Source organism: Falco peregrinus, chromosome 9 (assembly GCF_023634155.1).
Source record: "Falco peregrinus isolate bFalPer1 chromosome 9, bFalPer1.pri, whole genome shotgun sequence".
In the NCBI taxonomy this organism is placed as follows: Eukaryota; Metazoa; Chordata; class Aves; order Falconiformes; family Falconidae; genus Falco; species Falco peregrinus.
In genome coordinates, this window is record NC_073729.1 from 903858 (window position 1) to 975946 (window position 72089).

Below are 72089 nucleotides of genomic sequence, written 5' to 3' on the forward strand. Positions count from 1 at the left end.
CCAGAGGGAGGAGGAAAGAGGGTATGATATCGGACATTTCCCTCACTTCCCAGAGATTCCCGGCTGACGCTATCAAGAGCTACCTCACCGTGCCACCGCTCAGTTCAGCTGCCGATAGTGTGCAGCATCATCAGGAATGAAAACAACACGAGCCATCAGCCTAGGAGCCAGGTGGGTGTTGAGGGAAGGCAAAGAGATGGTGGCTGAGAGTCCCTCAGTGCAGAGAGTATAATGCGTGCTTGCCCAGCACCTACAGGGAGACCGCTGCCATGGCCTTTGCAGGACACCTCCCATACCACTTCCCACCTCCCACCAAGCTCTCCTGTGTTCACAGTGCACTTTTCAAGGCCAGCTGCACACATTCTGGGAAGCCACAAGGAGCTTGGGATGTCCTGAAGCACAGTGAGAAACCCTCTTACTTCGATATCCAAAGGCACATCCAGGAAGGCCTCGCAGGAATTGGAAACTGCTTTGCAGCTGCAGCACGTGACTGGAAGGCAAACGGAAATGCTCAGCAACAGGTGAAGTCAATAGGATGTGCCCATTTATGCTTTTCATCTTTTCTAGAGCCAGCCACACGCTCATCTGTTTCTCACAGGCACACAGCAGGGCACAGGCAAGTGTAAGGAGAGCAACAGTTGTGGAAACATACCTCTGGACCTCAGGAAGCCCCCAAATATTTGATGGACGATGGTAGTATATTGAGAAGAGGTGTCCCAGCTGGAAGGAAACAGTAAAGCAGAGAGTTATCTCCTCCAAGAGTTTTCCTTTGCCTGCAAGCCCTGGGCGTAGTGTTTCCTTGATGGGGGTACATCAAGGCAGCCAAAAGGCCGGGCAACATTGAAAGGTCATTTGTTTGTGCTTACGCGCTGCTTCCAGCCAGACAAGCTCTCTGCATGGCAGTGACAGTACAGCGTAAGAAGTCGTGGGCGTCTTCCTGCATGCCAAGCATGAAATGTCCTCCTATTCCTAATCAAGAGGAAGGTAGTACTTCAGTCCTCTACCAACAGAGGAAAGCACATCAAAGTAGCTGAGGTGACCTACGTGGGAGGGCACTGATGACGTCCCTGGGCTGGATGGCACTGGCTGAGGTGTTCCAGGCATTGTTAACGTGCGCTTCCATGATGCACGTCATGCAGAAGCCTTGCTGGCGACCTGAAGAGGGAGGGAGGAAGGGAAGCAAGCCAGTCAGGTTAGTCAAAGAGCCATTGAATGGGAAACCTCATGGAGATCTTGGAGTTGTCCTAGACAGTCTCCTAGTCCTCCCCAGGTGCCAATGGCCCAGTATGCCCAGGACATCTCAGTACACAGAAAACATTCTTGAGAGGGATGCTTCACTGACAGAAGTTTTCTGTGCAACCAGCAGAGAGAGTTTAACCTGCAGGAATCGGGAACAACACCCGGGACTAGAAAGAGGCATCTTTGTGAGAGCAAACACACCTTGATAGGACAAGCGGCTTCTAGGCTTGAGTGTTCCCAGAACACCAGCTTGGGGGCAGCTGACAAAGAAGGGCTGTTTTTCTCCTACATCCCGTTGCAGGTTCTGGGGATGCTTGGGAAGTGCCCAGCAGACTGACAAGGAGATCTTCCTAAAAGTACTCACAGGAGCTGCTGTGCTCATGAGAGAGCAGGTAGTTGGCAAGAGGGGGTGTGTACGTCAGGCACTGCAGCACGGAGTTGAGGAAGCACGTATTGCCCAGGTTGTAGAGGCCTGCTCCAGCTCTCTGCCTTTGCTGCCAGCCCATGCAAATCTTCTCCGGGGAAAAGAGGATCCTTTGTGGTGGAGCCATTCCCTCGGCAACGACTGCAGGGAAATGATGGTTTTGTTGCACAGAAGCGTATCTGAAAAGCCAAGTTCTCTGCAGGAGCACCCAGGACAACCAGCTCCAACCTCCAAGCCAGAACAGGGGAAACCCAACGCTGTCTGTGACATTTACTGCTTGGAAAAGGTTTGGGAAAAGCCTGTTCACCTCCTTCTTTTGCTGGAAATCCAACAAACCCACACTCTGATTTCTGGGCTCGGGATACCCGCCTTTCCATCTAGAGTGTTGAATGATCAGGTCAAGCCTTCCCTTTTTCTGACTGTCACTTGACAAAAACAAGCAGGCACCAAGCCCAGAAGGGAACCCTACTGATGTCAGTTTGTTCTACGAGCAATGTCATCTTCCAAATGCTTGTGTAGAATGGCAGAGGAGGGACAAAATGACCAATTGCTGCGTCCAATCAAAAAACCCTGGGTAGGCCTGGCTGCTCTCAGGAAACACCCCAGAATTCCCTCAAGGTTGTCCCCACAATCAACATTCCAGGATGGAGCAGGAGCCGTGCCCATTGCATTTGGGGGCTCACAAAGCCCAAGGCTGCTGGTGAAGCTGTTACAGGAGTCGTTTCCCATTGTGGCCGTGGCTCCTCTCAGGAGCAGAGCAGGAAGCTTTGGCTGGCAAAGAATGTCCGGATGCGGCCCAGAAAGAGAAGATCAGCACCAATACCGTCACCTGGTTGCAATGAAGAAAGTGGAGCTCAAGAAAATCATTCAACCACCATAAAAAACAGAGGCCAACACTTGCCATCAAAAGTGTTCAAGTGGTCGCTTTAACTGCCTGTAGCGACTGTTAGCAGCAGAGCCCTCTGGCTCTCCAGCCCACACTTGCCCACCCTGTTTGCAGGAGTGACCGGTGCCTGGCCGCTACTATAACGGTTGCCTTTGCTGGGCTGTGTTTCTGGTCTCCCTTCCTGACCCATCAGTCAAGGTGGGCTTTGGGTCAGGCTACGCTGAGCTCAATGCCTCGGCCTGCCACCTCACTACTTCCCTAGCCTTGGCAACGGCAAAAAAATAGGAATTACCAAACAGGAACTCTACCCATAGTGCCTGTCTGGCCAGGCTAGAAGGGTGGAAAAGCTCAGCATACAGCTTGGGAGGTAGAGAGAAGCCTCCACTTTTATCCCCAACCTACCTCTTCTAGGACCTGTCCCACAAGCAAAGTCCTAGTTACCTTTGGAAGAGGGTGGAAGCTGAGGAGCAGTCAGCAGGAAAGGAGAAATGTTTAGAAAGAGGTAGCCACGCAAGTAGCTCAAGAAGGAGCCGAGTTATCCTGACGGGCAGCTCAGCCCAACTGGCTTTGGCCAGGATGTCCAGCCCTGGCCAGGTGAGGTCACAAGTTCCGGGTGGGTGCTGCATCACTGCCCCTTTGTGACACGGGGCTGCACGGCAACACACTGTGGCCAGGCAGCTGCCCCAGCCTGGGCACCTCCCCTGCAGCCAGCAGCCGGTGCCGCTGGGCTTCCCCACGTGCTGCTGGCGAAGGGCTGCTCGGCCGCCGGCACAGTTCCCACCTCTTCCCCGCTGCGCACAGCCAGAGGAGTCAACGCCTGCCCCGGGCTGGAAGCTGCCCGTGCACAGCTGTGGCTGGCACCGTCGCGTTGCGCAGGGTTTCTTTGCCATTCATCCCAGCTATAGGACTGTGTGCGTGAGACTCGTGGAGCAAAGCACCTGCCCATGACTTGCATCTGCCCCCAGGACTCAGCCTGTGCTTGGGACATCCACTTTGGCCACAGCCTCGCTTGGGTGGCTTTTTGTCATCATGTGCCCCTGGGGATGGCTGGTGTTTCCCCTCCTGGCCTGGGGAGGCTGCTTTTGCCCCTTGTCCACACCAGGTACCTGGGCTGACTCCTGCCCTGCTCAGGGGGCTCTTTATGCCCCTGCCCTCATTGGGGTGGCGAGCTTTGCTCCTGCCCCTCAGGGGGCATTGACTTCTGTCCCTGTCCTGCTCAGGGCATCTTGCCCTGCCCCTCCCCTGCTGGGGGCAGCCGTTTTTGCCCTGCCATAGCAGGACACCAGGACTCCAGTGCTGTTTTCCTGGCACCAACTACCAGCGCAGGCTGGATCTCAGTGTCACACCACAACCTCGCTGCTCAGGACAAAGTCAGCTCTGCTCCAAGTCTCCTTCAGCGCTGTTCCTCCAGCTGGCATCTGACAGGCGTAGGTGCAAATTTCCCTCCCTGCTGAGCTGGCTGCAGGGCCAGGCCGCAGGAGCTGGCAGCACCCAATGCCACCCAGGGAAGTGAAGGATCCCGGCAGCTGGATGTCAAGTAGGCTGTGCCTCTTCCTCCCGTTCCTCACTCACACACTTCAGCTACAGCTCTTGTGCTTGGGTACATGGCGAACCGTTATGCTTCACAAGATGCCGCAGTCAGTGGGATGGGTTGTGTGAACGTGGCTGAAAAGTTCCTGTGCCCCGACAGGCTCCCTTCACAAAGGCATCTTGTCCATGAGATGACCTGTTCAGAGTGGTTTTCTGTATTTAGCTTTTTAGTAGCATTGCACTAAACAAAACACCGTAACCAGTAGTTACCTGGAGGAGAAAAATAAAAAAGGGGGAGGGAGGGGCAGCGGAGAAAGGGAAACATAATAAAAAAGGGCAGACTGAAATAAAACAGACAACAAAAACTTGACTGCAGTTCTTAGTAAAGCCAACATGGAACATGACCAGAACCAGCTGCCAGGCGTTCCAGGTCCTAGGAAGCTCTGTCAGACCTGTGCAGAACACCTCTGCCCTCATTAGACATTGCTGGTATTGCAAAGACCAACTTGCAAAGCTCTCTTCAGACTTGAAGGTATCTGCTGCCCTGAGGGCCTTTGGTGGAGGAGAAGGAGATCTCCAGGCACACCATGGAGCTGCTGACAGGCCCACTGTGAAACTGCTTGGCGTGTTCCCCAACTGTATTATCCAGGGGCTAGTAAGGCTTGTTGGAGGTAAACCCCAGCAGCCTGAGAACGCAGGCACACGAGTGGAGACCCCGGTGTGATGTGCCTTGTGTGCCTGGGCTGCTCTGCATCTGCTGGGTAGAGGGAGGACAGAGCTCACTGCACTGCAGCAGTGGTATCGGTGGCTGGCACAAAGGCACCCAATGTGTCTGCAGGGCTGCCTGGGGTGCCCTCCGCGCTGCCCTGCTGAGGCTCCACCTGGAGTGCTGTGTCCAGTGCTGGGCTCCCCAGTGCAGGAGAGACAGGGAGCTGTTGGAGAGGGTCCAGAGAAGTGCGACGGGGATGAGGGGTCTGGAGCATCCCCCTTCTTATGAGGACAGGTGGAAAGAGCTAGGTGTGTTCAGCCTGGAGAAGACAAGGCTGAGGGTGTCTTACCAATGCCTACAAATCCCTTAAGGGTGAATGTCAGGAGGATGGGGCCAGGCTCTTTGCAAGCTCTCCTGCTCGCACACCTACTACAGGGAAGTGGTTAGTGCCTTAGGAAGATTTGGTTGTTTTATTTTCATTGTGCTGTCCTATATGCAGATCTTCAAGGCTGTGCTGAGGGTCCCGTCTGAGCAGGGATGGCACAAAGCCTTTTCCACGTGACTCCCTCACCTGGCCGTGGTCTCCATCTTTCTCAGCACCGTCATGTTTGCCTAACTGAAGCCCCCCGGTATGTCGTCCCCATCCCTGGATCTGGTGGTGTTAGTGCAGTACTCGGTGGTGCCTCCAGCAGTGAACCCCGCCATCTACAGCATGAGGAACCAGGAGCTCACAGGTGCAGTGAAGAAGCTGCTGCAGTCAGGTGTCTCTCAGGAGAAATGAGCTGCTTTGTGTCTCTTCACAAGGGACTTCCTGTTCATCTTTGGATCATCCTGTACATTTATGACTGTATCTGTTACAATCCTGTTTTCCCTGCAATATCTGCACCCATTGCACTTCTTCAAAAGCAGGAACCCAGCCTGTGTGACCCAGAGGACTTTTTGTGCATGGGAGGGTGGTACAGCTGGCCTCCAGTGTTGCATCTCTGTAATAAAGGTGGTTTTTCTCAGTGCCCATGTCTGGAGGTTGGGCTCTTCTTCCAAAGCTGAGCTCAGGAACAGGCTGAAGGAATTGCCCCCAGGAGCGTGCTGCTGGGCTTGGGTTCCCCATGGCTCAGGGGAGGAGGGCATGGGTCAATGCGTTAAGGAATGGGCCTGTGTTGAGCCTTCCCGTGTGGGTGCCCAGTGCCCATGGGAATGGTGGGTGACCAACAGGGATGTGCCTGGGACCATCTCCCTGGGCTTTCAGGCACCGCTGCCCTCCACAGCAGCACCGCCTGCTCAGGGCCATGCCTGAGACCACATCCCTGGGCAAGAGCAGGTGTCTCTCTGCACGCCCCAGCTGGGGCAGGCTGCTGTGTCCCTGGTGCACCAGGAGGTGCCTGGGGAGCCCCCAGGCCAGCAGTCTGGTGCTGGGGACAGGGACTGGCCCAGAGGGGCTGCCGGGAGTGGGCAATCAGGGTCTGTGTGAGAGAAGAGCAGCAGGCAGAGGGGGACACTGGCCTCTGTCCCCTCATGCCATGGCTGGTGTCAGCCCTGGGGCTGTCTGGCAAGATGAGACCCCTCTCTGATCACCAGCATCTGCTGTGCCTTTCAGAGAGGCTGGGTCTTTGGGATGAGTGCCCAGAGCTCTGCAGCCCCCTTTGGGTGGGCAATTGCATGGGGCCAGCCCAGCGTGGGCTGCTGTGTCTGCCTGGGCTGGGGAGAGGGCAGGGGAGGGGGGCAAAGCATGGAGGGAGGGGGCAGGGCTGGGCTGGGAAGGGCCTGGGAGAGGCAAACACCAGTGTAGAGCTCAGCTGTGTGAGTGTGCATGGTGGGGTACAGAGCAGGGTGGTCCTGGTGCAGACCCAGGGGTCATGGTGAAGGAAGCAAGGCACCAAAGGAGAGGGCCTGCACTGTTTCATGCTCCTTGGAGACCCCAGGGAGGATGCAGCAGGGAAAATTTCCCCAAGAAGTCCCAATCACCGCTCATTTCCCTGTGTGGTCATAGACCCCAGCCCCAGCAAGGGACCTTTGCTGCATTGTCACGTCTATCCTTCTTGGTGGCTCAGTGAGACCAAACTCCATTGCCATTTTCAATATAAAGTGATTCATTTTCCTACAGACACTTCTTACACACAAGTGTCCCATAGCTCTTGCCACAGTTGGTCACTCAGCCAAGGCCGTGGTCAGAGACTTCCAGCCAGATCATGTGCTCATGGCCTTGTTTTGACAAATATTGAAACAGGCCAAGGATTGCCATCCAGCAGCAGCCCTGGGCCCAGCGCTCTGGCCTTTCACTCTAAACGATTCCTCAAATAAAACCCCAACTCTCTCAGCCCCTCCTTGTCCGTAATGTGCTCCAGGTCCCACCCATCCCTCTGGCCTCTTCAGGACCTGCTCCAATCTGTCGGGGTCTTTCTGGTGCTGGGGAGCCACATTCTGGGCACAGCAGTCCTGATGTGGTCCTGTGGTGGGTTAACCTTGGCCCGAAACCTACCAGTGCCCCAGCTGCTCATTCACTTCCCTGACTCAACAGGACAAGGGAGGAAATGAACCAGCAATGTTCATGGGTCAAGATAAAGACAGAGAGATTACTTACCTATCCCTGTAATGACCAATTAGATGTTGTCTTGCCAAAGGTCAATTTCATTTATTGCCAATTCAAACGGATTTTGATTATGAGAAACAATGTCCAAAGTATTATATGACCATTCCCCTCACAGGTCCTTCCAGGGCCAAATTACTCCATTGCTCCCAACCACCTAATCACCCACACCCTGAGAGGTGCCGGAGGGATGTTGAAGAGTGGGCTGATAGCACAGAACGCCTCTGCTGCTCCTTTCTGCTCACAATTCTGCCCTGCTAATCTTCATCAGCAGGTTCAGGGAATGTGAGCAGAAGACCTTTGTACATGGAGGAGTTAGTGATGATTGTCACAGGAAACCTGAGCAGGCCTGTGCTGTGCTCCACGTACCTCTTGGCCTTCAGGCTGGGCTGTGCTGAGTGTGTCCCTGGGTTGCAGAACAAGCCATATTGGAAGAAGAAATCTGCAGGAAGCTGCTGGTGAATGGCCAACCACTCGTCCTTACCTTTACCTGGGACTGCAGTTACCAACTCCCAAGTGAACATCTCCTCTTAGAACACGAAAAGTGATGACTAGAATGGGTTTCCCTGGCAGAAAGCACTTCAAGGTCTCACAGGAGACAATGTGGGATAAGCTTTCTGCAGGCAGGATCTGCACAACTTGCTGCACCACTCTCCCAACACTGTAAACTCTGTGTTCCCGGCGTCGGAAGGGATGGAATACAGCTGACACGATTGTCTCCGTGTGAGGAGAGTTTGCTCTAACCAAGGCCATTTGAAATGACACTTTGTCTCAGAGTCCAAGTGCCTTTCTTACTGCAGCCATAACCAGCTGGGCTGCTGATGGCCAGTCCCCCAAGGGAACTGGACACTCCAGGGACCTCAAATTTGCCTTCATGGCCACGTGCCTCCTAGTGGCCTATGAGCTTCTCAGATGTAATGGGTGTCATAATGATAGCCCAGATCATCAGCCTTCTTGTGGCCTTGGTTACTCCTTGGTTAGCGGCTCCTGAATTGGAGAAGGCAGTGATAAAGAGATGCACAGGAATGGAAGAGATGGCCAAGGACCCTGCAGGTGCCATGAAGGCTTTGCAGGAAGGAGTTTGAGGAATAGCCACTATAGCTGTTCAAAATGGAATGGCATTAGATATGAAGCTGGCGTCTCAAGGCAGACGCTGTACTGTTGTTAATACCGTTCATTGCGTATATGTAGATCAAAGTGGGGGAAAACCTACAGATATAAAAAAGATCTGAAACATCCTAATATTTGTCATGAGTTCCCGAAAGTTCACACCTTCTATGGAACTCAGAAATTTGGAATATGCAGATGTCCTGGTTTCCTGATTTACAGCTCTGGGTTAAGAAGTTCATCTCCAGATGCCTTTCTCCTCTTCCTCTATGATCACGCCAATCCATTTTACCCATGCAGCTTCTCCTTTAAGGTTCAGAGAGGAAAAGCTGGACTGTCTTTCAGTAGTGTCTCTAATATTCCCTATGGGCAACTCTTCAGTTGTGGCAACAGACTTCATGGGGATCTGCTTGAACTAACAATAATACAGCTGAGCAATATATTTTTTATTTATTAATTTCTAACCCATTCCCCTACACACACACCCTCCATAAGCAATCCCTCTTTTATTTGTCTTTAACACCCTGTTCTCTAAGGAAAGCAGGCAATAATTACTGCCAAGCACTTGCTACACTCAGCTGCAGAGTTGGTTGAAGAGGTCTCATGTAAAGTGATGTAAGTCCCTTGGAGACAAGGAGAGAAATAGTGGGGCTGTAGAGTTGAGGAGCAAGGCTGTCCACACAGTGTTTTATCTCCAGGGACTGCTTTTCCCACCTGTCCACACTTTCTCGCGAGATACTCTGCATCAATTGCAATTGGAAAAGCATCACCTGCCTTTCTCTTTCACTGTACTTCTGAAACTTATCCCATTAACTGTGCAAGCAAGACTTGAAGACCAGATGTCCCTGATGGGAGAGACATGGTTTGTCAGGGCTTTCTGATTCGTAATGAGCCCAGGGTGTCTTTGGTGCTGTGAACTTGAGATCATGAGAGGAGACTGAAGAAACCTCTCAAGAACACCTAGTCAGAATCAAACCCCAATGTCCCTGGAAGCATTAACAAGCCCCGCTGAGGACCATGACTGAGAAAACCTCCCCATGGCCTTGTTAGAGCCCATCCTTGGAGGCTGTGAGTGCAGGTAGGCAAAGGCTCTGTGCAGGCAGCTGTGCTGCTGAGCAAAGCCTTGGCTTGCTTGATGAAGCAGAAAGGCCAAGCCATGGCCTGCAGCCTGTGGGAAGGTCGGTGCTATCCCTCACACAGGGCTCAGGGCTCTTCCTGGGGACCATGGAAGGTGGGGGATCCAATGCAATGTTAAGGACAACAATGGCACAACGACTTCCAGCTTCCCCATGGGGCTGCAAGGAGGCAACGATGACCCAGTGCCATGAGGACAACATGTCTTCTCACAGGCCTCAGTGTCAGAAACAGCTGCCATAGCCAAGAGGACAAAGAGCTGGGTTCTCTTCAAGCTTTCCAGCCTTGCTAAAACCCTTTTCCATCTCCACCACAGGCTGTTCTACATGGTTGGACACCTGCCCCTGTTTCCGTGCAGGCCGTAGGCACCATCTCGCTGCCCTACCTTGCTCTCACCCCAACAGTTCCATCTGTTCACTGATGTACCTCCACTCTCACTTGCTGTTCCTTGAAACACAAAGCCACGGGCTGATCCAGACTCCCTCTGGGATGAGCTCTTGCACTACAGCAGGACCCTTGGAGTGATAGTTCTTCCTGCTGATAGCCACTCTCCACCTTCTGAGTTGTACTTTGTGACATATTTTTCCCTCTCCTTTTTTTCCCCGCTACCCAGGAAAGTTTGTCTGCGGCGAATGAAGAGACGGGACACAGCTTGATGCAAGCAAATGTCCCTTTATTAGTGATTTTCTTACAATTATATACTTTTCTACCTTCTACATATAACACACTGATTGGTTAAATCTTAAACGTAAAAAACACTGATTGGTTAATATTTAAGGCACACCGTTAGAACAATAGGAACCTACTAGTTTATCTTGACATAGCAATAATTTCTATTCCAAAGTTGGGGAGTTTCTTTCTACGTGGCTTTCTTGATTACATATTGGCGCCATCCGTTCCCTTATCTGGCTACTTGTTTCTCTGTCCGTCTGCTTGCCTCCTCAACTGTGACGGCTCAGGGGTCTGCAGTTAGCTTGTTCCTTTGTTCCCAGGGCTTGTGCCCTACAAGTTCTAACAAGTCTCTGTTCGTCAGGCTCTCAGTACTTGGACTCTTGTCCTTGAGGCCTTGTCCGACATCTCCCCCTTCCTGTTGCACAAAAGAACCCCTGAAATCGAGCAAAACCAAGGCACAAGTAATAGAACAAATAAAAAACCAACTAAGACCTATTATCAATGTCAAAATAACCCACTGTCTTTGTTCCGTACAATTTTACAATTTCCCCTTTTGGTTTTTGAACAGCTAGTACCAGGTTTGCCATGTTCTGCAGGGCCCTTGCAAACATGACAGCAACCAAGGTAATAGCAAACAAACAATACTGCCAATTGAGTGAATGGATGCCAAAAAGGCTGAAATTTTCTCAGATTTTGTTAACATGTTGCTGCAATGGGGCGCCTAAAATGCACGCAGCACATACCATCCAAATCCTCACAGCCATGTCCCTGAACCAACAACAAAGGCAGTGGCAATTTTGACTCACATTCTTAACTGCCTACCAAACAAGGTGATTTAACTCTTCAATGCTTTCCCTGCTGTTACTCTGGATAAGAGAAGAACCGCTGCGACACGTTCCCATCATAGCCTCCTACTACATTAGCATCTACAGAAAGACAATTATCGACATTCAAAGTGTAAACAATATCAGCTTCTTTTGGATTAACATTATACATAGGTGGAAGGGCACACCAAACAAGAACTGGTTCAGTCAAAAAGTTGGAAACATCACATGCCTTCTCTGAACATACCTCTGGGGTCATTCCCTTCATTCCCTCTCTTTTTTATGCAAAGAGAGACACTTTACCATAACAGAGAAGCCCCTATTTACATCCCTGAGCCCGGACACAAACCGCAGCTGTATGCTCCACCAGGCTCCGGGCAGGAATCGTTCATGTAGTTACATAGCTATGTATCTCTACAACCGTGCAGACACCTATTAAACACTAGATAACCATGTTTATCTTTCCTAGTCTCCTTCACAATACCTAGCTGTTCTCTCATCTCTTGTTAGGTCAAATATTCTCCAGCTTCCTCTCCTATCTCTCTCTTCAGACATTCTCTATCCTCCTCTTTTTTGCTTGTTAATTGCGACGAGGCAAAGGGTGTGTGTAGCTGGGTGACCATGACCTGATTTATGTTACAATCAACTAAACACTGAATACAGGAAAAAAAAAAAGAAAAAGGCACGGGAGACATAAGGCAAACATCACTAAGGTGGTTAAAGATAATGATAATAAATCCTGTAATACTTTTGAGTCATGGCCCAAAGTTTCCCAGCCGTGAGAAGAGACCAAAGGCATCCCGCCCCTGGCTCTGTTGCAGATCTTTGTTTTAAGGCTTTTGAGTTTTGTATACTTTTGTGAATTAATTCACAGTGGTCACTCAGATTCACGTAACACATCCTATCAAAGTCTTCACACTTGTGTCCCTGTGCTAATAATAAAAATCAATAGCAACTCGGTTCTGTAGCAACATATGATGGACAGAATCAACATCTGTTAATAAGCCAGGAAAAAATAATAGTATTTGTAGTATTACTTTGTTTAGCAAGCTAGCAGCCTAATTTACTAAGCAAGTTAAGAGCGTGTACTATTCTTACAGAAGAGATTAGAGAAGCAAAAATCTGTTATGCTGCATTCCAGAACTCAGCCTGAGAATTACAGTCTGCTGTGAGTTCTGCGTTACAATCATTTGACACATGTTGGGGTTGCGATTGTGAAAGTTGCCCGTTTACAATTTTCATTGGCATTATCACAGCTAGTTGTTTTAAAAGCAACCCTTGAGCTTCCTTATGTTTGACTTGTTAGAAAATATTCTGAAGCCAATCAATCAAGTTAGTATTAAAGTTAGTGACTCTCTAGGACCCTGCAAGACTGTGGCAAGACTCCCGCATCCTGACTGCCTTAATAGCCATCTCATTCATTTGCAAACAGTTGTCCCTGGGATACCTTGCCTGAGTCACAGAATCGGCACAGTTAATTGCTCCAGCCAACTGCTCATAGTTAACAGCAATTCCCCGATTAAGGTTTTCAGTCAAGGCCACTACACATAGCTCACAAAAATCAGATAACCACATCATATACTGTATCAGTTAGTACCATACAAAGCAATGACTTCCAATCATGCAGTGTGAGTGTATAAGGCTCTGCCATCACTTCAAGAAGGGACATAGCAAATGTATTATGAATCCTCCCTTCCCGCACTGCTTTGCTTAACCCTTTAACAGCCTCGTATTGCACAGGCTGCCACTCTGCAGGTTGATTTGTCTGACAAAATACTGAACATGCCCTAGCGACTCCCAAAACCCATCACTTAAGTGTTTCCCACTTGCATTCCTGCCACCAATCCCTCAGACTCCCTTTCACCCTCCCTCAAAATACAATCAATGCATCAGGAGAGACAAGGGGGTGGGGGAAAGGTCTAGCTCCTTTTCCAGATCTATAGGACCTGGATCAAAAGGTTTATCAGTGTCAATAAAATCATTGTCCGAGTTGTCCTGTTCCCGTGCTTGGTCCTGTGTTGTGAGGGTCGCTGCAATCAGTGACAGAAGCTTTGGGGGCAGAGGAGGTGTGGACAGAATCGCCATCGCTGACGGTGTCTTGAGAAGAGTCGCGCTGTCAGTGGAATTTACAGCTTCCTCTGGTTTAGCACCGTTAGTAGAATTAGTCCACACTTGGCAAAGCGTAGTCAGAATTTGCCACCAAGATGTTAAATGCATTCCTGACACGGAGTTCCCCTCCGCGGCAGCATCATACAATTGGCTGCTGTCTGTACACACTTTCATTCTTTCAAAGTCTCTAAAGTTTCTTGGCTGCTCACCTGTCTCGATGCATACAGGCGTTATCCTCGGGGTTTAGGTTGTCCGCCTGGTCCAGACAGCAAGACGATCGTTCGGCCAAGCCGTCTCCTCCGGAACGCAGCCCTCTTCCACGAGCTGTCTTTTTTTACCGACCAGTTCCGTCCTTATTCTTCCAAGGCTTCGGAACACCACCATAGGGGTCACCATTTGGGGAGACTGAGGCACGGACTCCCTGATCTGACTAGAAGACCCTTCATGAGTCCATATACGTCTCATTCTGGGGACGAAGCCTGATTCCCCGTTACGGATTTCCCACAGCTCACCTCTCAACTCCGGAGGGATTTATGGCCGGCTCCTGCTTCCTTTCAGCAGATCATTCAAAGTTCTGTGGGATTCGCTGCATGTCGCTCAGATAGGCGATTTGAGAGCCCTTCACGTTAGATCCTTAAACGCATCGCATCGGGGTCACCAATTTGCGGCGAATGAAGAGACGGGACGCAGCTTGATGCAAGCAAATGTCCCTTTATTAGTGATTTTCTTACAATTATATACTTTTCTACCTTCTACATATTACACACTGATTGGTTAAATCTTAAGCGTAAAAAACACTGATTGGTTGATATTTAAGGCACACCGTTAGAACAATAGGTACTTACTAGTTTATCTTGACATAGCAATAATTTCTATTCCAAAGTTGGGGAGTTTCTTTCTACGCGGCTTTCTTGATTACATATCGGCGCCATCCGTTCCCTTATCTGGCTACTTGTTTCTCTGTCCGTCTGGTTGCCTCCTCAACTGTGACGGCTCAGGGGTCTGCAGTTAGCTTGTTCCTTTGCTCCCAGGGCTTCTGCCCTACAAGTTCTAACAAGTCTCTGTTCGTCAGGCTCTCAGTACTTGGACTCTTGTCCTTGAGGCCTTGTCCTACATTTGTCCATCGCAGAAACCCTCCTTTAAGCATGGAACCCAACCCATTAGCCTTTTCTCGTGCTCTTTCCCCTCACCACTGAGAAGGAACCTGCACATGGTCTTCTATACCACATGACTGCTTCTGGCCTTTCAGCTTCTCCCAGAGACATGACCAAGCCACATGCCTGCTGCTGTCGTGTCATGTCCCCAAGAAAATGGACATGGCATCCCTATCTTCCTGGAGAAGGCCTAGGGGGTACAGTGGCCGAGGGACTGTCCCAGCCATGTTCCTGTGGCTGGCCTGGCACCTCCCAAGAATGAAATGACCTCACATCCCCCTTCACAGCCATGCAATTCCTTCTGCATTAGCAGTTTCTGTAAGCATAACTGAGTTCCTAACAGCGTACTCCTCCGTCACGATCCTTCTGGCCTGGGACCTGACCAGAGAAAAGCGTGTTTGTTTTATCAAATTTATCAAATATAATCCCTAGAAACCATTTGAGTGGAGAAATATTCTCAAATAAAATCCTATATTTGTATTGACATATTTTCTATATCCTCTCATTCCTTTTTTTCTATTTTTTATTATTTCCCTCAGCATAGTCTTTCTTCAAAAACCTTTCAAGGGGATGATTCATTGCATCATAGAGTAACTCATGCTTGAAGGGAGTCCTGAACAACAGTTTGTCTGGCTCACCTGCCCAGGACATAGTGAACTAGAGGAGGTTGCTCAAGACCTCCACCCAGTTTTGTACCATCCACAAAGGTGCCGAATGCGCACACAGTCATAGCATACAGGGGGATCAGAAAGATGTTCAACAGTGTTGGTCCAAGTGCTGGTCACTGAGGGATGCAGCTAGTAACTGCCTGCATGGAGGATTCTGTACCACTGATAACAGTGACTGAGAGGGGACATGACATCATTACAGGTAACACAACACCAACATCAACAATAATTACAGACCACAACCCAGGTCTGTAATGATTTCCATGATGACAGCTCTGCAGAAGAGCAATGGGTTCATGTTTGGAATAATATCCAGTCATCAGTTTGCACACTGCACCCTTGAGCTCCTGGTTCCTCATACTGAGGGGGTTCACTGCTGGAGGCACCACTGAGTACAAGACTGACAACACCGGATCCAGGGACTGGGACGAGATGGAGGGGGGTTTCAGGTAGGCAAACGTGCCTGTGCTGACAAAGAGGGAGACCACAGCCAGGTGAGGGAGGCACGTGGAAAAGGCTTTGTGACATTCCTGCTCAGATGGGATCCTCAGCATGGCCCTGATGATCTGCATGTAGGACAGCATGATGAAAACAAAACAGGCAAAGGCTAAACAGGCACTAACCACAAGAACATTTTACTTTGAGCCTTTCAATTCTTTTCCCCATCCCATCATGGGGGGAGCTGTGTGGGGCTTAGCAGCAGGACAGTCATTATGGAAGGAATGTTGTGGGTTGATTTTTGAGACAGGTATCCAACATGATAGAATGAGCTGAAGGAATACTAAAACTAATCAAGAATGCCACCCTCCTCATCAGGAAAAAGGAGCTAAGTGACCTGCTGGGCCTTTCCATTACCATTTGAGTCTCTTTGTGGAGAGGTTTCTGTTAACTGGGAATCAGAAAATTCACCTTTCTTTCTCAGTGCTAAATGCCCAGGAAGCTTAGCATGCTCCCCTTCAGACGTAGATTTGCTCACATCAGAGAAAAAAATCTCATGGCCCATCGCAAATTCAGTTCATTTCCCTTTGTGCATCGCTCTTGAAGAACATCTTCATTTCTCCTGTAGAACAGAGTTCAGCATCTCATGGCCAACTCAGTCTCGAGGATAACATGGGGCACAGTCACAGGTTTGGAGCCAGGGAGGTGGAGGTACAGGGAAGCCTTTTCTGTTCCTGCACAGATTGAATGGATTTATTTTCTGCTTCCCTTCTCTTTGGTTTGGTTTAACTTCCTTCCACAGGTTTGGCACTTTTAGCACCTAAACTACATGTCTCTTTTTTTTTTCTACTTTTTAAAGTCCTGAAATTATGTAATTATACTGGAAGTTGCCAGTCAGGCTAATGAACATGATTCTGACAGCCTTTTAGAAATCATTCATGGTGCTGTGAGCATCCAGGGGGGAGCAGCGGCAGCACCAGCGTCCCCACCTTCTCTCCTGAGGCTGCTTACTAACTTTCTTATAACAGGTGAGAGTGACAGAGAGGTGTCCAGAGAACCTTCTCCAGATGGTTTCCAGGGGAATGCTAGAGAGAAAAAGGTCACTCACTGCCTCCTGCAGCATCATGTACTGAGAGTTGTGCTCCTACCCCTTGGCTCCTGACCATGCTAAATCCCTTTGGGCATGCCCTGAAGTGCTGAGAGTGGGGCAGCACAGACAGCACCAAAAGCAGCCACAGGCATCTGTCCAGCATGGCTGGGCTCACTGGAATGGGCTTCCTTCACCTTTGACAAATGCTGCCCGTGAGACAATCACCATGGAGGAAGTACTCTGCCAGTTTCCTATGAGCAAAGCTCTCCTGAACTGTGATCTTGCGAAGCATTGAGACATCTGAGAATTGAAAAGAATAGTCTGTATGTTTGAGGACTTTGGAAACAAGCAGGACATGCTGGTATGTGGATAATCTGCCTGTGAAGGGTTGCTTTGAATTAAAGCATTTGTTTAAAATAGATGTTGGTATCTCACAGGTCTTGTTTGGTTTGTTTGTTGGTTTGTCAGTTGTTGGGGGGGGTGGTTTGTTTGTTTTTTAAGAAAAGCATTGCATTTTTCTGTGCATTTATAGAAGGAGTTAGATTAGAAAACAATTATGGTGACATTTCTCTCATGTGAACTCTAATTTTATCTGGGAAATTTTGAATGGCACCTCTGTGAGATAGATACAACCCAGAGGGAAAAGGCAGGAATACCTTGGAAAGAGAATCAAACTCTTAGGATGACATGCTTTTGTGAAATGAAAATTTTCTCTGGAGAAAACCACCCCGTGTTTTTCACTTGGCTGTTTTGAATGCTTTTATTACGTGTGTTCTAACCTGCTGTTCTCATCATTAATACGTCAGAGTTTAAGACGACTTCTCAAAGGGCGTTAGTGACAGCTGGAGAGACACAGCCAGCATCCTCAGTCTTCTGCCTGGAAGAGGATATTCGTTCCCCATGTCCAACTGAGATACTTCAACATCTTTCAGCTGAGTCTCTGCTTCGTAAGAGGCAATCTGCGGTTGCGGTGCTGCTCACTTGTAGATCACACCCTTCAAGTGTGCCCAGTGAGAAGTCTACGCTCTGGGAAAGGTGGGACACGCAAAGGGAAGGCTCTGTTCCTCAGACAACAAGAGCATCGCTCTGCTTCCACGAGAGCTTGCAGGGGACTGGGAAGCATTGCAGGGCTGGGATTGGAGCAAATGGGTCCTCGGTTGGTTTTGTAAGCTGTCGTAAATCCAGGAGACAGAGCAGAAATTTAAAATGATTCAGGACTCCAGAGTTCTAAAAGCATGACCTACTCAGGAAAAACTGGGTGTTGTGGGGAGGTCACCCACTTTTAATCTCTTCTGTATGACTGAAAACTGCATGAGGCATTTTGACTGATTGCAAAAAATGTCTTTAAGCACCCTGAAAACTTGTGATGTATGCATCAGCTGCTGCTTATCTACCTACCTAAGATGTTCTGCGGATGCATCAATGTCACTGGATTCATTGGCAGATAGAACTGTGTTTTACTTCTGAGGAGATTCACATGTCACCATGCAAAAAGGAATGATTCAGATTGAAAAGAGTCTCCCAGATATTTGAGTGTGTGGACACAGCATCAGGGGATGAGCCCTTACATGTGAGGAGAGCTGGGATTCATGTCTTTCACTCAGGTCTAAGAATCAAGTCATACTCTGCCTTGCTTTGTTTTGATGGCTTCTCCTTACCCAGCCTTGCCTTGCTTTATCTTCCCCCTTTTCCTCCCCATCCTCATTTTCACCCTATCTCTTCTGCATGTTCTGATGTTAAATGCAGCTCTTACAAGACCTGGACAAGGAGTGTAAGAAAGACTGTTCTTGAAGGGGCTAGTATATATCTATTTAATTCCTTTCTTCTCATCAGTCACCAGGTCTTCTATTTAATAAAATCACCTTTAAAAAGAAGTCAAGTTTCTTTTTTCCTGATGACAAAACCCAGTCACTGAGGCTCAAGGATTCCATTCTCCCCTCTCTTTACAAAGCTCCCTGCATCAAGCAACCCCTGTTAGATTCCCTAACATTCATGCAGGCCTTGGTCAACCTCACCTAATCCCGCAATCACGTGTATGCTGGTGTTTGGAGTCTTTCTCTAGGCTTGAAGCCTATGTGATGGTGGACAGGCCATCATCATCCTCTAAGAGCCTGTTGTTTGGATTGCTCTGTATAGGGAAAATGCCCCGAAGAAAAGGCTTGGAGAATCACACTGTTGGATCTGGATTCATTCTTGTGGGGTTTTCTGACCTGCCCGGCCTGCAGGGCCTGTGCTTCACAGTCCTCCTGGTAATCTACCTTGTGGTCCTCATAGGGAACAGCCTGACTGCTCTCATCACAGTGGTGGACTCAAGCCTTCACAGCCCCATGTATTTCTTTCTGAGGAACTCGTCCTTCCTGGAGATCTGCTACACATCGGTCACTCTGCCAAAAATGCTGGTGGGTTTCCTGAGGGAAGATGGCAGGATCTCCTTCCTTGGCTGTGCTGCCCAGCTGTATTTCCTGGTTTTGCTGGGCAGCATCGAATGCCTACTCCTGGCTGCCATGGCCTACGACCGCTACGTAGCCATATGTGACTCCCTGCACTATACCCTGACCATGAGCAGGGTGCTCTGCATCAGACTGGTGGTGGGGTCATGGGTGGCTGTCGTACCACTGCAAGTAGGACAGACCTACCAGGTGTTCACTTTACCCTTCTGTGCATCCCATGACCTTAACCACTTTTTCTGTGATGTCCCCCCTGCTAGAACTGGCTTGTGCAGACACTTTCTGGAACCATGTGATGCTGTACACCATCATCATGGTATTTGCAGTCCTTCCTGCCTCCTTCATATTTATTTCTTACATTGCAATTATCAGGGCAATTCTGAAAATGCCTTCAGTTCTGGGCAGACACAAAGCTTTCTCCACCTGCTCTTCACACCTCAGGGTCCCTGCAGCCCAGGGGGCTGTGTGCTGGGGCAGGGGCTCTGCCGCCTGCCAGGGGCAGCTCTCAGCCTGCCCAGGAGCTCCCGTGGGGCTGTGGGGAGAAGCTGTGGGTGGAAGGAGCAACCCTACTGAGGGCAAGGTCCTTGTGCTGGTGATCGGGTGCTGCATGGGTCAGAGGTACTCACAACCCCAGCTCAGGCCCAGGTCATTTCCAAGGGGACGTGTCATGAGCATGTTCATTGCAGGGGTTCCCTGCTTCACTCTGTGCTTTCCTGAATCTGTGTGTCCACTTCTCTGTGTCTTGGCTTGTTAGGAATGGAAACTCAGCTGTGGAGGTCAGACCAGGGGCACAGACTATTAAAGCATTACACAGGTTTACCAGGAATTTCAGCAAGTGCCTTCACTCCCCACTAGCTTCCACATCAAAATATCCTTTCCTTTTCCATCAGGGTTTGGGTGACCTGTTGTTCTTTCAGGCATGCAGACAGGGAGCGGCTGCAGGGCAGAGCTGGGCACACAGGGGCTGAGCTGGGCTCTCTGAGCGCTGGCAGGGAAGAACCATGGGGCCAGAGAAAGAGCTGCTGGCAGGGAAAGCTGCAGGATGGAGACATAGGGATAGAGGGGGCTTGGGGCAGTGGAGGAATGCTGAGGAGAACACTAACACAGGGTAGATAGGGGCACCACCCACTGTGCCCTACCATGCAGATGCCTTCCCTGAAAATACACAAGTTTTCTCTCTTCTATAAGCTATCACAGCCTTTAGCTCATAAGTTCCAGGCTCCTTGGTACCTCCTCATCCAGCAGAGCTGGGCAGCTGAGAAGGAGCTGGAGGGACACACCAGATTCCCTCACACTGCCCTAAGGCACAGACAGTCCCCTTGCCTCTCAGCACTCACTCTGCTCTCCCTGAGCACAGCACAAAAACCTGACCTGACTCTGGCCATGGCCGTTGCTCAGCACGGGCAGAGCAGATGCTGACAGGCCCTTCTGCGCTGGGAGCAGTTTGGGCTGAGCCAGTGCAAGGCCAGGACTGGCCCCTGCCCCCAGGGTTCCCATGAAGTCCCTGCTGCAGAGCAGGGCTCACTGCTGGGCAGCCAGCGGGCACAGCCCCTGCTCCTCACAGCACACTCGGCCAGCACTCAGCACAGCTCCAGCCACGGCTCTGAAGGGAGCTCTCCTAGGAACGGCAGAGGGGGGGACATGGGGCAGCGGGGTCGGATCTAAGAGAAAGGGCTTTACCTTGGCTCACGGTAGTCTTTCCTGACTTGTCACTATGTTTGCTTCATGAACAGGACCCTATGGTTGGAGGCAGCAGATGTCCAATACGAGTTGCACCACCCAGTTCCTCCTCCTGGCTTTTGGAGACACATGGGAGCTGCAGCTCTTGACCTTCTGGCTCTTTCTGGGCATCTACATGGCTGCCCTCCTGGCCAACAGCCTCATCATCACCACTGTAAGCTGTGACCACCACCTCTACACCCCCATGTATTTTTTTCTTTTCAGTCTCTCACTGCTCGACCTGGGCTCCATCTCCACCACTCTACCCAAAGCCATGGCCAACTCCCTCTGGGACACCAGGGACATCACCTATGCAGGATGTGCTGCACAGCTCTTTCTATTTCTCTTTTCCCTTTCAGCAGAGTGCATGCATGTGCCTCTTATCCCTATTTCCATAAGCATTCCGTTAGTTAATAGATACTGTAATGCTTGTTACTCCTCTCCCTCCTCCCTGCTGTTTGTGGACTATTTCTAATGCATGGTTTGTCTCTGTTGCTATTATTTTGCTTAATTTAGCGTAGCACAGAGACTCTGCAAGTGGAAAATGATTTCTTCTTTCTTGGGCCTTAACATATAGGATCCTGAATCATGTTAATAAACTGGAAGTATTGTGATTAGATTCTGCTGATGGATACAAGCTCCCCTCTTGCATATGTTTCAAAAAAGTAGTATATGGATGTATCTTTGGCAGGTGTTTAGAAGTTGAATTCACCTGGGGACAGAGCTGGAGATAATTTTCACAGAAAGCTCGTCGTTTGCACGGAGTACAGGGTTAGATTCTAGATTCTCCTCTAAATGTATAAGACTATTATTTCAGGACCAAATTGTACTTGTTAGGATGTATTTATGTTATAATAAAAGAAATATATACTGTAATTGCAGGTGTTTGCCCTAGCTTCTAGATTTAAAGGACCAATTAAGCAACACACAAAATAATAACTTACCGAAGATTTCTTTAAGGAATAGTCAGTTCCAGCTATTTGCATTTTTAAGCTTCTTAGAAATGGTAAATGGTTGGGTGTATTTTGCAGATACCTTTCCACATTTTCACCTTTTATATGGAAAGATAAATTGTCTTAGAAACTCCTTCTAAGCCAGCTTTTTGGGCTGGAAAGTAGGTTTCTGGAGACATTCTGAGATGGGTTGTTTGTGGGGGGGTTTTGTTTGTTTTTTTCTTTTTTTTTTTTCTTTAAGTGAGAGAAAGAAACAACAAAGCATTTTAAGCTAGACAGTAACAAAAAATTGCACCGCAGTGTTCGCATAACACCTGTAATAGTTTGTACATATAGTACAGCAATGACTTGTGTGTTCGTAGGGAAGAGGCCAATACATTTTCTTTCTAAGCTATGTATTCTGGGTTTCAGTCTATAGCTTCTAAGCTAAGGAACTAATTTTTCATACCTTTCTGTTTCGGGGGGGTTTTTTTTGTTTGGTTTTTTTCCCCCCACCCCGGAGGATTGCCTTATTTGCTAAATATGACACCTTATTCATCTCACAGCACCGCTCCAAGTGCTCATATGGCTTCTTCCACCACAGAGCTTTCTATATAAATTTTTCCATTATGGTGCCCACACAAGCAAATGAAAAAAAAAATCTACATTTTTGTATTCCTCAGGAAACGGAATCCTGGTTGTATTGAAGCCAGTGGTAAAACCTCTATAGATTTCCTGGGGTCAGGATAACATTTGTGGCCTTGACCACAAAAAATGTGCTTTTCTAGGTTGAACCATTTCTGTTACAACTTTCAGATGTTCAATCAACCACTTAGAACAGACTAGCCCTTTTGTATAAAATTGCATCAGAGAGAACAGAACATTCAGAAAATAGTGCAGCAACTCAACTGTTTGCACCTTTTTGTCTCTTGGGGATCATGGCATTTTGCAAAATCACTCCTGCTCAGGGATAAATTGCTCAATTAACATATTCAAACAAATCAGAATCAAAGCTGTTTATTGATCTATTCATAGCAAGTAATTAAGTAGCCATCTGAACTATAGCTTTTGCTGCTTTTAGTTATGCATTTCCTGATAAGGTAAAGTCATATACAATTGTACTAATATATGTTCTGCTGCTAATAATAACTTAAATAACTTTTTCGTATACAGTGTATGCTGCATCAAAATGCAGTGCTTGAGGGAAGTCTGCACATTAATAAACCTGTTTTGTTGTGGGGTTTTTTTGGCTTCATGCACAGTGGTTAAAGAATTCTCATTGCCATGTACTTTGAGAGCCACACATGAAGAGCAGTTTGTACAGGCTAAGAATTCTCATTCTTCTATTATGAGTTTTAGACTTTGAGTCTTTATTCCTCCAGGTCCATGTCTTTTTTTTTTTTTTTTTTCTAATCATGGGCTTTCATCCGAGAAAAATAAGATGTACATCCCAGAGAACTGATTAAAATCATTTCCAACAATACATTGAGAGTGATTTTGCAGGTCACAAAGCCATTGACTTTCCACTCAGTCTGAAGGAAGCCAGTAATAAGATATTCCATGTAAATTAAATCATAAGGGACTTCTGAAAACATACCCAAAACCAAGAATCTTGTAAGACTATAGGGTAATCCAGGTTTGAAGGAACTGCAGTAGGCCATCTACTCCACTATTCTGCTCAAAGCTGGATGAACAGTCCTTGTCTAGTAGTAAGTAAAGACTATCTGAAATTCAATTTTCCTGCCTTACAGTTTTGGGTTTTTTGGGGGGTTTTGGTGGGGGTTTTTTAATATTATTATTATTATTTTGAACTTGCAGCCCAATATATTTAAATTATGTTTGGAGCTAGGGATCTGTTTACAGGCCGTAACAAAGGGTGATTAGAAAAACAAAATTAGTCAAAATAGTTTGGAGACTTTCTTAAGAAAGTGCAAAACCAGACACCTCTGTGAAAATACACTATGTTATCACAATAAACAATAAAGCTATAGGTACACTGTAAATTTCTGGGGAAGCCGTTTTCAAGCAGGGACCCTGCAGTTCGTGCGGTTGTCTCACAGTCTTTATGCCAGTTAACTACAGTCTAAGGAGATCGGTGTCCTGTTCCTGACTGATACAGATTTTGTCTATGATTTTAACAATTTATTTGATTTTATTATCATTATCTTTTTCAGTTAGGTCAACATGGGGCTGATGCTTCTTATTGTCTATATTGTCTATTTAGAATCATGGAATCATGTAGGTTGGAAAAGACCTTTGAGATCATCAAGCCCAGCCATTAACCCAGCACGCCAAGCCCACCACTAACCATGTCGCTTAAGCGCAGCATCTATGTGTTTTCAAAACGCCTCCAGGGATGGTGATTCTACCACCTCCCTGGGCAGCCCGTTCCAATGCTTGGGCACCCTTTCAGTGAAGAAATGTCTCCTAATATCCAATCTAAACCTCCCCTAGTGCAGCTTGAGGCCATTTGCTCTTGTCCTGTTGCTTGTTACCTGGGAGAAAAGAGCAACCCCCCCTGCCTACAGCCTCTGTCAGGCAGCTGTAGGGAGTGAGAAGGTCCCCCCTGAGCACCCCCCCAGACTCAACACCCCCAGTGCCCTCAGATGCTCCCCATCAGCCTTGTGCCCCAGCCCCTTCCCCAGCCCCCTACTCGTCTCTGGACACGCTCCAGCCCCTCGGTGTCTTTCTTGCAGTGAGGGGCCGCAAGCTGAACGTGGCATTCCAGGTGCGGTCCCACCAGTGCCGGGTATAGGAGGATGGTCACTGCCCTGGTCCTGCTGGCCACACTGTTTCTGATACAGGCCAGGCTGCTGCTGGCCGTCTTGGCCACCTGGGCACACTGGGGGCTCGTGCCCAGCCGGCCACTGACCACCCCTCCAGGCCCTTTCCCACCAGCAGCCACCCAGCCCCTGCCCCCCGCCTGCAGCTGCCTGGGGCTGGTGTGACCCAGGGCAGGGCCCGGCACAGAGCCCTGTTGAGCCCCATCCAAGTGGCCTCAGCCCCTCGGCCTGGCCTGCCCAGCCCCCTGCAGAGCCCCCTGCCCCCCCGGCAGATTGACGCTCCCGCCCAGCTTGGTGTCCTCTGCCAGCTGACGGAGGGTGCGCTCCATCCCCTCGTCTGCGCCGTCGGTGAAGATGTTGAACAGGACTGGCCCCGCCACCAAGCCCTGGGGACACCCCCTGTGCCCGGCGCCAGCGGGATGTAGCTCCATTCCCCACCGCGCTCTGGGCTCGCTCCAGGCAGCTCCTAACCCCGCGCAGAGCGCCCGGCCCGGCCAGGAGCAGCCAGGTTCTCCAGGAGATGCTGTGGGAGACGGTGTCAGTGTCCAGGTAGACACCACCCACAGCATTTCCCTTGTCCACTGGGTGGCTCATCTTGTCGTAGAAGGAGATTTATTTAAATTTATTTATTTAGAGAATACATCTTGTGGAACAGGAATTCCTTTGTGAATATGCAGTTGTTAGCACGACTGAAGCTTGATCTTGGTAATCCAAGTAGCTATTACTGTCAATAAATGAATGAAATGATAAGCCTATGGATCATAATTGCAATTTAATAAGTGTACATGTATATGTAAATTAAAAAAATAATACCACTTTTTTTCTTTTTTGCTCTTTCACATTTACATTTCTCATATCCTCTTTTCTTCTTGTTTCCTTGGAAACTTCCATTTTGAGAAGATAACGATAGGTTCAGTATTAAGTATATGCAGAACGCTAGCTGTTTTCTGCATTCTCGATGCCCATCCAGTTTCCAGTTGGTATGGGAGGTGATGGAACATTTCCCTCATTTGCAGAAAGGAACTTGGAGAACTTTCATGCCCACTGGTTAGTAAGAGGGGAAAAGGCAATGCAGGATATAGAATCACTTTGCTTTTATAGGAAGGATCTTTCCTTCTTTGCTGTAAGAAACAAAGTGATATAGAGGACAGTGATACAATATACTAATAGAATGTCGAAAGTTAGTTGACAAAATTATGTATCTTCATCCACTGTTGTCATTCGACTTCCTAGTAACTCCTGCCTGTGACCTCCTTGGTATGAAATTTTCCATGGGCCACTGATCTCAGTCTCTGAGGTGGGAAGGGAACGGCACGCTGGTTCTGCAATTCTTCCGTTCGCCCTGAGAATGAGACCCTGAAGGGAGGAGGGCTGCTGTTTTCAGCATATTTGTGAGTCTGTCATTTCCCAGAGTCTAGGAGCTGTAACAAATAATCAGAGTGTGGGAGCTAAAAGCATAGATACAGAGAACAGAACAAGATCTGTTGGTGTTGTGTTCCAATTTTTATTCCTGTTCGCTGTGCCTGCAGGCAGCATATGAAAAGCATAAAGCAGAGTTACTACAGGACATGAATTACTGTTTCAAGCCTGTTTGTCTTTGGAGGAAATCAGACCGCAGCTTCATGAATTCAGGAGTTTCACAAGTGAAATAGAAAAATTTATTTGCTGTTTGGTTGGTTTAGTTACAATAAAGCAATTATAATACCAGTAGTAAATAATATTTATGAGTAGATGGAGAAAAAACAAAGTTAAACATTGCAATATGGAAATATGCTATTTTTCCTAAGTAGCTATCCAAATCAGAACTTAATATATAAACTTTCACATTGCTATACAGGAACAGATCAAGAATGTTAGTTGCAGTTAAAATTCCTACTTAATAAGAATTTTTCAGAAAGAGTCTGAGAGAGGAGTGGGTTTTCTGCAGTCCTACACAGATGAACAGAAGCTGCTCCAAAACTTGCTCAAGCTTCAGCATTCTATTCTCAGTGTTCTTTCACAAAACATGCCCATAAGCTTTCATGTATCTTGTCCAGCCTTAAGAAATTTATTGATCAATCCTTTCTTCTCTGTCAGTGTTCCAGAAAAGCTGATTTCAACTTCTAGTGATTTTTCAAGCAGAAGGGTAGCAGGAACAACGTACCTGCTCTGCTCTGATCTACATCCCCATGTCCTAGAAGTGGAAACCGACAGCTTTTCGAAATACCTCTTTTTCCTTAGTCGTCATCATGTTGCCACAGAACTGAAGCAGGCATTAATGCATAGGTTAAATGTTTCTCATGAAATAGGTATTCAGTCTCCTAGGTAAATGTTAGGTAGGTAAATGGTTAGTTAATAGGCCATTTTTTCTTGTCCATTGTTAATACACCCTTTAATCATGTCTTTGTTTCACTCTGCACCTTCGCTTGTCTCTTAGCAATTCGTTTGAGGTTTTTTGATACTGTGATCAGAGTCTCTTAGTTTCACCTTATCTTCATCATTCTTTGAGCTGGTGAACTGTATGTGGTGATTTTCCCAATTATCTTTGCTGTTGTGTAGGAATTAGACTTAATCCATTATCACTAAGTGAAAAAGGCTACACGTTGCTTTGGTGTTTGTTAGAAATAATAGTAGCTGGTAAGAGCTTTGTGGGTATTAGAAATCCTGTATGGAAAATGTAACTGCAGTGCTGTAAGCCCTAGTTTCTTTCCTGTGCTTTTTAAAGAAAAACTGGTGCATTTTTGTTTTAATTTTGCAGTTATAGCAGAATGTTCCAAACCAGCTGTTTCTCAGTCCCACTCTGCAAATGTGCTCTACCTATTACAGGTTAAGATTGACTATATTTATTTTTTAAAAGACAGATAGAGGAAGGCAATAATTACTCCACCGTTTGTGCTGAACCCTCTTTTATAAAACCTGTGTAAAACTATTCATGGTTATTGTTTTCACAGAAAGAGTCACAGACATTAACTCTTTATGAACCCAGGTTGTCTTGGGGAAAAGTCATCTTTCTTGCTGAATAACCAAAACAGATTAATTTATTAATTTCTTAGACAAAATTAATCTATATGTTATGTCACTGCACATCTTGACAAGAATTTCTTTCACCCATATCCTAAATGCATTACACCTGAGTATTTTTTCTTACGCAAATCTGCAGTACAAATATCCAGTGTTTCTTTTTCCATTCCCATTCCTGAGATGAGTGTGTGTCATAAACAACTGTATGAAGAATCAAGCTAAATGTATGCGATTAGAAGAAGATGGTACGTTCCAACGCATAGAACAAAAGAATCACAACAAACCGCACTCCCTCCTGTGTCTAGGGACTTCCTTGGCCTTTCCTTCCGTGCCCTGTCTTGCCTTAGGAGACAAGTGTTCAGCTACTGTTGAAGCATTGCCTGCCCTGTTTGCATTGATGAGATGATCCTGTTCATTTCTTGAAGCTGTGACTTTTACCGATTATCTGAAAGTTATGGTTAGGCTTCCCTAAATTCTGACCTGAGCTTTCCCAGCTGACAGCCTGGGGCATTGAGCTGTATCTTCTATATTAGATTTTACAGCTGGAAAGCATTTCTGCTTCTCAGGAGCCTCTTTAAACAGTCTTTAGTTAATGTTTGGAGCTCAGAAGTAACTGGAACTGATTTGTAAGAACTACTTTTTGTTGTTAGTAACGTTATCAGATCCCAGCCCCTGTATGATACCTTCTTTTCATAGTGAGTTCATCAGCTAAACCTCCAAAACACAGCAGAACGCATATGAACTTGAGAATGCATATGTAATTACTCACGTATGTGTGGCTCACTGAGGTATGAAAGCCCAAAATACATCTTCTTCCAGGAGTATGTTTGAGTATGTCTTTTTAGTTCCTTTTTATGTGTGTATGCTTGATGTTATTTATCAAATCAGACTGTTAAAATATTTCTCTGAATTGTCTCTGAAACACAGTGCCTGAAATAGCTTCCCCTTTTCACCTTGTGAATAATTCTGCATGTCTCCCCTACTTCTCCACATTTTCTGTATAGTATAGCCCATTCTTTCCTTGAATCCCCTTCAATAATTTCATACTCTGCCTGCATACGTTTGCTAATGTTAAACTATGTCGCTTAGAGCAGCCAACATTGCCTAAGCGTGTACGAGGACGGAGTTTTACAAAAAGTTAGAGTATGCAGGAAGTATAACATATTTAGAATGAGGTTCGCTACCATCATTGCTATTATAATCTGGGGGAGTGCCTTGTCCCCTTGAACTTTTGTGCCTATATGTGCTTGTGATATAAGCCATTTGTACCTGTAGAAATACGTGGGGGGGGGGGGGGGGGGTGGTGGGGGTGTGTGGGGGGGGGGGGGGGGGTGGGTGGATGTGGGGGTGTGGGGGTGTGGGGGGTGTGGGGGTGTGTGGGTGGGGCTGTGGGGGTGGGTGTGGGGGGGTGTGTGTGTGTGTGTGTCTGTCTGTCTGTCTGTCTGTCTGTCTGTGTCTGTGTCTGTGTCGGTGTCTGTGTCTGTGTCTGTGTGTCTGTCTCTGTCTCTGTCTCTGTCTCTGTGTGTCTCTGTGTGTCTCTGTGTGTGTGTCTGTGTAATATATATGTATATATTCCACATATATATATATGTGGAAATCTATATAGTTATTTCTATAAAGGGGGTGGCCTCCAGGTAATGATCACTTCCTCTTGGAAGGGATTACTTCAACAAGATCCTTTTCCAATGTACCTCTTTAAATATTTTGTTATGTGAGATTTGCTCAATGTGAGAAGACGAAAAAGATTAATTTCCTATTTTCTGTAAGGTAGACATATTTTACTGAAAAGGCATATGGACAGTAACTTCTGTTTTCAAGGAATGTGTGTTGCCAGCAAAAATTATTCATGATCGCTTCCTTAAATCGTTGGAATAAGGAGTGGGAAAAATATTTCACTTGATTAATAGGATTAGGAATAAGAAATCAAGAACCATATTTTCTGGAAAAATGGATCTGCAGATTTAAAAAAGAAAAAGAAAGGATGCTTCCCATATCCACTAGTGGAAATTTAACTTTGTATCTGGGCATTTGTTGGCCTGTGCCATGATGAAGATGGAGCTGCTAACAAGATGCAGAAGACTGAAATGCAGTTCAGCATTTCAGAAACAGCAGCTGAAGATTTGGAATCAGTTACCAATGTAGCTGTTAAACTATAGTGAGTTTCAGAAAGTGGCAGCTGATTAGTACACACCGCTCTCTCTGTTACCCTAGAAAATACCCATTAGGCTGGTTTCTGTTGGAAGCATACCCCAACACCGCTTTGCAGAAATAGCTGGGATGTTTGGGTAGTCAGCATGGACTCTGTAAAGCAAACACAAACTCCACAACACATCCTGGGGTTTCACCTACAGCTCGTTAAGGTCCTGTGCATTGCCCCAACAGCAATGATGAGGCTTGGTTTAAACTACGCGTATGCAATTAGGTATACGTGACTTATCGGATAGATCTTACTAACTCATAGGTTCAAGATATATTTAATATCTATCAAGCTTTTTTAAAATTACGTGGCTCACAAAGCACTTACATAGATGAACAAATAGCTCTAATGAATCTATTTTACCGAGTTTAAATTGTAGCCACAAAAATATTTCTATTTTGGAACATGCTATACTACTAAACAGAATCTTTTCTCCCACCACCTTAAGAACTACTGATCTGCTTTGTGCTAACATTAGTCTATCTCAAAAGTTCTTTTTACATTTATCTCTTTCCCTTTTTCTCATTGCTCTTTGATGTTTTATTGTGTCTCTACCTCTGATATTTGTAACATATTCTGATTTCATATACACTCTTGTAACATCTTAGTAGTATTTACAGTGGTATTACTCTTGAACGACACAGAAGTAACAGATCAAAGCTTCTTTTCTTTTTAATCATCTGCCCCCTATGGCATAGACTGTGTTTTCGTCATTCTTTGCAAAGCACTGTGTCAAGCAGCAAGAATGTTTGGAAGACATACTGAACCAATTTCCTTTCCGGAAAATCTGAAATTGCAAGCAGACAAAAAAAAAAAAAATCAGACATATAAGATAATTCATCTGTGATGATGTTCTGCGCCACTGTGCCAATTTTTCACCCACAGATCTAAAAATATCTTAACACAATCTCCAAACGTTAGGGAGTTGGAACTGATGAAAGTTTTGTTTTGTTTTGTTTGGATTGGGGGTTTGGGGTTTGTTTGTTTGAAGATTTCTGCACAAAGTCTGTTTGAATGTAGCGGTCCTGATGAATTGAGAGGATTGCTGACCACAACTTGATGATCGATGCAGATCAACATTTACCATGCTAAGCAAAGAGCAAGCTTAATCTGACTGAACCAACTTCAACTTGACTCTTGCTCTGATTAGTACTGCCTATTGATTTGTGGCCTGATGGCCAACTCTTGCTCACAATCATGTTCAAGTACAAAAAATCTGTAACATCAGCAAGGCTTTGGGAACACAGGAAAAACCAAAGGATAAGGCGTGGTAATTAAAAGTCTGCCAAATTAGGTCCCTCCTCTGGTAAATTTAAGGTTTTATCCGGAGAAATTCTTCCTGGCATCCACTTAGCTCATTATTGAAGTGGAACAACTGAATGAATATGCACCATCCCAACATCAACGTCTGCTGTTCTTTGGACTCACGTGCAAATTTTGTATTGCACAGTAACGCCTGGACAAAGACAGATAAAGCAGTTACTCATTATGTCAAATCACTTGGCATCCTCTGTGGTCTGACTGTTAGTGTTTTGTATTATATACGGATTCCAGTGAGCACAAGAAAAATAATAAGCATTTCCACTGTTTATAGTATGACTATTGTCAAGATCCATTTTTATTCAAAGTACTGCAACTATATGAACTAATGCTTAGAGAAAGAGAAAAGAGTTTGATTGTTTTTTGAATGTCATGCTAACTTTGGTAATCCTTTTATTATATGCCTTTTCATCAGGCCTTCACTGTATATCTATATTTTAAGAGAAAACATACACACAAAAAAATCCTGTCAATTCAGTCTGTTAAAGGATTTTTTCTCTCCCGAACTTTGTAATCCTTGCTTGGAGTTCTGACAGAGGAATGGTAATAGGAGAGCTCCGCTTTGTCAAAGACTGAAAAACAGCAATGCTTGCTTGCTGACAAAATCTTGAATAAATAAGTTGAGCATAATCAAAAACAAATTTAAAATAATTTCTCTCCTACTGCAGGATATTATTTGAGATTTCTCTCAAATTAATTGCAGTGCAACACTATTGACAGTAGCATGGAACTTACTGAAGTCCTATCTCCTGTATTAAGAGAAATGTTAATACAGTGAAAACGTCCTATACGATACCCTTGACCCCATGAAAGAGGAGGCAGAGACTTGCTGGGCCAACCCTGTCTGTAATGCGGTGGATGTCTCTGTCCTGCAGGGCAATGGGTGGGAGTGAGCCATCACCACCCCCCCCGCCCCCGCCCCCATCCCCCCCGGGCAGCAGGCAGTGAGCACAGGAGCAAAGGCATCTGGGGGGGCAGGAGAGGAGCGGCAGCGAACTGCTCTCCCTGCCTGAAATCCTGAGGCTGCAGAGCAGGCACAAAGGCTCTGCAGGAGAGTTTTATTACAGGTCGATGTTTGAGCGTATTCAGGTGAGAGAGTGGCTGGGGAAATGGTAGGTGAAGAACTAACTGCTTAGTAAAAAGGCTGCTTATTCCGTCTGACGTGCGGAATTAAACTCCGTAACCCAGGGTAAGTTATAAAGTGGGGGTGTTTATTGCGGTGCCGGGTGCAAGGGGGGTCGCTCCTCCTGACTTGCACACGTAGTTTTACTCACAATACATGTTTACACAGTGAAGTTGGTTAGTTCTGCCCAAAGTCTACACCTACGAGCTAATTATCGGTTAGTTGCTTTCTCGCTTCAATTTAAAGGTAGAGTTCATTTTAAATTTACTCCCCGTGCTCCCCGAGCGGGGAGATTCACTCTCTTCAGGGGGCCCATTTGAGTAGGAGGTCGGGATCTCCCCCTACCACAGTGATTGTACCCTGGTGTCCTTGAGCCTTACCCCTTCAGCAGCCTGTTTTCTTCCAGCAGCTCGCAGGCCCTTGCCAGCAGGCTCCGTATCTACACGCCGGTGGGGCTCAGCTCCCCCTGCCCTGGCTGCCCCCCGAGGCGCTGAGCGGGCCGAGCCCCAGCCCTTCTCTGCAGGCAGGGAGGCTCCTGCCCGCCTGCCGACGGCTGCTGGCCCCGGGGCGGCTCCTGCCTGCGGCCCGGCTTTCGGGGGGCACCGCACTGTCTCGCATCAAGTCCCCCCCTTTTCTTTTCCCTTAGGAAATTCTTTTGCTTAAACAATACCATTCTTAGTATGGATTCTGGTAAAATATTTCCCATCTTCTAGCCTTTGTCTTAGCCCTTGTTTCTTCCATTCTTCATAACTGCTATCATTTTTTTTTCACATGCACAGAAAGCATCGTAACGTAATACAATTCTAATACAATAATTATGATAACTACAACAAAGGGCTGCTTCAGCCACATAAAATGAGGTAGGCAAGAAGTAAACTTTTCCCAGAGGTCAGAAAATCCAAAGGAAGTGTCATCTAGGGATACTTGATGTAGTATTTTGGGGGTTATCCAAATGTGTTGCAAATCCGTTTCAATACGTTTTTCTTGGTTAACATAGACACAGCAAGTTTGATTAATAACCATACACAATCCTCTTTCTTTTGCTAAAAGTCTGTTCAGACCTGTTCAGTTTTGAAGTACTACATTTCTTAATGAAGAAACTTTGTTGGACTCCCTGTACAGCGTCCATGGTGAGTTTTTCCATTTGTTCTATTGTGGCAGAAATATTTATTATTGCTTTTTCTAACTCACCCCTAATGAAGGAAGATGCCGTCTCGCAAAACTATGGAATGCTGAGGGGCTTTTGGGTCATCAGGGGGTTATTAGTTCCTCATTTAACCAATTTCCATGGGGATCTCAAAACACCTGGTGGAGGATGCGAATGATTAAATATCCTGCCTTGGGGAACTGGTATCCTACCCCAGATTCACCTTGCCGTCACTTAGGTAGTCTTTTCCTGGCCCTGCCATCTCCACATAACCACCATAATCCTTGCTGTAAGCAGCTATAGGTCTGATTAGCGAGCATATCTAGATGCACTTTCCCACATTTCGGGGTAATACTATATTTTCCTTTTGTATTAGTTGGTGTTAGAATTGGCGGGCCACATACACTCCAATTCAGAGCAGTATAGTTTAAACTGAGCCATCCTGTCAGTGGAGCATTCATTCCCATCATTCCCTCTAATTATTGTAGAATTTCCTGATTTCTGTACTTCATATCAGGGTCCTGCCGTACTATCTGGAGATTTGTAACAACCAAATCCTTTATGATTAAATGGCCAGCTCCAATTTGCCTGTGATACCATTACACCATATAAAGGAAGTTCTGTACTACCTCTGGAAAATGCTGAACATACCCAGCAATCTGCCAGATTCAAAGCATTCGTTACATTATGGGTTAACTGTACAAACAGATTCTGGTCCCAAGAATGAGTTCCTATTGTACAGAACATTGTTAATATACAAACGATCAACGGTCTTTCCGTTGGATCCGAAGCCGCAGAGGTCTGGTAGGTGTTGATTTCCATTGTGACTTAGGGGCTGCCTTCGCTCTGGTGTGGCGGATCCAGGATGCTTGTTCCTTAACTCTGACTGCAGTATGGGATGTAAGCAGTATTTGGAAAGGACCTTCCCACTTCTGTTCCAGAGGTGAACCTGAAAGAGGTCTGACACATACATAATCTCCTGGCTCCATGTTATGCACAGGTCCATCAAGACCTGGAGCTCCAGTTCCTAAAACTACGTCTCGAAGCTGTTTCTGCATGCTTCTTCCATAATCAGTAAGTACTTCATTCTCAACTCGGGCTGACGCTCTGCTCCTGTTTGTATACTATAAGGTCTCCTATACAATATCTCAAAAGAACTTAGCCCTTCTTTAGCTCTGGGCTTGGTTCTAATTCTCAGGCGCGTCAGAGGCAATGACTGAGGCCAAGATAAACCAGCCTCCTGTCCAGGTTTTACAATTTGCGGCTTAATTAGGTGGTTCATTTTCCACTTGACCACTTGCTTGTGGATTATATGGGGTGTGTAACTGCCAGTCTATTCCTAAAAATTTAATAACTTGCAGAATGACTTTTTCAATGAAGTGTGGCCCCCAATCGGATGAGATTACTGCTGGAACCCCAAATCTCTGTACTCTTTCTTGTAATAGTACTTTGGTTACTTCTTTAGCTTTGTTGGTTCGGCAAGGGCGTGCTTCGGGCCACCCTGAAAAGGCATCCTCAATACCTCCTGCATGACCAGCAGGTATTAGGACCCCCCTTTTGGGGTCGGTGAGCCTGGATTGCGATGACGGTGCCACCTTGTCCCGCGGCCCCACGGGGATTTCAGGAGTTCACCTGGCTCCCGGCTCCCCCTTCAGCTCAGCTGCCCCCTGCCCCGCACCCGCCCCGCACCCGCCCCAGCGCCTCCGCACCCCGCTGGGGTCTCCTTCATGTGCCCACATGCCGGGGGCGTCCGTGCCCTGGGGAGCCCGTCCCGGCGCGGGCACGGAGGGGAGCGTCGCAGAGCCCCCCGGAACGGCGAGCGCGGCTCGGGGAACGCCGGCCGAGGCGTCCCGGGGCAGGGGGGGCGCGGGGGCCCCCAACCCCGCAGCGGGCTCGCTCCCGGGGCTCGCTCCCGGGGCTCGCTCCCCGTGCCCCGAGTAACCCCCCGGCGCCGGGCGAGGGGCTGCGAGGAGCCCGGGGGAGGGGTCGGGCCAGGGCCCCTTTCCCCGCGGGGCTCCGGCTGAGGGCCGGGGCGGGGGGACCCCGGGGCGGGCAGCGGGGCCGGCGGCGGCGGCCCCTCCCTGTAGCGGGGCGGCTGCCGGCGGCGGGGCCGGGGCGGGGAGCGGAGCGGCCGCTGAGCGCCGCCGGGCCGGGGCGGCGAGCGGCGGGCGCGGGGGGAGAGCGCCGGGGGGGCGGCGGGGCCCGGGCCGGGGCGGGGAGCGGGGCCGGAGCCGCGCTGGGGGGCGCGGGGCTGCGCGAGGGGCCGGGGGCTGCGCTGCCGGGGGGCGGCCGCGCTGTGCCGGGAGCGCCGGGCGGTGCCGGCTGCCGGCACTGGGCTGCGGCCGCGCTGCCCGGGCCGTGCCGGGGGCTGGCGGCGCTGCGGGCCGGAGCGGCGGGGCCCGGGCTGCCGGCGCGGCGCGGGGGGCGCTTTGCTGCGGGGGGCGAGCCCGGCGGGGGCGTCGAGCGGGCCGAGAGGGGGCTCCTTCCGCCGCGCCCCGGGGGGGCGGCCCGGGGGTCCCGAGAGCCGGGGGGGCGGCGGCTGGCGCCTCCCCAGAGCCCCCCCGAGCCTGCCGCGGCCCCGCTCGCCCCGCGCCGCTGCCCCCCGCCCCAGCCCCTCCCCCGCAGCCGGGCCGCAGCCCCCCCCGCCCCCGGCCCTGCCGTGACGGCTCAGCCGGGCCCGGTGCGCCGGGCGCTGCCTTGGCGCGGGTGCCGGTAGCCCCGGTGCGGGCAGGGAGCGGCGCCTGCGGAGCCCCCGCGCAGGGGGGGTTCGTCCGGGCACGGGGGGGAACTGCTCCGGGGGGAATTAGAGAGAACGGGCCCCTCACGGGAGCGCACATGCTGCAGGAGGCTTCTTTCGGGTAAAATGCAGCTGCCGCTGTCAGGGTGGCTGCCAGGCAGGGCATCGACGGTTCAAGGGTTTTGCTGTTCGGGCTTTGTCAGATGAGCTCGTTCGGTGGTGGAACTTGACAGTCAGTGAATAACCCACATTGGGCGGAGGAGCTGTCCCATGTTCGGCAGCTGCAGAATGAGCCCTCTGATACTGCTGGAAACGCTGAGCAGAAGCCTGAGGAGGGGAGATGAAGGAACAGCGAGTTCTCAACGAAGCAAAAGCATGGAGTTTTGTCCTTGAAGTATGCCTTACCTACTCAGATTTTTTGGGATAGGATCACAAATTTTCATCCATTTGCTGTTTTCATCTCTGGAGTGCTTCTGGTTTTCTCCTGTGTTGCACAGCTGCATGCAGCTGGCTGAGGAGAGCTGGCTGGCCTCGTGTACAGAGAGCAGCACACGTCCTGCCGGTCAGCCAGCCCCGTCCACAGGCTGGTGCTGCATTCCGTCTTTTTCTGAAGGCTGGATGTTCAGCTGCCACAATTCATTTTCTCCCTTGTGAGTCAGGAAAGTGACATTGTACTCCTCTGGGAGTACATGGTGTCTTTGAAGGCATTATGCTTACTGCTTTAGACTATACGTTGTGTGCCATCCCACACTGATTCCTGGTGACTAAAACATGAAGGAACTAAAGTTCTACAAGAAAGTGGCTTGGGGTTGTTTTTTTTTTGATAGATGCATTTGACACTCCTTCTTGTAGTCTGTCTTCATCGTGAGATCCTTGTTTAATTAAAAGTAGTAGTCAAATTCCAGAAGGGAAACTAACTTGATGTCAGGGACATGCTGATCTGGGGAGAGATAAGTGCTGGAACAGCTGTGCGTATGTACCATAAGGAAACAGTGTTGTCCAGAGATTGCTATAGTAGTAGTATGAAGCCAAGAGGATGAGTGCGGCGAATGAAGAGACGGGAGGCAGCTTGATGCAAGCAAGTTGTCCATTTATTAGTGATTTTCTTACAATTATATACTTTTCTACCTTCTACATATTACACACTGATTGGTTAAATCTTAAGCGTAAAAAACACTGATTGGTTAATATTTAAGGCACACCGTTAGAACAATAGGAACTTACTAGTTTATCTTGACATAGCAATAATTTCTATTCCAAGTTTAGGGAGTTTCTTTCTACGCGGCTTTCTTGATTACATATCGGCGCCATCCGTTCCCTTATCTGGCTACTTGTTTCTCTGTCCGTCTGGTTGCCTCCTCAACTGTGACGGCTCAGGGGTCTGCAGTTAGCTTGTTCCTTTGCTCCCAGGGCTTGTGCCCTACAAGTTCTAACAAGTCTCTGTTCATCAGGCTATCAGTACTTGGACTCTTGTCCTTGAGGCCTTGTCCTACAGATGAGTGGCAATTAAGTTATTCCTGTGGGCTCACAGTGTGCCACAGGCAAATCTCAAGATGTTCCCTGCTTTGGAGTTTGTTCCTCTCTCTGTTGGTGGTGATTAGTTGGAAAGAAAGCCTATAAAGTACATTAGAATAGAAAAGCCTCTATCCTGTCCTTTCACCCACATTTTGGGCACGTAATGCACAAAGATGAAAGATTTGGAAGGGGCAAAATAACTAGTTAACATTTATTAACTAATCCACAGAATCTCTCCAAACATGATACTGAAGCAAACAACTCAGGGGAAGGGTATGTGAGGGTGAGAATTAAGTTAAACAACTAACAAATAAAAAAAATAATTTGCAGTTGCATTAGCTAGGACCCTTCTTCTAGGTGATTTACATTTTTGCTGTGCCCAGTTATACCATATATACCAATAATGAATATCCTGGCTGCCAAAGTCTTCTAAAATTATTCTCAAATTTTTTGGTTTATGAGGCTTAGAAGTTCCTCTAGGAGGCCACACATCCATGGGTCCTCCTCTAGTACGAGTCAGGAATGGCCATTCCTCCTGGCACAAAATAATGAATTTTCATTTCAGCAAAGCCTGTGCCAGGGATATCTTTTCCCAATTCTCTAAAACCTCAGCAAGGGGTGCCTCCCTTTCAGTGCTGGGTGTACTTTCCATTCTTAGCGAATTCATTACCTTCCTCACCAGTATGTGATTTTTTAAATTTAAACGCAAGAGCACTTTCAGGTCTGTGTCTGGAATTACCCATGTCCAAGTCTCATCAGGTGATCTCACCTAGTTGCTGGCAGCATTGGTTTGGTATAATCACAACTTTGTTACAATTGGTTTGCTTTAATCACAACTCAGAGCTGGGCCACCACCCCAGCGAGTGGCAGAGAGCAAAGGGATACAGCACGGCTTATATACACTTATCAAATCATTAGTCAACGTCCGAAGTTTTTAGAAGTTTCCTTTGGTCTTGTCAGTTCTGCAAATCCATCACCTGACCCTGTCCCAGCTGATTGATCGATTCGGTTCCAGTCTCTGCCTCGGTTCCAGGCTCCTCCTCGGATCGTGATCTCTGCCTGCTTTAACTCACACACTCCTTCAAGCACACTTAGTCTTTGAACAGCAATTCCTATTCACATCTACTGATTTCTCTAGAAACACCTGCATTTCTGCAAGCACCTGTGTGCACAAATTGATCATCTGTTGTTTCTCTGTTCTCCCACTGATTAACTGGACTGGGTGTTAAACCAGCCTTGGATTAGGGCTATACTGGGGATGAGGCCTGGTTCTGCTGCTTAGCTGCTTCAGCACTTTAAATTTCTGAATTCAAAACACATTTTCTTTACAAGCAATAACATAACAATGGAAAACAATTATCAGTGGTTTGGTCACTGCTGATGACAATTGCTGTTTCTAGTGTATATGTCACGTTTATGAAACCTGGATCTGCAGGAAGAAAAATGTTCTGTTTCATGTCCACAGATGAGCTCCCTGAGATGAGCATCCACGTTTTAACAAGCCTTTACATCAAAGGCTGTAAACGAGTGTCAGTCTGCACAACCAGCTGGGAATCTTGTGTTGTTCCAGGCACATCTTTTTGTCCCATTCAATACCTTGTCTGTGTGATTTGCCTTTTTGTCTGTCTTGTGCTCTCCTGCTAAAGACTTCGTAGGCCTCAGTCTTCTGGTACTGCTCCAGCTCCCGCCTCTAATGCTCCTTATCTCTGTCTGCTCTCCAGGAGTTTCAGGGAGTTGCCTCCCCTTCAGGAGGAAGGGAAGAAAAACAACTTGCCAGATGAAGTGCTGATCCATTTCACCTATGCAAACAGGAAAGGAGTGAAGAAACAATGAGAATGTACGTGAGATGCAAAGACACAAGATTTCTGGATAATATTGCTGTATTCTGGTGTGTGTCCGCCCCTTTTTTTTTCAAATTCAAATCACTATTCTGTTCACTCTCTTTTGTTAGATCTAGAAGTAGCCTGCTGCTAAGCTACTCAACTGAACTATCACCTACGCAGGCACTTCGGAATTGCCTTTCTGTGCCAGGATTAAATGCTGCCATTAAATGAACAGATCAAGCTTTAACGTTCAGACCTGTAACTGCAGGGTTCCAATACACCCTTGTTTTCGTGCCCCACAGACAAAAAAGCACTACTATTCTACAACCACACACTTCACCCATCTGACAGGCAAACAAAACATCATGGCTATTGGAGAGTAGCATAAAGGTAAAAGAGCCTAGGTGATATCAATTTAAGCTATCTACATTTAGGTTAAAAGAAAACCAGGCTAGAAAAAAAACCTATTTCACACGTGCATAATAGAATGAGCTTAACTGGAGAACTCTTTGGGGGGACCAATGAACTGAAAACCATTTAAGGGGTGGTCACAACACTTGCTAAAGGGATCCTTTCCAGAAAAAAAAAAAAAAAGTTGTTGAGCAAGATTTTCACCTAGTGAGTTTAAAATTCAATGGAAATAAGTATTCAATCAGAGTGAACATTAGTCACTGGGTATGCCTTTTATTTTTGTTATGTCATTGCAACAGTACATGCAATAGTTATAAATTTCATGCATTTGCAAACCTGTTTTGACGCTGCTGAGGACACAGTTAATATTCTAGATTGGGGTGCAAATTTAGTGATGCTGTGTTTGCGTTTCTGTTGGACACTGTATTCTTCCAGAAGACATTAATTCTTCTCTTCTGTCTCCAGCAATGTGCTGCTGACAGAGTACAGTAACTGAGTCAAAAACAGCACAAGTTTTTCCTCAACTTGTGTTTTGGATGGATTGTTTTGAATCAGTAAGAAGGAGTTCTACTGTACTACCTGTAAGTAGATGTCCTAGGTTTTCTAGCACAGATCTATACAGATCTTTAAATATTTCTTTGTATTTATATATATGTATATATATTTCTTGTAAAACTTAAACAAGAAGAATGATTTTTAGGGTGTTTGCTCTATGACTATGACTATGATGGTCTTTTTCAAGGGGAGACTCACTATTTGGTCAGTCCAGTCAGCTCAACGGCCCTTGTGCTCACCAAATAGCAAAGGAAGTAGCAGGACTGCAGGGCTGGAACAGGGGAAACACGAGACTTGCCCTTCAACTGTTGTATCGGACAACTAGTTTGCTGTTGCTGCAGCTCAGACACACTTTTCCCCTGGATTATGGGACACTCACCCACACATGGTAGTATACTATGACTCCACTACTTACTTCAGGAGAACAACTTCAGCTTCAACAAGAATGTTGGGCTGTTGTATTAGAGATGGGGGCTCCCAAGCAGCAGCGGACTTCAGTGCCACAGTCGAAAAGGGCAGGAGAAACTGAAGGGAAGGAAGTACTCAGCAGCCTTTCCCTGACCTGCTATAGGCTAGACTCACCGTTTTACTCAAAAAAGGACAAATTCCCTGGGGATTTAAAAAGTAGCACACAGAATAGAGATTTGACCTCAATCTCCTTATTCCTAGGTTAAATATATATATATATGTCTCAGACATGATAAGAATATGTTAAGGGGTAGAGGGGCAGAATGTCTTACTCTCTTCCCTCCCTCTCCCAGCAGACAGCAACATCATTCTCGCTACAGATGTGTTACCAAATCAACTGTGTTACCTTGACACACATTTTCCTTTATGGTTAAGACGCTATGCTTATGTGCCATTTTATAATATCTCTGTATAACTTACATTCTACAAGCTTAGTGAAAAGTGACAAAAGGAACCCTTGTTTTTTGCATCATCCCACTTTTCATCCAGCCATCATAAAAACTTTTAAGCATTTTGTCCTTGAAGTATCTTCAAAAGTTTAAATGTCCTGATAAATTCATGTGATAGGCGTTTGGCAAATATGCAAAGAAAACAGAAACACAGAGGCAATTGATGAAAATGCATCAAAAAATAATTGTCTTGTATTTTAGGCCAGTACATCCTAGACCTAAATTATTTTCTTCTCCAAAAGAATAAAGATTGTATTGATATTCAGATACTAAGTTAGAACAGATACGTGTTGCCATTTTAGACTTCTAAAGAGTGTGGAGATCTGTGGCTAAATGAATCTCCCCACTAGCAGAACAGTAGCAAAGATGCTGACTATGTGCTATTCATTATATAAACTAATACATTTGAACTGAGACTCTCACTGTTACATTCAAACTTGAACTTTGACTTGACCTAATCCCATATCAAATGGTAACAGTTTACCATCTATCCTTGGTCAGCCCAATGGAAGACTTCAAAGGATAGATTTAATAGCATATAGTTTGGCCTTGACATACAGAATGTATCTGTTCTTACTTAAAGAACAATAAAACCTTGTATTTCATTTCTCTTTTTTTTTCTTGTTTTTTAACAGATGGAGGGCTGGTGTATTTTTCCATTCTGTCTCCCCACCTGGATGCCTTAAATGTGATAATAAGGGAAGCACGGGGTGAGCCCTCCAAAAGCTCAGTTCAAGTTGGGATACAGTGAGAAAGGAAAGAAAATAGACTGATACCTATCTTGTGTCATGGCAAATTAAAGACATTTAAGGCTGCCATAGGAGAACGTGAAGCAGAAATCAGCACTGACTTCTGAATTAACGGTGGCAGAACATAACAGTGAAAGACTGGAGTGCACTGCACCCTCTCAAAGAAGTACAGATGCTCCATCAGTGACACCTAATTGAAAATAAACATTTTTGTCAGTCAGTTTATGTGGCACATTTCAAAACAGCAAACTGCAAGTCTAAACATGACAGGAATCACTTTCTGGTTACTGTTCCTCCTGAGATCTCACCTGGCTGAGTTTACCACAGGAAAACCTTCTTTGGGAAATTCAAAGAACGTGTTTCACTCTCACTGCAAAATTAACTATTTTGCTCTTTTCTGAATGAGCTTTTCATTATAATCCAGAGTTCAAAAGTTCTTTTGTGAAACACCTTAATACAGCCATGGCATTTTTTGTAACTCGTAGTAGTAGATTTGGTTAACATTTTTTAAGGGATGAAGGATTACTAAAATCACTTAGTCTGAGCTACTATCTGTTTAACACAGGGCAAAGGATTGAATCCCCTAATTCCAAAAGGAGAATATGTTTCATTACTCTGAAAATGTAGTGGAGTAGTAGTATGATTATAACAAGGATCGTACCAGTGCATGCTGACTTCTTTGTCTGCAAATGCTCTGCAGAGACAACTAAGGATGAGGTCTTCTCTTTTCACATCTCTGAAGTAACAAACATATTCAGTAGTGCTATAAAATAATAAATGGCAAACAGGTTTATTTTTAGTGGTCATTCAGAGTTTACTTAGGTCATTTACATATGTGGACTTCAAAGTCCCCTTGAACTGCAGAACAGTGAAGCAAAACCTTACCAGTGGTGCTTTTGTGTTAAGGTGATGCAAGAGCTTCAATCCCCAGTTACCTTTAACTTAATACTTTCATCCTAGTGAGTCCTGACATTAAGAAACTTGGGGAAAGACATGATGGATGGCAGGATGACACAAAAGCAAAAGATTCATGCATATTAGTAATTTATCCCTATCCCTTCCTGGTGTTTGTACCCCTCAGTAGATATGAAAAAGCAATGTAATTCTCTTCCATCCTAGCAAAGGATGTTGGATGAGTCACCATGGACAAAAATGCATCATAATGTTGTCATGTCAATCAACACTTTGACAGACAATTCCAAGTAAATTGAGCAAAGATTTATGAAATTATGAACCAGTTTCTGCTCAATGAATCTCTGCATAACTCCTCTAATCATATTTGAGAATATTATTTACCAGGTGAACCAAAACAAAAGAAGAAATAGACAAAAATCAAATGCATCCGAACCAAATATATTTTTGTGTTTTCTGTAGCAAAGATAAAATCACTGCATTTTGTTTGGGTTGAAATGAATCATTTTGGTAACTTCCCCTCCCCCCCCCAAAAAAAAAAAAAAAAAAAAGAGCAGAGAAAATGAAAGTCTAAATTGTTACAAAAGTGCTGATGCCAACCTGCCCCATTGTCACCTCTGACTTCTATTCACAAATTGCAATGCTTGGGTAGATCACTTGGAACGGAACAGCCCTGTTTTCAGTCTCCTAGGACAGCACCCCAGCCCTGAAGCAATAAGGCTATTTGAGGTATGAATCTCTCCTAGTGACATTGTTCCACTTTGGGAAATAAGCATTTCCTAGACCAAAGGCTGAAACTTGAGTGAGTATCTTAAACACAAGACCGCATAATTATTTTATATAAAACATATCTAGCTTGAAAGCTGCAATGTAATCTCAGCTTCAAAATGCACTCTGGATAGGGAGTTACGTACTCTTCTGACAGGAAGGGCTTGATTTAAATCCCTGTCATTGGTTCCTCTGTAAGAGTCTGCACGACAACGCTTCCCTCAAGAGCAGCTCCGAGAAGCCAATTTTTCAGGAAATAGTGAGTGAGTGTGCATCTGCGTGTGTGCTGCCACTTCTGAGCAGTAAAGAACTGGGAAAGGAGGATCTGAATGTGAAAACATCTGTCCTCTACCAGTACTTTGGGCACTCAGCTTGAGGCAAGCCAGCCAGCACCTAAACGCCCAAATCCCCAACACTCACCTGAACCATGAGGGAATGGCACCTGCCAGTATTACAAAGTGGAAATCTTCAGAAAAGTGTTTGTTCATGGTAAGGGATGTTTCTACCTCCTTTTCTCTTATGGACGTCTCTCCTATTCACTAGCACGCTTTTACTGGTGTTCTTGTGGAAGTAAGCCTGTCTGCTTTGAGATAAATCCTGCAATGATGCTGGGATCAGCACCAAACTGGGGGAAAGGAAGCATCCAAAAGCCCTTTACCGAAGATCTCAGCTGGTCTAAAAGACTCAGTCTGCAGCTCTTCCAAAGGAAATCTGTTTTCTTAATGATCTGTCCTTTTTCATCTGCAGCGAGAAAGTCAAGTGTGTTCTTGTACTCTGTTTTAGTAAAATGGATGTGCAGTACTCACTTCATTATAACCACTGTGAGGATTAAAAGTAACTTGAGCAAATGGCCCCAACTCCTTGTAATTATCTTTTGAAGGCATTTGAAGACAAAAGAAGAAAAACCCAAAAAAACCCCCAAACTAGCTCCAGAACAGCAGTGCTTGCCAAGGGACCAGTGAGCAGCTGGCAGGGGCTGTGGGCGCAGCAGTCCCCCCATTAGCCTGGCTCTCCCACACGGTGTCCTGGGCCGATGGCAGGGTGGTGGGACCCGTGGCACAGGGAGGGTGCAGAGGGCCTCGGAGAAGGAGCTCTTCCATGGATGTGTGCGGGGTAAGGCTGAAAGGCCTCTGACGCTGCCCGCCTATGGCGTCGCTCAGCCCACGGGCTTCTGTGCTGACACCCCTCAGTCTCCAGGGCTTCAACAGGTCCCTAGCGCCACTGAAAAGGCAAAAGGAGGGGGTACGGGATGAGCAGTCGGTTATTCTTTCTGGCCTGGGGCCTCTGAACCATACTCCCAGATGAGTGACCCAGCTGGCAGAGCCCCACCTCTGCCCAGGCCCTCCTGGGGGGCACAGCCCTTCCCAGCCCTGGGGCCCCCTTCCCTCTGAAGTCTCTCAGCTGTGTAGCTCCTTCCCCTGTTAACCCTTTCAGAGGTAACGCAACAGAGAAGCAAGAAAGCTGAGAAGTTTAATTGAGAGCACAAATATTCTTTTAAAAACACACCTTCAAACCATGACAGGTCCAGGCCTGAGAGAAGCTCCTGACTGCAGCTGTGTGCCCCCTTACTGCGCCGTGCCAGGGGGGCGCAGCCCGGCCTGAGGCCTTGGGCCAACCCAGTACCGAGCCCTCTTCCTTCTGGCGGAAGACTAAGACCTCTTGCTTAAAGCTTGCTTTTCTTTTGAAAACATTTTGTAGCTCCTTTCTTACCTACTTGCTAGCAAAATTCCTCTTCTTCATTGCCACAAACTGGCTGCAAGTGGAGTTCTCTGCAGACCCTACTCGTGGCACATCTCTACAGCTTTATGTAGACTCCCGTCAGTACAACCACTCGGCCCTGACCCCCGCTCTGGGCTCTTCTCAGCTTACTGAAAGGTCTTTCCACTACACCACTGGTCCCCACTGGAGTCAGTCGAGGCCTGTGGTTTATTGGTGGGACCTGGCTTTAAGTCCTGAATACACGTGAAGATTTATTAAATAAGCACACTGCTTTTCTGCAATGTGGCACAGAAGACTACAAGGTCAGCGAGTAGTCCAGCAATGACAGAAATTTCTTTATGCAGGCAAAGGCCCACAGCTACATTTTTGTAAATGCTCCTTGTGGAGAAGGAGGCTCAAACTGGGTACATCTCAAGGGGCGCTCAGATACATGGAGCCACTTCTAGCTAACAGGGGATACTCCTCTACCTCTCCCTCAAATCCCCCAGATACCTGTGAAATCACTTCTCCAGCACAGAAATAGGTCTGCCTTAAGCCACACCAGCCCGCTTGCCAAATTCACTGTGGTCAGAGCTCTGCAGTTCCGAGGAAAACCTGTAGCTTTTATGTAATAAAAAAGTAACTGTCACTGTGTTTACCACGTGCCTTCTCAGATGATTTTTGCATCTGGATTGTTTCCAGTGTACATATATGGTTCATATATGTTTATAGCTTTATAAAGTTTTAAAAAGTTTGGCAGTCTCTCAGCCAGAGCTGTGATGAAGGTCTGGTGTGTGTTTATGGGGCCTGAGCTGTGTACCAAAATACTGGGAAGTTTCAAGTGCCTTAATGGACTTGCAGATGGAGCTAAGTGGAAGCTGTAACCCAGGTGAGGAGGATTTCTTCCATGTGTTAAAAACAAAGTTTTCCTACAACAACAAATTCCTGACAGCCTCACTGCAACCACTTAATTCACCCGATTCCAGGCAGCGCACTCCTGCAGAGCCCCACAGCTGTCTGAATGGACACGCAGGCTGTCATCCCTCAGTGCCACCCCAGATCTCACACACCCCTGGCCCCTCTACAGCCCGCGCTGCTTTGCACGTGATGATAAGCCTGAGTTACAGGGCTGGCCCACCCTCTAGCCTCCAGCAGCCTCATGTGCCATTACCACAGTCTTCCTCTGCCAGGTGGGAGGGCCCTTGGCATCACTTAACCCTGGCCTTGCTGTGCCTGAATCGTGGCAGACTCCACTGGGGGGTGGGAGAATGGATCATCAGCAAGTGCCCATCTACTCTCGGATGCAGAATTTATGTTTAGTCTCAGCTTTGGTCCCACATCCCACCCCAAACATCCCTGGGCTACTTGTCAGTGGGTCCTCCTGCTCCCACCCTTGCTCTGTCCTTAGGCAAAATCATACACAGTGACACACTCTGCTCTGTGAGTACCTGGCAGTTGCATTAGAAGTCTTTTTCTGAAAAAAACTCACCTCGCATGTTTGTACCTTAGCCCCTATATGGGCTACACTACAGTAATATTGTGGCTCTACTGGTTTTACCACCTCACTATAAAGGCTCTTGAAACCTGATAAATAATTTTTGATGGTAGGCCATAGCTGGCTTCAAGCAGGCAGTCCAGCAAGCAGTGGGGATTTTGCATATACAGCTATTAAGGTAACACGAAAGGTCAACTTCTTTCCACGCTGCTACAGGAAGCAGTGAGGAGATAGAGACAGAACACATTTATGTAAGGAGTTAATTACAATTAATACAAAAGAGCATGGAATGTCTACTCCAAAGAATCTGTATTCAACACTGCCAGATCTAGGAATGCTGGACACTGTCGTTTTCGCTCCTTACAATACCTGAGCATCCATTTCAAACCCTTTCCTGACAATCTAATTTCCCCCTTGAAATTTTTGAATGTGTAGGCACCAGTTTTGTCTCCCCTCACCACCCTCAGAAAATGAAGCACAGCTATTTTTACTAGCATTACAAAACACCTTTCATTTAAATCAGACTTGTAAAAACAACGGAAGACCTTTATTGCTTTTTAACCTTATGCTGAGCATTGTTATTTCCCTTTTTGAGAAAACATCCTCTATGAATATATAGTTAGAATTCTTCCCACAAACTTATGAACTGATTGCAATCATAGAATTACTAGAAAACTGAAAATTTTTAAACAAATATTTTGAAAGGTAAACATACCTGATCTTTTATTAATGATGTACTAGCAGCTTCCTATAAAATAATAGCTATCATTTTGAAAAGACTAGATCCTCAAAATGCAAAGAAAATATATACCAGCTCAATGTCCATGCTCATACAAAGAGGAAGGTTTCAAGAATGTAATGAGAGAGATTGCACTTATTGTTGCAAATAATTAAAGAATCAGAATTTGCTTTTGCAGTATAAAGTACAAAGTTATTGGAAACAGACTATGAGTTTTCCCTGTTTCTTAAAGAGAGTTGAGAAATGCTCCAAACCAAATCCAGTCTCAGCAACAGAGGCAGACGCTGAAACCAGCACCATGCTGACTCCCAGCACCCTGCTGTAAGCATTAGGAAGTTTCCCTCAGATAAAGAGGCAGAAATGTGCTAATTTCTGCCCTTTATAACACTAGCGGAGTCCTAGAATTACAGTTAAGGTGATGATACAACCTAGTCAGTCAATCATCTCATGTCTGTCCAGGTAATTATATTTTAACTGTTAAAGGGCTTTTGTAAAGGGAAATTGTCAGCCACGTGAATGCTTGGTTGATGCAGCACATACATTTACTATCTTAGGGTGATTAATGTAATTCCCAGCCCAGGGGAGGCCACATGATGAGTTCAATGCAACCCCTGGTATTTAAGAGCAACTGACCAAGAGAAATAATGCAGGACATACCCACACATATTTGTGGCAGATAAAGGGAGTTTAGAGAAGAATCTGTATAACTTCCACTACAGATAGCTCCTTAGCTTTGACTGAACAGACTGAGGCTGTTTTACTCCACAAGGCCTCCACAGGGCATTAACTTTGCTCCTAAATAATTTAGCTGGTCAGTGAACAAGGAACAAATGCTTTTCAGGACTTGTATGAAGGACCAGGAGATGAAGTGGCATGTGCTGGGTGGGGATTTCATATGCAGTTTACCACTTGACTTAGCGTGTAGTGCTGCGCAATATGAACAGTGTTGCTGGTCCCGTTTCCCTGCCTTTAAAAGGAAGAGGGTACCTGGGACCTAGATATGAGTTCCTCCTCCTAAGGCCATAAGGCTCAATGTTTGAAAAATAGCTTAGGAACTTTGGAAGAAAGACGTACGAAATCATTATTGATCCCAAATGTTTTGTATACTCTGTTGCTGCACTCAATAAAACACTCAAATATAGAACATGTTTCTGCAAAGCCAGCATGCAGAAAATTCTCTATTGTCTCTTTCTACTCTATCAAGCAGTCCATGGAAATCTTTATAGAGTCCCTGGTCAATACTATTTAAAATATCAAGACTGATTTTACACTCCACATTCTTTGTAATTTCTCTTTCTCTCAAACAGGTAGTACACTTGTGGGAAGAATGCCTTCCCTTCATAATTATAACACACAAAGCTTCAGGCATGCACATTTCAGGTGAAGGCCTAAAATTCTGAAGGATCTCATTATCCTTCCAACACAAAAAGACTTTCCTGGGGACCACTGCTTTTCTGTGAAAGGATATGTATTTTGTTTCCTTTCAATGTTACAGTAAAAGATAATGTCATGACCACCTCATAGACTTACTGGTAATCCATTTCATAAAAAATCAAATCCACCCAACGTATAAGCATGTCGCGATGGAGGGAAGACACAGTCACTCAATATGAGTGATCAGCAGACTTCGTTTATTGTGCCTTACAGTCACCTTTTATGCCTTGTTATAATTAGCTCATACATATTACAAAAGTTAAGCTCATTATTGGTTAGTTGCCTAAATACCAAGCCCGCCCCTAGTTTCTCTTCTGTAGTTATCTGTTCCCACCTGCAACATTCTTTTCCCACCGCAGTCTTCCTGTTATTGTGTAACTTTTGCTTTACTTCAGATAAGCTGAGAGTGATGTGCATTTTTGTCCAGCCAGCTGGACTATGTCTATGTGACCCTTTTCAGCTAGCCAGTTACCCACATAAGCATACATTTGTTATAATACAAGAACCCATACAGGGTAGCCTAGAAGCAAACTGGTTCCAATTTGTCCCTCCCAATCATTCAGCTTCCACTGCATGTCTCTTGGAGTCATGGGGCAAGCCAAGTGCATCTTGACAGCCCTGGAAATTTTTCTAAACCAGTTCATCATATTCCCCCAACACTTCTGATTACAAAGTTAATAGCTTGAAATGGACATTCTGGAGTTAACCCTGTGACCTGCTTAGCAGAAGAGCAGCAAAGTGTGGTGCAAGTGCCATGCTGAGAGTGACAACACCTAGTGATGCTTGAGGCTCCAGTACTAGAAGCAATGCCAGAAAATGGAGGTAATTGAGGGGATTTCATTTCTTCTTTCGGCCTGCCTAAGTTTGCTTTCCATAATTGACTTTCACATGCAACTTATGATGTGTATTTCTCAATAGGAAAATACCAGTGATGAGGGGCAATGGTGCAGCTTGATCAGGTATATGGCTAATTCTCTACTGTCTGAAGGCAGAAGGGAATTTCTCAGAGAGTGTAGGGCTCTTAGGACAGAACATGTATTCAGAGCTGCCCAACAACTACTTTTGGCCAGTACCTGAATGATTCACATCCACTCCAGTAACAGATGACATTAAAGTATTATGGGCCAGGGAAAAATATTTATTTCTTAGATAAAAAGGGGCTTTAAAATTTCCTTCTGAAAACAAGCACCACCACCACCCCGACCCCTGTTTAAAAAAAGGGATGTACACTCCGCAGGTTTAGCCAGCTCACCACAGGCTCGAATGAGCAACACTGGCACAGTAAAGGGGGCAGGAACACGTAACTAGGGCGCAGCAAAAGGAAGCAGGACTGTGCTACTGACCCCATGAACCCATTAGATTAACTTTGTTGTAAAGCGAATCTGCTCTCTGATATCCAGGCTATCTATAGAAACATGTGAGACAGGAATCAACTGAATGAGTCTCATTCTCCAAGTGTAAGACTTGACAGGTCTGAATGTGGGTTTTAAATGCCTGAACAAGGAAGAAAAGAGATTCTGGTGATGAAAACTTTTTGCAGAACAAAAAGATTCCAACCTGAATCCACATTGTGTAAAGCATTAAGGACATCTTTTTATCTTTGGAAAGTATTTTACAGTTAACTGAATAACAACTCTGAAAACAAAGCCTCTTTTTGTTCTCCCTCCTTGCATTTGCAATGGGAAGGATTTCAAGAACTGTATTTGATCCATTAGGTTGAGGAACTCACAGCACTGTACATTGGTTTAGTGTACTAAATTTAGTTGACTTCTGTCTCTTTCAATTACCCCTCTAAAAAGGACAGGTGAAAAATGTCTCCCTTTATATCATTTTGTTTGCTGTTAATTCTTCTCTTCTGGTGCTTGCTTGTTTTTTAGGGTAGGCAGAACAGAACAGCTTAAGGGGGAAAATAGCCCTATAAAAAGCTCTTTTGCTGCACTTGAGCTTGTAGAGTCTTCCATTTCATATTTATATCTCATCAGTAAAGTGTCAGGATTGCTGATAAGAACAGAAAAGTCAGATGGAGAATGGACTGAATCTTAACTTTGGTAAAATACGCTAATTGTAAGAAATCCTGAATGTAAAAATAAATTCCCATGCATGCTATCCTCATCATTAATGGGAAGCAAAACTAAATACAAGTTTTACATAATTAATCCACTGACTTGTCCATTTCTTCCACAGCAAAGAACTGTAGAGGAATAGCATGCCCTAATTCTTAGAACTGTGCTCCACATCAGAGGTGCTCTTAGACATTTCAGAAACAGTTTACATTCCATTTGGTATCACTTATGTGTATGCCCTCTGTAGGCTATGTGCTACTCTTAACACCCCTCGACCTCTCAAAAGGAGCTAGAAAGTAGGCGTGAATTCTGGGGCAGGTCTTGAACTCAACTTTTTCTTTGCAAAGGATACAACAGTGAGAGGCAAAAGGTTTCTGACCATCAAATGGTAATCAAATACTTTGATGAGGAGGAAGCAAAAATATTAATGTATTTTAGTGATCCGTTTAAATTTCCAGAACAGTAATTGTTGAATTTGACTGCTTCTCAAAAACCTTGTTCTGAAAACAGAAAGATGCAGCAATGATTTGTTCTGAGTTTCTTCAGAGTCTGAATGATCAAAGACATATCAAAGTCTAATTCCTCCACCTTTTTTCAGTGTTAGGACTGGGCTGATACTCCACAGGGACCAAAACCAAACAAACCCCCCCACCCAAAATAACAACAAACAAAATACAACAACAAAACATTTTAGCCCCTGTCAAGCTGCAAAACCCAGCTGACCCACAGTGATCTAGTGGGTTCCCCAGTACCTGTGCAGGAGTCTTACTTCTGGTCCCAGAGCTCTGAACATTGCAAGCACGGCTCTGATTAGACATCAGTTGTATGATCACAAGTGCATCAACTAGCAGTTAACATTGTCTGCACTTAAAGGGGGAAGAAATCAGATTGAATACTAACAGAGATGATGGGAAGACCCAAGGTGGATGGCTCTGTCTTGTTTTGTGGTGAAGAGGAAGCAACAAGGCAACCATTGCTGTAGGAAAGGCCCACACCTTGGAACTTCAACCCTAGGCAAGAATCAGAGAGCCTGTCCAGGAAAGCAATTCCATTTCCTCAGCTCTAAGCACAACGCTCTGGTGTGCCCTGGCCTGTTTCAATGCCTGCCAGTGCCTCAGGTCTGCTATGGCTCCTCTCATTTTCAGTGCTCTTCAGGGCAATGTCAATTTCAATAAAGCTAATAATTAGCTTAATGAGGCTAAATAATTATTCTAATAAAGCTAAACTACTGGTTGGAATAACCAAAAAATTCTCTTGGAAGGCAGAAGGAAGAAGTATATTGACATGAAGTAAGCAAAATACCTGACAAAAGAAAATTCACTTCACCATCAGCACTCAACATCTCACATTCTAGTACACGAGGTACTATGCACATGGGTAAGAAGACAACCACCTCTTGAAAGAGCTTAAAACAAAGCCAACAGGCAAAAACTGTGAAGAACACAGCAAAAACATGACACATTTCAATACATTTGTTTCTCATGCCTGTGGTTCCTCATTGCCTTGATCACAGTACCTTTAATTTCGGAATGTCAAGTTCAAGCATAAGTTCTGTGGGTTAGCTTAAGAGTTACAGTCTTGCAGCATGCAATTTCATTAACAAATTGCTCATGCTTTGTTAGGGCCTGTCTTGCAATTTTGCTTCTATCACTGCTCTTAAAGATAATTCAGCAGTGTGCTAAACAGCCAAAAATATCATCATCTTTCTTGCAGGCAAGGGGTATATTTTTAGAGGAACATAAACCTGATTTTCAGTGATACTGGATAACTGCAGCTCTTACTGGCTTCAAATGATATCTTGGGCACTACCACCTCAGAAAAGTCAAGCTTTCCATAGAAACAATGGAATTCATCTCCAAAACAGAATAGTTTCCACACAAAGAAAAAAGTATTCTGATCAGATTTAAAGAAAACCTTGTGTTGCACTTACACTAGAAATGGATGACAAGTTTCAAAGCTATTTTTAGGAGGGCTTTGACTTGAGGAAAGGAAATAAGCAATCAGTGAGATAACTCACTGCCACACATGGAACCAGCTAATGTGTGAAGATAACAGAGGCAAAAAATCTTGTCAGTCTCTAAAGTGGTATATCAAGTAACATTTGGACTGGATAAGAGAGTTTTAAATTCCACCTCATCCCAGGTTTGACAACACTGATTAAAATAACCCCAAATCCTACAAATTACTGATCACCAGCTCCATCGGTGACAAAAGGAACTAGTTGTTAGACCATGTCCAGATATTTTCAGCACCATATTGTCTTCTGAATGTGGTGCCGTTTACTCTATACCTTTCACTATGGCTATCACCAACCATTATTAGAAGTGAGTCAGGGACTGCACATTTGCTAGTGCAGATCCACCTTCACCATTCCAAAGGAAACATGTCCATAATGACAGATTAGTGAGAATGCAGGAATAAAGGCATTTTTATAGATGTATCTGTTTTCAGAAAGGAATTCAGTTTATTAATAAAACTATTTTTGTTGAAGTTTAGCAGAAGATAGACAAAATTAGCTGGAGGGTTACTTTCAAGTAGATCCAGTGTTCCACTCCTCTCCTGGCAGAAAAGAAAAGTACCTTCAGGTTTTCAAGGCACAGATTGTGTATTTCTTGTGGTATGAACTAATTTCTTTTAACATTCAGCTGTGCAACTCACCAGTTCCAAGGACTGCGTGTTATAGTTTGCATTCTGAACAAAGCTAAGTACCTTCCCTTCCAGGGCTCTTTTGTCTTCTAAATGCATCCTCCTTGGTTGTATTTCATGTTACTGTGTTCTCACTGCTTCTCTATAAATGAACATATTAATCCTTAATTTTCTAGGTTTCTTGCTCCATTTGCCAAAGAAGCATTTTTCTTCTCTCAGGAGCTGCAGATGCAGATTACCACTGTGCCAGCTTCTTCCTGTCTGGAGTGGTTCGGCAAAAGGAATTAGTTCCGGAAAGTTCATAAACGTCTATTTTCTTTTCACTTCTACTGCACTTCACAGCTGTCTCACTGTGCTCTTGTCACTTTTCTTTTGAGTATACTTATGAAAAACCATCACAGCAGCTAAGGTCTGCAGGGTTGGAAAGCTGACCTTCCAACACAAGGGGCAGAAATACGGGAGGCAATCTTTCTCCCATCAAATAACAGTTCCTCCACAACCCTTTTACTGTTTGGGATATCCCTGAGAAAATGCAAAGCCTCAATTTTGGCTTGTTGCAGCATTCACAATGATGGAGAAAAAGCTGTCAAGAAAAACTTGTCAGCAGCTTAGGTAGTTGTGGAACTTGAGGTCCATTTGAAAATGCTTCAGTTATTTGTATGCAGTAGACCTAAACGCAAGGGCATTAAAATCTGACATGAAAGCCTATATGAGCAGGATATGCTCTAGTCTGAAAGAAAACAGGTTTTGATTGAGATAAGATGAAACACAGACAACTAGAAAGAAGCACAAGTGCAATACTGCTGGTTGACTTCATGTTTAAAAACATGGCACATCAGTGCAGAGAAAAACTAGTCTGTAGCATCCAATTAGAGCTGCTGCATTTTTCTAAGCTGTCCGGCTTACTCTGCATCCAGGCAAAACAGTTCACAGAAATAGTATATTCCCTTCTTTACGTATCACTTCAGGAGAAAAGGAAAGAAAAAACAACAGACAAGACGACACACAAACCCCCAAAACTGTTGCTATAGAGGTATCATCTACAGAGATAAAGAAGGCCTAAAATGAAGCAAGAATTCATAGAATCACCTTTCTAAATCTTCAGTTGCTCGGTCTTGAAAATATGGGGGAAGAAAACTGAAATGCACGTGAGTTAGCATGCAGTTGCATAAAGCTATCCATGAGATCAACTAGGACTCTAGGAATTTCCAAAGAAGTTGATCCCACCACATCTGCTTTCTCCCTACCTGTGAGAAAGGACATCGTGAAAATCAACCTTCAGACAGATGAGATTCCTTCTCCCTTTGAGCATTGCATCATCACAGAGAGCCCAGCACCCCCAAAACAGCAAGAGAGATGAAGGAACTGGCACTTACTGCCACAGAGCATTTCCAGTCGGTTTGATACTGCAGGTCAGCTACAAGCAACAGGATCCAACTCACGTTCAAAGAGCTCCAGCTCTACGTCTTATTGAACAATGGAAGTGGTGCACTCTGGAAACTCTAATTTAGATGTCCCACTATATATGCTGGTAAAAGCATATATATATATATATACACACATACATATATATATATATACATATACATATATATATACACACACACACTGATTATTAAGACATAATCTGGGGTTTGCCTCACACCTCCTGCAATGAAGCTACTGATACTTACCTATCGTCACACATATAGGGCATTGCAAACCATCCTTGAAACAACTCATCAGCAACTAGTAGACTCTGTATTAAAACTGTAGCAGTATTAATATTTGATGTTTTCACAACAGTAAAGATTTATTTATTTTTTAAAAAGCAGAAAAGTCTGAGAAAGCCATTATTTGTCATGGGATGATCCAAAGGCTGTTAATCTCCTGTCTACACCTTAAAGAAAGAAAAGAGGAGAAAAATCTAATTTAAACAAGTGTTATTAGGGATAAAAAATTCAGACTGATGTTACATTAAATTGTTTGAGAGGCTGAGGTATCAAGCCATGGTCTTTAGTATAAAAGAAAATTATAGGGTCTATCAACCAGAGAAGCGGTGCTCTGAACCTATATGCTGGCATGCTTACAGTTTTTTTCATGTCTGGCAGGTTGTTTTACAAACTAAACTCAGCAAGATGACAATTCCACTAGAAGGTGCTTCAGATGGTTTTGCTAATAATTTTGATCAGCTGAAATGGAGAAAAACATAACTTCATTTATTTGGCTTTTCCAGAACCTGTCGAGTCTGAGCAGAACCATTAATTTCCCCCTTCTGCATCTCCCCGACCTTCTTCCAGAAAAGTCGCACTTCAATTTTATTTTTTTTCTACAAGTATTCTGCATAATCAGCCTTTGTTCCCAAAACAAACTTTGGTCATTCTTTGTTCACTTCCTTTGCTAGAAGGAAGTGCCATTTCTTGAGAATGTTCATTGGAGGCTGGTACTGCTACCGCTGCAAACATGGAAGTGCTAACCACATCTATTGGCTTTTGTTTTAAGAGCCTTTTAACCAACTTTGTTAATGGACTGAATGCAATTTAGATATGGAACTTGGCTAAAATGTAGCTTCAATTGGCTATTAAAATTTAAGAGCCAACTAAGACAGCTAATTACAAAAAAGCTCCAGTGATAATGCTAAGCAGAACTAGTAATAGCAAATGACAGTCTGTCTAGTCTTATTCCCAAAGGGAAAGAAACTCTTAACTAAGAAGTCAACCACACAATGTGCAGAAAACCTAATTGCATTAGTGTTATTATGGCATCCCAAATCTGGCAGCTCACTAGGATAAAACAGTGAGTAAAGTCTGTCAAACTACTCAGGAAAGCAACTGACCCTCTTCTTAATGCTAGCTGTAACAGACATTGGGAATTACGTTATCATTTTATATTAACTTATTGGCAAATATTCCTATAAAAATTAGCAAAGCAGCACCATCTAAAAAATATCTTATACCCATCCTGAATTTGATTCTTTCGCCAGATATTTTAGGTTAAGGAAAAAAAATAGAAACAATCTGTCTGCAAAGTGTTCAAGCACTAAAAGAAGCATTCCGTGCTTCATTATCAATAGCCTCATTACACCATCAGCTGAAGTGCCGACTAGTTCTCCTGTGAAGATTTATCATGTATAGTGGCCACTTTGAAACATAGGTAGCGGAGTCTTTAACATTCCCTACTCAAGAGTCTCCCTGCTGTGCTTGTAAATGTCAATCCGTTTTTTTCACGGCTGTGCGCACAGATTGGAAACAGCAGGAGAGCTTGGGAGTATGACTGCAATACCAGTAAGGACACTTGTCTTCACGGCACTGCTCAAGTGATTCTGGGAATGCAGGACCCTGCTGTTCTCTAATATTTACACACACCTGCAGTCATCAAGACCAGTAAATGCAGTCTAAAGGCAGCTTGCTTCTTTTGTGTTGGGGGCTTTACTTTCAAACAGGGATGGCAACAAAATCCTACCGTTTCCCTGCATGCAAGCACATACAGTATGCAGTATGTACAGTAGTACTGCAGGGATTATCACAGCCTTCCACTTCGCTTACCCTGACCATCCCACACTTTAAAACATTATTGCAGTTCACAGTGAGCCAAAGACATTCTTGCTTGCCAAGACTAGTTTTGCAGTCTCTTGTGAGCAACGGCAAGCCCTGAAACAACATTCACCTCGGATGGAAAGCACCCTTTTTCTTCGCAGAACACTTGCCAGTACAAACTTTTTCCAGGACTTTTTTGGGGTGGGAAGAGGCAGGGATGGCTTACGAAATCTGCACCTCAGAACATTCTTTTCAAATATATGGAAATATCTGTGTTCCCTGCATTTGGCTTTGGCAGTCTCAAAAGAAAACACACTGCTTTTAAACTTCAAAATAAAGAGAGAAAGTTTACTGGTAAATGAGTTTCTAAAACAATTAAAATGTCAAACAACTAAAGTACAAAAGAATGACATTAACTTTGAGTATGCAAGACAGCAAGAGAATACAATATGCTTTCCTGACAACAGTTCTTCGGAATAGTATAACATACTTTTTGAACAAAATGATTAAATGAAGTCATTAAAATGATAGTTTGGTTTAAGGAGTTTTAAATATGAGAGAGGCTTTAGCAGTCCTATTTTTGCATCTGAAATTAAAAGAATGCTATGCTTAAAGTCACCAGCCACACTTTGCTGATTGAGTCTGTATAGCAGTCAGAGTAGAAACGAACTTTTAAATATGTTATTCCAGTTTCATTTCCAAAATATTGATTCCCTTGTTTTCAAAACATAACCTCTGCATTCATTCAACATTTTATGCTACAACATATTTATTTCAGTAGCGATTCGGACATAAAATCAAGCTAGCAGAGCACTGGACATCCACACAAATACACCACCCACTGGCTCACATGCATTCATTTTGGTTTGCTGAACTTCATAAAGCACTCTCCCTGATAAGAATAATGTTCATGCCCTAACATTTTTTTTCTTTTTTGCAGTATCTAAATGTAAAGTAGTGGTATTTCACACCAAAATTAAACACTGCATTTTTTTACTTACAACTCTGAAAACAAGACTCAAAGCCAGGCAAGGAAGTACTTTTAAGAAAGGTTTTGTAAGGTTACATGCTTCTCAACTATGAAAAAAAGGTAAACCATTATTTTGTTATGAGAAGCACATGTGAGTCAGGCTTCCACTGGAACTAGACACTTTACAAAATTATTAATAATTACAGCTTTTCACTAACATAAAAAGAAAACCTGAGGGGGCGGTTGAGAATGGACCTTGGGTTTTGGTTTGTCCTTTTCTTTGCCCTGGGCCCTATGTCTGAAATTCTGGTCTCCTCCTTTCCAGAGAAAATCTGAATAATTAGAAAAGTGACACAAACACAAATACTATGAAAAAAATAACTAACATTCACTACCTGTTCTCCAAATAATTGTTTAAACATATTTTGTAACAAACTGGAATGCAAGGATGTGATTTTTGTCTTACATTCTCTTTTTTTAATTCAAACACTTGAAAAATATTTAAAAGGTGTCTCTACCATTTCAGACTTCCTCTTGGTGTACATCTAAGTGGCACTCAATAGGACTTACTCAAAATTAGAAGAAATCAGATGCAACACCACTGTTCTTTATAAAGTACCCACAACAAAAGTAAATAAAGCTTTATTTCTACACTATAAAGCAGAAAAAAGCACTTTAGTTTGCCTTTAAGATATGAATTTGTGTATATAAAGAAAACACATCCTCACTTCAAAGTTGGCAAAACTTTGCATTCGTATCGAAGTATTCATAAATTGTGCAAATATTTTAATAAAACGGCTATTTAATAAACATCTATTTTAATAAAACATGTATTCTTCAAAACAGGTACAAACATCATTTCAGGATTCATCATTCTAAAAGGAATGAAATAGATTCCAGTGCTACAGCAACTGAAAAAAAAAAGACAACACAGAGGTAAGCCAAAGAGCAACTTAATCTGTTGTTCCATCTATAATTTACTTCTGGGCTCCCCTTCTGGATGCTGTGCCTTTCTTGGCTTTGGTGAGGTCACCTTCACCTTCTGGTAGCTACTGCATCAGCAATTCAAACAACAACAACAACAAAAAAAAAAAGACAAGACTTTCTAAAAAAATAACAGAAACATATCAGAAGAAAATATGTATAGTCTTAAAGAGGACAGATCGACTCAAATCATGCATTTAGTTTTGACTGGGGGGCAGGTGAACACATGATAGGGACGCAGAAGAATTTACCACAACTTCTGGGCACAACATTTTTTCCTGAAAAACATGTTGTACAATTCAGCTTCTCAAACGGTAGCATTACATACCTTGGAGCCAACTTAATAGCTCAGGTCCACTAAAGGATGAAGAATCAGATCCTCTTCAAAACCTAAACCCCTCCTTCCTCCCCATGCACCAACTTTTAGTTCCATGATACCTCCCAGCATTAAGCCATTTTTGGTGCTCTTTAGCCCTTCTGCTAAGCTGATCCAGCTCCACAATCTGGCAAAGAACTTTTCTTTGGTCTAATAGTCTAGTGAGCTGCAGCATTTTACGAGCATTCTGAATGAAGCTTATACAAGGCGTGGTGGAAGGCACACAGGTAGAAAAAAGGAAGATTTTTGTTTGGCACTGTTGAGCTGTTAAATCAGCTCAGCTATCAGTGCAACTTCACCTACAAATTTCAAGCTATTATTTGGCAATATTTTATTAGCAAGTGCAGCAAACAGTGCCATCTAAGTAAGATTCCTAACAAACTTGGCAGGCAGGTTGTTCAAAAAGACCATACTCAAATGCAGCAATAAAAAACTCCCTGCACTTTGATTCTTTCCTGCCCACTAACAGGGAAAAGGGGGAAAAAACCCAACAAAACACCACAGCTCATTTCTGTAAATCACATTCAACTGTAGTCACTTTGAGAAAAAAATATTACTTACCATAAAAATTGCTACCATTTTCACAAATGCAGTAGCAGTAATATGTTTTTCATCTCTTAGCCACAGTATTACTTGGTTTACATTTTTTTTTATCCTGACTTCCCCCTTGAAGTCAGTATGCCTAACTATTTAAGTTCTTGCTTTTAAAACTATATGTAACTCTATAGTTCCTGTTAACCTTTTAATCTGGATTACTGACAAAGAAAAAAAGATAAAATTGAGTTTCATGGAAGTCTGTAAGAAAGAAGATGTTTGCGTAAGACAACAGCCTTTGAGCAGTATGAGTCACTGATTGTCCAAGCTCAATGAGTATGTCTGGGGGAAAGTAAGAGGTAGAGAACAATACAAACCAAACCCAAACAGTTTTGAGTCTACCCAAAGCCAAAACCACACCAAGAAAAGCAGCAAACTACTGCAAACAGTTTTGCTTTCCTGTTTGCTTAATTTTACATAACTTAATTTGCTCTGAAAATGTTGATTTGAAATTAAAAATACCAAAATTTGCTTTGAAGAATTCTAGTCTTGAAAATAAAATGGAGAATAAAAAAATATTCTTGTTCCTTTTTTGTCCAAAAGCACTTGCTGCATTCAACACATAACTATAAAAAAATTGCCAGACAATACATCTTTGATTTAACAAATCACTTTAAAAAAAACAACACAACGGACAGCTCTGGTGATAGTCTCTCATTGAGCAGAGCAGCTTTACCAATAAAAAATATGTTCTGGCAAAACACACCTCTGCCTCCCCCCCCAGCTGCTACATAAAAATCAAATCCATTCTGGTACCCTTACATAACTAAAAGATATACAAGCAGGTATCATAAAAGGAAGTAGTAAATTAACTATGTAAATCTTTCCTTCTCTCAGCTAAATTCTGGTTTATGTTCAAGAATTATTTTATAATTTTCAGAGTCACAAAAGTATTTCAGCTACTATAACTGAATTCTAGCAATAGACGGTTCTCCTGATATTTCAAATGGAATATTCAGCGGTCCTACCAACTGCATGAGCTGTAAGTTTTCCTCTCTCCACCCCTCCCGAGATTTTTTTTTCCTGGAATCTTTGTATTGCAACAGAAAGCAGAGAACGACCCAAGTTTTCTCTTCAAGAAAATACAATAACCTGATCTTTTCCCCTTTCATTAATCCTCACTGGTTATGACTGAGGTAACCGTGATTTTTCTTCTCATCCAATCATAAGACTGTGTGATCAAACACGGCAAAGACAGGTCAAGTTCATGGTTCTGCTATCACAAAGATGGTCAATATGAAAATGATGAACTTCAGCAGGAAGGTGTCGGTTTATAGAGAAAAAAGAAATGAGTTACCAGATTTTCGCATTTGTATTTCAAGAATGTAGTATTTCATGGTTGTCACAGACAATACAAGCAACTGCAGCTCACCCATTCCTCATTCAGCAAGGGCTTACCCATTTCTAGTGCCTATGCTGGAACATCAAAAAGGAGAAGACAGCTGCCCTGTCTCTGATTTGTCCTTTATGTTTATTGCATTAATGAATTGTTTTCAAGGCTTTTCTAAACAAACTATGATCATGGAGAATCTCCAAGTGAATCATAACAAAAAAGGGAAAAAATCCTTGTCATGGTTCCTCTATTCATAATTTCAAACTTAAGCAGCAGAAAGACTCTCCTAAACTAAGTTAATTATGTTCAAGTCAAAATGACTGCTCTGAACCCAGGTTTATCTTCAAACTTTTCAGCTATTTCAGAACTAAAGGTCTTTTGTACCAAAAAGCTTGTCTGTGTTTTCAAAATTAATTAGTTTGATAACATATACTGGCCCCTCCCCACAAACTTTTCGGGTGGGAGAAACGCCAGCTCCATTCCGGAAAACAGGAGAAGTCCTGTGTGAGCAGCACCGAATGAGGACACAAAGCTATTACAAGGGAAGGAGAGAGTTTTTATAAAGCAGCTTAAACTGAATTAGGTTGAAACAGCAATTTAAATGCGGAAGAACTATATAGGCAAAAACAAACCAGATGGTGTCACTGCACAGCTTGTTTTGAGACTGGAACAAAGTTCAGCAGAGGCATAGAGTCTCACAGGCTCTAGAGGAATTATTAGACGAGTTGACTGTGGTATCTGTGTAAATATTATAAAGCAACTTTAGAAAAGAAGCCCAGCAGTACTGCGTATAGTTTTGGGCTCTATCCTTCAATAAAGTTATGGGCAAAATGGAGGTAGGGGAAATACCAGGGGTGGTGATCATGGCTTCTAGATTTAGGAAAATATAATAAATAAATTGAATTTAACCAGTTTATCTGAAGAAAGGAAAAAATTAGAGAGAGATGTGATGTGCAAATGTGTACCACATGTGCAAAAGGTTGCTGCATAAAATGAGAGCAATTTTCGTGTCCACAGCGGATAGGACAACTAATAACCATAAGGGAAATTTGTATTAGGTACCGAAGATATCAAAAGAAGATACTCAGCCTTATGAAATCCTTTTTAGTAGAAAGGACAGTAAAGTATTACAAGTGGTGTTGACCTGGGCTGTTTTAAAACCTTAATCATAGAGGTTTTAACAGAAAATATTGGCACCCATGTAGAGAGATAAGCCTGTCCTTATCTACCCCGTTCAATACTCCATCAGGGAAGGTGTCAGAAAGTAGTTCTGTTGGTAGTTCTCACACTTTCCCAACAGCCAGATGAAAGGCACCACAAAAGTTGTTCTCTCTGCTTTCTGGGCTGAGATGGGGAACCGCTGAATTTTGGACATGGCTGGAGAAAAACTGTTCAAGGCAAACCCCATGCACAACTCCACCGGGGAAGGTGCCAGAAAGGAGTTCTGTTGGTAGTTCTCACAGTGCAAAGGTAGCCACATGAAAGGCAGCACAGAAGTAGGGCTACCTGCTTGCTGGGCTGAGATGGGGAACCGCTGACTTTTGGACTCAGCTGGAGACAAACTGTTCCAAGGCACACCCCATGCACAACTCCACCGGGGAAGGTGCCAGGAAAGAATTCCATCGATAGTTCTCCAACTGCCTTGATAGCCAGATGAAAGGCACCACAAAAGTTGTGCTACCTGCCTTCTGGGCTGAGTTGCGGAACCGCTGACATTTGGACTAGGCTGGAGACAAACTGTTCCAAGGCACACCCCATGCACAATTCCACCGGCGAATGTGCCAGAGAACGCATTTCTCTTGGTAGTTCTCACATTGCCCTGGAAGCCAGATGAAAGGCACCACAAAAGCTGTGCTACCTGCTATTTGAGCTAGGATGGGGAACACCTGATTTTTGAACTCGTCCGGAGACAAACTGTTCCAAGGCACACCCCATGTGCAACTCCACCGGGGAAGGTGCCAAAAAGGAATTCTGTTTGTACTTCTCACACTGACCGGTAGCCAGATGAAAGACTTAAAAAGAGTTGTGCTACCTGCTTTCTGGGCTGAGATGGGAACAGCTGACATTTGGACTCGGCTGGAGACAGACTGTTCCAAGGCACACCCCATGCACAACTCCACCGGGGAAGGTGCCAGAAAGGAGTTCTGTTGGTTGTTCTCACACTGCAAAGGTAGCCACAGGGAAGACAGCACAAAAGTTGTTCTACCTGCTTTCTGAGCTGAGATGGGCAGCTGCTGACTTTTGGACTCAGATAGAGACAAACTGTTCCAAGACACTACCTATGCACTCACTCCACCCAGGAAGGTGCCAGGAAAGAATTCTATCGATAGTTTTCCAATTGCCTTGATAGCCAGAACAAAGGCACCACAAAAGTTGGGCTACCTGCTTTCTGGGCTGAGGTGGGGAACCGCTGAATTTGGGACTTGGCTGGAGACAAACTGTTCCAAGACACACCCCATGCACAACTCCTCCGGCGAAGGTGCCAGAGAAAGGTTTTGTGTTGGTAGTTCTTACACTGCCCTGGAAGTCAGATGAAAGGCACCACAAAAAAAGTTGTGCTACCTGATTTCTTGGCTGAGATAGTGAACAGCTGACTTTTGGACTCAGCTGGAGACAAAATGTTCCAAGACACTACCCATGCCAACTCCACCGGGGAAGGTGCCAGGAAAGAATTCTATCAAAAGTTCTCCCGCTGCCTTGATACCCAGATGAAAGGCACCACAAAAGTTGGGCTACTTGATTTCTGGGTTGATATGCGGAACCGCTGAATTTTGGACTCAGCTGGAGAAACACTGTTACAAGGAACAGCCCATGCACAACTCCACCGGGGAAGGTGCCAGAAAGGAGTTCGGTTGGTAGTTCTCACACTGCCCCTGTAGCCATATGAAAGACACCACAAAAGTAGGGCTACCTGCTTTCTGGGCTGAGATGGAGAACCGCTGACTTTTCAACTCAGCTGGAGAAAACTGTTCCAAGGCACACCCCATGCACAATTCCACCGGCGAATGTGCCAGAGAACGCATTTCTCTTGGTAGTTCTCACACTGCCCTGGAAGCCAGATGAAAGGCACCACAATAGCTGTACTACATGATTTCTGGGCTGAGATGGGGAACAGCTGACATTTGGACTCGGCTGGAGACAGACTGTTCCAAGGCACTACCCATGCACAACTCCACCGGAGAAGGTGCCAGAAAGGAGTTCTGTTGGTTGTTCTCACACTGCCCCAACAGCCAGATGAAAGGCAGCACAAAAATTGTGCTACATGATTTCTGGGCTGAGATGGGAACAGCTGACTTTTGGACTCGGACGAAGACAAACTGTTCCAAGGCACTACCTATGCACAACTCCACCGGGGAAGGTGCCAGAAAGGAGTTCTGTTAGTTGTTCTCACACTGCCCCTGTAGCCAGCTGAAATGTACCACAAAAGTTGGTCTACCTGCTTTCAGGGCTGAGATGGGGAACCTCGCAATTAACAAGCAAAAAAGAGGAGGATAGAGAATGTCTGAAGTGTAAAACTGTACGGAACAAAGACAGTGGGTTATTTTGACATTGATAATATGTCTTAGTTGGTTTTTTATTTGTTCTATTACTTGTGCCTTGTTTTTGCTCGGTTTCAGGGGTTCTTTTGCGCAACAGGAAGGGGGAGATGCAGGAGCAGGATGCAAACTAGGACCATGCGTGGCAATCAGTTAGCTGAGGGGAGTGTGCTTGAGCTTGTCTAGACAGCAATCAACATGATGAGCTTGTCTAGACAGCAATTAACATGATGAGGCATGTTTGCAGAGCACAGGGGTGCGGGAAACGGATGGCGCCAAAGTTGGCGCCAAGGAAAGGCAACACCTTGCTGTTAATTAGCCGCCAATCAGGGATTGCCTAGTATGCAAGGCTTAGCCTCAAGAACCAATTAGTTTAAAACGCGCAGCCTTTGAAAGTGTATATAAAGTCGTGCTCCTGTACAATAAACTGACATTTGCTTGCATCAAGCTGCGTCCCGTCTCCTCATTCGCCGCAAATTGGTGACCCCGACGTGATGCATTTAAGGATCTGACGTGAAGGGCTCTCGAATCGCCTATCTGAGCGACATGCAGCGAATCCCACATAACTTTGAATGATCTGCTGAAAGGAAGCAGGAGCCGGCCAGAAATCCCTCCGGAGGTGAGAGGTGAGCTGTGGGAAATCCATAATGGGGAATCAGGTTTCGTCCCCAGAAGGAGACGTTTATGAGCTTATGAAAGGTCTTCTTAATAAACATAAGAAAAATATCTCTGGACAAGACCTTAAAGCAATGCTCAGGTGGGTGCAAGTAAATATGCCCACAGTGGCTGCATCTACAATTTTTACGCGGGAACTTTGGGATGACACAGGGGTGAAATTATGGGATTCTGCGACGAAAGTCAATATTGAGTCCCACCGTCTGCTTTCTTCATGGAGAGTCATTTTTGAGACTATGAAAGCAGAGGAAGGAGAGGAGGAGGAATCGCAAGCTCCTACAGCTCTTTCCTCATCAGCCTCTAAGTCACAGTGCTCTAGACCCCTGGGTGTCAATGCAGTGGGGTATCCGCCAGAAGAAGATCCTTTTGACCCAGGACTGATAGACCGTGAAAAAGAACCTGATTTACACCCTCCTGATCTACGTGATGTGGGGACAAAAATAAAGAAACAAGCCTTAAAGGAGGGGGATTTGGACATGGCTAAAACTATAGTTGCTCCGGTCTTGTATTCTCAGGGTCGAGCAGGGGGAGCACGATGGGAGGCTCTTTCTTTTTCGGTTGTTAAAGAACTGCACCGCACAGTTACGGAACGTGGTATTTCTTCTCCCTATTTTATAAGCCTGTTATCTTCTGTGTTTGATACTTATATCATGACTCCTCATGATTTGAAACCTTTAGCACGATTGTTACTAACCCCGACTCAGTACACGTTATGGGAGTCGCATTGGAGAGGAGGACTGCAAGCACTCCTGCTCACGTACGTTAACCGTAATGATGCTGCATTAGCTGCACTGACAATAGAGCATCTTATGGGCACCGGGGCACGTGCTGATCCCGTAACGCAGGCTCAACACTGCCCCCGTGCGGCTCTCGAGGCAATTAGAGAAGAGGCGAAAAAGGCTTTTTTCCAGGTTCCTGATGTACAAAAGCCACAAAAAGCTTTTACTAACATCACTCAGGAGTCTCGAGAACCTTATATGCAGTTTATTGATAGACTAAAACAGGCTTTGGAACGTCAAGTAGATAATGCGGAAGCTCGGGATGTATTGCTAACAAAACTAGCTGTTGAAAATGCTAATGCTGATTGTAAAAGGCTCTTGAAGTCTCTTCCCAACCCAAACCCCACTCTGGTGGAAATGGTGGAAGCATGTAACCGAATCGGTACGGTTGACCATAAGTTTGAAGCTATGACTGCTGCTTTTGCAACGATGCGTGGTGCGGGGAATTGCTATGGTTGTGGTAAGCCTGGTCATTTAAAGAGAAATTGTCTTGCGCGGGCTGCAGGGCATAAACAACAACCTCCTGGTCCTGGAGTTTGTCTGACATGTCGGAAAGGGCGTCATTATGCTAATCAGTGTCGATCTAAGTATGACTTCCAGGGACAACCGATACAGGGAAACCGACCGCAGAGCACGGGGCAGCGACGCGCGCAGACACAAATGCCACAGCTGACATTTCAACAAGCTCGGAGAGAAGCACCAACACCTCAAGTCTCTGTCCAGCAACCTCAGGCAGCGCAGGATTGGACCTGGCAACCTCACACACAGTAACGTTGCTCGATTCCTTGGTTCATTTATTATCAACAAATGTCAAAGGACCATTACCCCCTGATACACAGGCTCTATTAATTGGTAGATCTTCCACAACATTGTCTGGTCTATTTGTTTTACCAGGTGTTATTGACTCTGACAGTGTGGACGAAATCAAAATTATGGCATGGACTCCATTTCCACCTTGTACGATACCTCAAGGTAGTAGAATAGCGCAATTGATTTTGATCCCGGCAGGGGTAAGCTCTCTTACCTCTGATCACCCTCCGCAGAGGAGAGGAGGTTTTGGATCTACAGGGTTACCTCACATTTTGTGGGTACAATCTATTTCTCCACAGCGACCTATGTATCAGTGTACCCTTATTTACAATGACCAACAAATAGCACTAAATGGGATCATTGACACTGGAGCTGATGTCACAGTAATTTCTCAAGCCAAATGGCCTCCGCAATGGCCACTGACTAATGTCTCTCAGGCACTGGCTGGGATAGGGGGGACCGGTAATAGTCGTCAGTTTGGAACTAATTCAAATTCAAGGACCAGAGGGACATGTGGCTTCTGTTAAACCTTTTGTGCTGCCTGTCCCTATGGTTTTGTGGGGACGTGATGTATTGTCACAATGGGGAATGTCTATCCGTACACATTTTTAGATGGGGCCATTGAAGTGCGTGACACCCTAAAAATAACCTGGAAGACTGATGTTCCTATTTGGGTGGATCAATGGCCCCTTCCTTTGGAAAAACTTCGCGCACTTCAAAACTTAGTCTCAGAACAACTGTCCAAAGGACACATTGTGCCCTCTACCAGCCCATGGAATTCACCAGTTTTTGTTATTAAAAAACAAACTGGCAAGTGGCGCTTGCTCCATGATCTCAGAAAAATTAATGATGCTATGGAAGATATGGGAGCCCTCCAACCCGGGCTCCCGTCTCCAACTATGATCCCTCGACACTGGCATCTAACTGTCATAGATCTTAAAGATTGTTTTTTCAGTATCCCATTGCATCTAGATGATGCCCCGAAATTTGCCTTTTCAATTCCAAGCATCAACATGCAAGCTCCGTTGCAGAGATATCAGTGGGTTGTACTGCCACAAGGTATGAAAAATAGCCCTACAATGTGTCAATGGTATGTTGCAAAAATACTCAGTCCTGTCCGAAATGCTATGCCTACTGTGTTATTGTATCATTATATGGATGACCTTTTAGTGGCAGCACAACATCACGAAGTCATGGAGAAAGCTGTAGCCCTTGTCACAGATGCCGTGAATTCGGCAGGTCTCTGTATAGCACCAGAAAAGGTCCAGAAGTTTCCCCCTTGGAAATATCTGGGCTGGCGAATAAGAGCACAAACTATTATTCCTCAACCATTGCAGATCAATACCAATGTAAGAAACCTGCATGATGCACAAAAATTACTGGGAACAATAAATTGGGTTCGACCATTATTGGGGATTTCTAATACAGACTTGGGTCCTTTGTTTGACCTACTAAAAGGGGACACTAATCTTTGTTCTCCAGGTAATCTTAACCCTGAAGCAGATACATCTTTACAAAAAGTTGCCTCGGCTATCGCTTCTCAACAGGCCCACCGATGGGCTCCTGAACTACCTTTTTACTTGATTATTTTAAACCCTGCTCGACAGCCTTATGCCCTGATATTTCAGTGGGACCTTCAGAACTCAGACCCCCTGTTAATTATTGAATGGATCTTTTTACCTAACCAGCCTACAAAAACTATTTTGACACAACATGAAATGTTTGCCTCTCTGATTGTTAAAGCTAGATCACGCCTGTTAACCTTTTCTGGGAAGGATTTTGTCTGTATTTGTCTACCAATAACAACAGTATACTTACAATGGCTTTATCAGCAATCAGACACCTTTGTTATGGCACTTGCTGACTATACAGGTCAAATAACTTCTCATCCACCTTCACACAAACTGTTTAACATTGATTTTCGTCTGATGTTAAAACCCAGAAGAAGCGAACAACCCTTACAGGCGCTTACTGTCTTTACAGATGGATCAGGCAAATCACATAAATCTGTTCTTCTGTGGTGGGATGATCAACGGAGACAATGGGATTCGGATATAGAGACAGTCTCCGGTTCACCTCAAATAGTAGAACTGAATGCAGTTGTTCGTGTTTTCCGAAAATGGAACGTACCACTCAACCTTGTTACTGATTCTGCTTATGTTGCAGGTATTGTTACACGAGCTGAAGCTTCTGTGCTGCGGAATGTTTCACATTCACAACTTTTTACCCTGTTACAGGAACTTATTTTCCTTTTGGACTCTCGATCTGCGCCTTATTTTGTTATGCATATTAGGTCTCATACCTCACTACCTGGTTTTCTTGCAGAAGGCAATCGACGAGCTGATCTATTGACGTTACCAGTTCAAGTACTGCCAGACCGTATTGCACAAGCTAAACTAAGTCACTCTTTTTTCCATCAAAATGCTGGAGCTCTTAAGCGACAGTTTGACCTTACTTCTCAACAAGCATCAAATATTATTGCTGTCTGTCCTGATTGCCAAAAACATTCTTTCCCATCAATTGCTACAGGAGTTAATCCTAGAGGATTACAAAGCCTACAATTATGGCAAACAGATGTCACACATTATTCTGAATTTGGTAACCTTAAATATATCCACTCCTCCATTGATACATTTTCAGGTGCCGTGTTTGCCTCTTGTCACACAGGAGAAAAGGCACGAGATGTTTGTAGACATCTAATGCGTGCTTTTGCTACTTTGGGTATTCCCTTAAAGATAAAGACAGATAATGGTCCAGCTTATGTTTCAACCACTATAAAAACCTTTTTTGCCCTATGGGGTATAAATCATATTACTGGCATTCCTCATTCCCCCACCGGTCAATCTCTCATTGAACGGTCTCATCAGTCTCTAAAGCGTTTATTACAACAACAAAAAGGGGGAATGGGAATGGCTATTCCGGAGGAACGGTTACAGAAAGCATTGTATGTTTTTAATTTTTTGAATTGATCTTTAATAGATAACAACCCACCAATAGTTCGACATTTCACTGCAAATGCCTCCTTCGAGGCACGGGTTAAAGCCCCAGTATTGGTCCGAGAACCAGAAACAGGTAAAATTATGGGACCATATCCTCTTGTTACATGGGGAAAAGGTTATGCTTGTGTCTCTACAGAAAAAGGACCTAGATGGATCCCAGCGAAGAATGTACGACTCTTCTGTGAACCTTTATTGCAGACAACTGATACCGACACCGACCCTACAGAATGAAATAAAAACTGTGTGAAGATTACTGTTTAGATATAGTTATGTAACTACATGAATGGTTTCTGCCCGGAGCCTGGTGGAGCATACAGCTGCGGTTTGTGTCCGGGCTCAGAGATGTAAATAGGGGCTTCTCTGTTATGGTAAAGTGTCTCTCTTTGCATAAAAAAAGAGAAGGAATGAAGGGAATGACCCCGAGGTATGTTCAGAGAAGGCATGCGATGTTTCCAACTTTTTGACTGAACCAGTTCTTGTTTGGTGTGCCCTTCCACCTATGTATAATGTTAATCCAAAAGAAGCTGATATTGTTTACACTTTGAATGTCGATAATTGTCTTTCTGTAGATGCTAATGTAGTAGGAGGCTATGATGGGAACGTGTCGCAGCGGTTCTTCTCTTATCCAGAGTAACAGCAGGGAAAGCATTAAAGAGTTAAATCACCTTGTTTGGTAGGCAGTTAAGAATGTGAGTCAAAATTGCCACTGCCTTTGTTGTTGGTTCAAGGACATGGCTGTGAGGATTTTGATGGTATGTGCTGCGTGGATTTTAGGTGCCCCACTGCAGCAACATGTTATCAAAATCTGAGAAAATGTCAGCCTTTTTGGCATCCATTCACTCAATTGGCAGTATTGTTTGTTTGCTATTACCTTGGTTGCTGTCATGTTTGCAAGGGCCCTGCAGAACATGGCAAACCTGGTACTAGCTGTTCAAAAACAAAAAGGGGAAATTGTAAAACTGTATGGAACAGAGACAGTGGGTTATTTTGACATTGATAATATGTCTTAGTTGGTTTTTTATTTGTTCTATTACTTGTGCCTTGTTTTTACTCATTCGGTTTCAAAGGTTCTTTTTGTGCAACAGGAAGGGGGAGATGCAGGAGTGGGCTGGAAACTAGGACCATGCGTGGCAATCAGTTAGCTGAGGGGAATGTGCTCGAGCTTGTCTAGACACAATTAACATGATGGGGCGTGTTTACAGAGCACAGGGGAGTGGGAGACGGATGGCACCAAGGATGGCGCTAAGGAAAGGCAGCACCTTGCTGTTAATTGATGGCAGTTAACCACCAATCAGGGACTGCCTAGTATGCAAGGCTTAGCTTCAAGAACCAATCTGTTTAAAACGCGCAGCTTCTGAAAGTGTATATAAACTCGTGCTTCTGTACAATAAACTGACATTTGCTTGCATCAAGCTGCGTCCCGTCTCTTCATTCGCCGCAACCGCTGACTTTTGGACTCGGCTGGAGACAAACTGTTCCAAGGCACACCCATGCACAACTCCACCGGGGAAGGTGCCAGGAATGAATTCTTTGGTAGTCCTCACACAGCCCTGGTAGCCAGATGAAAGACACCGCAAAAGTTCTTTTCCCTGCTTTCTGGGCTGAGATGGGGAACCGCTGAATTTTGGACTCGGCTGGAGACAAACTGTTCCAAGGCACAACTCCATTCTGGAATGTGCCAGAAAGGAGTTCTGTTGGTAGTTCTCACGAAGCCCCCGTAGCCAGATGAAAGGCACCACAAAAGTTGTCCTACCTGCTTTCTGGACTGAGATGGGGAACCTCTGAATTTTGGACTCGGCTGGTGACAAACTGTTCCAAGG

The 72089-nt window shown here is 45.0% G+C and overlaps 1 pseudogene; it reads left to right on the plus strand.

Moving 5' to 3' along the window:
- Window positions 1–18709: 18709 nt before the first annotated feature.
- Window positions 18710–43999, plus strand: LOC129785158 (olfactory receptor 10AG1-like; annotated as a pseudogene).
- Window positions 44000–72089: the final 28090 nt, after the last annotated feature.